This window comes from Pinus tabuliformis, chromosome 2_1 (assembly GCF_031772625.1).
Source record: "Pinus tabuliformis cultivar Carrire ecotype Pingquan chromosome 2_1, CPIR1, whole genome shotgun sequence".
Classification (NCBI taxonomy): domain Eukaryota; kingdom Viridiplantae; phylum Streptophyta; class Pinopsida; order Pinales; family Pinaceae; genus Pinus; species Pinus tabuliformis.
The window spans coordinates 985,656,687-985,728,775 of NC_142299.1; positions in this window are offsets into that span (position 1 = coordinate 985,656,687).

Here is a 72,089-nt window from a genome sequence, read left to right on the forward strand (position 1 = left end):
AGATTTGTTTTTCCACCCCTTTGTCAATTTGTAATCTTTCAGGAAAAGGAGGTGTGGATGAAGATGCAGGTTGCTCAACTATAGGAGTTGTGGGGGTTGACTCTTTTTCTTTTTCTTTTTGAGTGCTTGGGTTTTGAAGAGATGCTTCAGAACCTTTATTGGCTTCAAGAGAATCTTCCTCAGAAATGCTTTGCTTTTGAGCATTTATAGAAGGCTTATCTAAAACTCTACCAGATCTGAGTTGTACATCATTGAGAGGAACAATCATATAGGTAGGAAATTGTTGTCCTTCTACCATGTAAGCATTTTGAGGGTTTTTATTGTTGGGGTTCGGCAATGGCTGGGAAGGTAGTTGATTTGTCTTCTATTGGAATGGAAGCAAGAGTTGAGAATTTGGATTCTGTTGAGAAGGTTGTTGTTGTTGTGGAAATGGCAATGATAGTTGTGGATTTTGATTTGGAAGTTGTGGAGCTTGTTGATTTTGAAAATATGGAGGATATTGATAAAATTGAGCAAATCTCCCATAAGGATTTTGCATACCTTGTACCCATGATTGAAATGGATTTTGAGGTTGGGACAAAGGTTGCTGCCAAGGATTCCAATTTGGTGGGGGTTGAAAGTTCATAGAGTTGTTAAACCCTTGATTTTGTTGCCCCTGCCAAGGTCTCCTTGCAACAAAACAGAGAGACTCAATTGAATTTGGATCTTCTTGAAAGATAGCTTTGAGCCCAGGGATTGAAGGACAATCCTTGTTCTCATGGCTTTCTGAACAAATCACACATGTTTCTATAACTTTTGCATCCAAGGGACATTCCCTTAGAGCATGTTTCTTCCTACATTTTGGACAAAAGATGGCCAAAGCTTCAGCTTCTGATTTCTGCTTGTTTTGTATCTTAATGGTGTCTAGTTGCTCACTAAGACTCCCTAAAATATCAGTTTTGAATTCATCAAGCATGTTGCCAATTTCAGCCCTACTTACTGATCCAGTTGCAGATTTGTTTGCTCTAATGAGAGAAGGATCTCTAGGCCCTTTTCCAGTTTTATATTTTCCCCTTGAGAGATGGACACATAGCTCTACTATATCATGAAGTGGAAGTTGAGATATATCTCCTTTTCCCATCATGTTCAAAATATCTATCCATTCATCTCTAATGGCTTTTAATAGAAGGGCTTTCAAGGTTTCCTCATCTAAGTTATTCATTTTTTCTCTTTTCAGGTTGTATTGAAATCTTTCAAGTAAATCCTCCAAGTTTTCATCTTCTCTTTGCACCATTTTGAATACCTCATCCTTGTGATTGGTGGGCATACAATAGTCCAGGTATCTATCCAAAAATGTTTGTTTCATATCATTCCAAGTCCTAATGGATTGAGTGACTAATCTCATGAACCATTTCAAAGCAGCTCCCTTCAATGTTAAAGGAAACAATTTGAGTTTTTGAGAGTCTTCCAGATAATCATAATTTCGACACACGACTTCAAACTCAAATAGAAATGTTTCAGGATCCTCATTTCGTAACCCATGAAAGTTTGGGAGGACATATGGTGAGATGTTTTTCATTGTTGCTCAAGAATCCTCATCAACTATAGGAAATCCAAATGAGTTATCTCCATCCCTATTTCCCCCATTGTTACCTCTACCTCCTCCATTGTTTCCTCCTCCTCCTCTACCTCTACCTCTACCAAATCCGTTTACTACTTCCTCTGTCATGATAGTTTCCTCAGAGACTTCAGAGTCCTCTGGTTCTTCTACTAATGGCGAGCGAGGAGGAATTTCTCCCTCTTCTTCTTCAGGCGATTCTACTTCTTCAATTACAATGTGTTTTCCTGTAGAAGTAAAGAAAGGGTCTTTTCCTAATTCAGATTCGGTGGATGGTGTGGGAGAGTCACCTAATTCAACTACTGCCTCTTGAATTCCAGGAATCCTAAGGCTAGGAGTTTGAGTTGGAGATGATGGAGGTGTTTCTTGTCTATTCCTTGAAGTAGATGGAGTTGTAAAAATAGAACTCTTAGCCCTAGCTAAAAACCTTCCCCTGAATCTCTTGCTCTATGCATGTCATTTTTTTTTTTTCTTCAATTCGGGCTAATAATTCTCTTTCTGATCTTCCAGATCACTCTAGGTGCAAGAAGAGAGCATACTCAAGAAATTATTAAACTAATAATTCTCTTTTCTGATCCTCCAGATCACACTAGGTGCAAGAGGAGAGCATACTTTGAGAAGTTATCAATTTTTACCTTCCTTGAAATTTTCTTGTTTTTTTTTTAAGAAATTGGCTACCTAGTTTCACTTCCCCGGCAACGGCGCCAAAATGTTTGGTCAATTTAGTGTGTTCTAAATTGCTATTTAAAATGTCAATCCGAGAGTCATAAACTGCTGAAGTGAAGTGCACTGTATATGCAAGATAACCGATTTCTTATTTCTTTGTCGTTTTTGAATTTTTGGTTTGTTTTTGGGTTTATCTTCTGTTGATTCCCTAATGTGAGATGGCAGAATTGAAAGTCAAGTATGGATGGCAATGGTTATTTCTACAATGATTTTCCAAACTTTAAAGTTCTCAAAAAGGCTACAAAACTTGCTGTAATGAAATCAATTCCCAAAAGAAAAATAAAAATGTACCAAAACAGTGAACTAGTGATAATGAAGCCCAGTATCCTTACTGCTGTATAAAAAGAAAATAAAAATTGAACTCAAAGCAATTCAAAGACTGTAAGCAAAGCAAACTAAACCACACTACTTCAACTCATAGTCTGACACCTCACCTTTCGCCTCGCTCTGGCTATAGGAGGTAATCATAAATAAATTGAGTAATATGATATCTAAGTTGCAGGAAATGAAATTGCATAAAATGAAACTAAGATTAAACTACTCATTCATACTTCAGTCCTTGAAAATGACATAAGTAATCCAATCACTAACTTGTAGGAAAGGAAACTAAATCATACTACATCAAATAATATTCTGATTCCTCACTATTTGAGTCGCTTGGCTATAGGAAGGTAATCATAAACAAATGGAGTAATATGATATCTAAATTGCATAAAAGTAAATGAGAAAAGTAGAACTGAAAGAAATGACAATGCTGGAATTAAAACTCAGAAAATAAATCAGCAGAAAGGACAAGATGATTTCATGTCATTAGTCATTAAAACTATGTAAATTGCTCGGGCTGCCTACAAGAACCTGAAAGAAAAACACTGATCAGTTAACAATCATGAGAAAGCATAAAAGAAAAGATGGACAACAGTTAACATGAATATCAGAACAACGTAATATATACAAGCAAATGATTATAAAAGCAGTAACATAATGAAAGCAAGTAAGAAACTATACAGTAGATACAGAGCCTTGGTGTACAGGGGCCCTCTGCAACCTCGGCCAATCAATACTCAGTCACAAATTGAACTTAAGAACGTTGTCTTCTCATATATTAAAGTGCAGTCATAAGACAAAGGTAAAGCACGGCACAGTGGGCTCGTAACAACAGTCAAAATTACATATGAAAAGCTAACTATCAAGCGTATGATAATGCGTTATTTATAACTGAAGATGCTATAACTGATTCCTAAATTCTATGCTGCCAAACAGACATGTAAATATCCACGTCCTGAGATCTAGCAGTATGGTAGTCGTGACAAATAAATCTATGGAGTGGTGGCTATTCGATTTGGTTCATGGATTGATCCATAGGTGTTAGCACACCTCTAGAGATTGAGGAACTTGCCACGCAAAACTTCACGTGGTAAAAACAGAGTCGTGCCACCGCAAAACTCTTGGTTTGACCACTCCTTTGACCGTCCTTGACCATGGCTGTTTGTGAGTGATTTGGCTGAACCAAGGGGACACGCTCCATGTACATGTCATTTGCAGCTTGCCCATGTGGCCGGATTCTCCAGTGGACACCTGTAACATAGTCTTCAACAAAATGGCTGCGGAAAGTGACAAGTTTCCGCAGCTGATTGAACAAAAATCTAAATCAAATAGCAGTCACAAGGCATAGTTAGGAAACCATTTTATAAGCTCTTTTTAAACTAATATGCAATGATTTGACAGCTTGGTGGGTCAAGTAAATGGAAAAGAAGGTTGAAAAGGTGTATAGGGAAGATGCAAGTTTGGGACTCAACAGTAGAGGGCCGAAGGTTTGGCATACATATCCTATGAAAAATTGGTGAACTCCTATTAGTTATCTCTATGCAATAAGACCATCATTTTTTATCTCTGTGATTGCAATCAAATTGAGGGTTGACTTGGTTTCTGGGTGAGAGGTGGATTTTGTCATCTATGTTGGTCAATATCCTATGATCTTGACTTGGATTCCTCTCTTGTTGAATTGATTCTATAAGGAAAGGATTGTTGGGTTTTTATCCCATATGGATTTTCCCATGGTAAATGATGTATTCTTTAGTGGTTGTCTCTTTATGATCCTTATGGAAATTTTGTTTTACTATTGATATCCTTTGTGTAATTGCTATATGATGAAAATTAAAGAAAGATGTTGAATAATGTATACAAGATGAGATTAACCAAAAAAATAATTAAAAGTAATTATCATTATAGAGGATGCCCTAGTTTTTCAACGCAGAGAATGTAGGGATCTTGTTCCATATTGCAAGAGAGCTTGACTTCAACCACTTTTATGCACTAAAGACAACCCTAGGAACCTATGTATCCAACTAAGGGATAACTACCATGACTTCAAGACTTTAGGGGGGGAATAAGCCCTCCCTTCAAGGATGTTGTTCCCTATGATTTTGTATAAGAAAGTACTTCAGGCTATTCCTTAAGGGGAGGAGAAAAATAACATTATTTTGATTACATAGTAGCTTTACAACTTTTTTTGTATCCATACTTATGTATTGTTGATTTAAGTTAAAGGAAAGACAATACTCTTACCAAGTAGTGAGTGTTGGATTTTTATAAGGTATCTGAGCACCTTGGGGATGGCCCACCCATAGGAGTTGTAAATAACCCATCACTTTCTCATTTTCATGCTTATTTTCCATGTTATTTATATATTTCATTTTATGCTGCGAGTAGTTTAGTGAGTGATGTACTTTACATGTTCCTGTAGAAGATTAGTAACTTGGTCTTTTTTATTTGTTGAGTTTTTATTATGAAACATACATGCCATAAATAATTTTATTTGTGAGTTTTAGGCTTTCAATAATAAAGTTGCTTCACTAATCTCAAATCTGGAATTTTCTTTTAGGGTTGCAGAACTTTCTTATAGGATTACATGATTTCCTATAGGACAGTTCCAAGAGCTTCTGTTTAGCACTTTTCTTCATGGTTAAAGGATATTTCATGTATAAATACATAAAATAACACATGTTTATGTGATTTAGTGAACATGGGAGTTAAGGAAATGAACATTTGTATCTATAGGATTGCTTTCTATTTATTATAGTACTAATTCCTGTTCTTAAGAAGTAGGATTAAACTTATATTTTTGCAAAAGTATAATATGATTTCCTTTGATGCAACTTTTCTTTCTCTGCAACTAGATTTGGCTATTTTCCTACAACTTAGTGTAGCATTTACTTGTCTACAAATCTATTCCTGCAATTTGGAAAACAATTTTTTTGCTACCATTATTTAGTCTGAGTAGTTGTTCACCAGTTGATTCACCTTTTTTCACCTTATCAAAGATACATTTTCTTTCATTAGATAGGTCAATAGATACATTAACAAGTGATAAGTGTGGCTTGAATATATATTTCAATATACCTCTTAAGTTTTCTTGGATCTCGAGTTGGCATTAAAAGCTAAAACCTTCATAAGTGCAACATTATTTTTATAATTATAGAAGCCATCAAGTATGTAATGAAATCACAAGTATAACCTAAATTCCAAATACTCTAAATGTTTATGGTTTGCATCAACTGGGTTTAGTCATTGTTGTGACTTGTCCTTAGTTCAAAAAATGATAAGGATTTAAGTAAACATTTCTATGTACTTTTTAGGTGCAAATGGTAGCTCTTTAGCCATGGTCTTTGCTAATGGAAATAAATATGGACTAACTCAATTGAAAAATAATAAATTAGGAAGTGGTTAAACCATTAAGTAATGGTTATCTAGTTCTATCCAATTGTTGTGTTTGGTGTGGGTTGGGGATTATATCTTTTTGTAATTGCCACAATGATCACACTAAAAACTAATGAAAATTTTATGATATCTTGTATGGTGTAGTATGTAGATTTAGGTTGGATGTAAAAAATGTAATTATAAAGATTTATTAGAGCTTATTTTAAGTGTGTTTTCCTCTTCACCTTGTGATTTTGGCATTGTGCTTATTGCAATTGTATACAACGAAATAGCAATAATATACCATCCACCCTTAAATATAAATCTTAATTGTATTTTCTAATCCGTATTGTTGTGAAGATAAATACCCTTTGTGGACAGAGATGAGCTCTCTAGCCTAATGAGTGGGTCTAGCAACAAACTGAACAAACTAATTAATACTTTCCTAGCTTATGTTTAAAAATGCAGAGAGAGTGAGAGAGACATGCCTTGCTCTAATGCTAATTGCTCAATTCTTTGATGATGACTTTGATCCCTTAGCTTCCAAGCTCACTCCTTGCTTGTTCCTTACATTCGAGTACCTGCAAGAGATATCAAAGGACAATACAAGATACAAGAGTATGCTTAGTATGTATCAAACATAAACTGCTTGAGATATCAAGGAGATCAAGCTAAATGCATAAATATTTAGACATTTATGGAAAGTGAACATCAGATGTATATATTAATGAATAAAAAGGGGAAGCATACAACCATTGCCTTGACATTGGAGACCTCCTTTTGGTGGATGTTCAAGTCCAATCCAAGACTCTTCAAGCACTCCTTCTCCAAGTTCTATGGGCAACATTTAGGCATATTCTCAACATAGGAATTCAGGAAATCAATGACCAACCATTTGGGGATAGAGGGTACTTGATTTATAGGAAGGGAGAGGGAGTTAGGGATCCACAAAAGAGGGAGGAAGGTCCACATCTCAAGGGGAAGGACCTTAAAGGTAGGATCAAGAGCTCCAAATGGGAGAGATTCACCATATCTCCACCCAAAGACATCCAACTAGTTGTTTCTCAAAGTTTCTAGCATACGAAGTTTCTCCTCCATTTTGAGAAAACTTGCTAGAAGATGTTGAACACGGGATTTCATATCAAAACCCATGTTGGTAGAGCTAGTTCAAATAATTGTAGCCTTCCATCAACACGGGCAAGCAATGGAGCAAAGATAAATGGTCCTGAAATTTAGGGTTTCGGTCAACCTTCTCTAGAATTGACTCAGGGCAGCTTTTCTTCCATTCTTCAAGGATGTTTTAGTATGTGTTTCATGATGAGTACACTTCACAGTCGTCAACAGTTTGGCACTTCAAGATGTGGAACAGGAACTAAATTGGAAGTGTGAAAAAATATTGTGTAACAAATGCCCCCTAAAACATGAAGGAAAAACAGGGAGTGATGGGTGAAATGCTTTACAAGTCAAGGCAAGGATCAGAAAAACACCACCAAGAGACCTTCAAATCAAGCATATACATATACATATTTGACATCTCTGATAATAAAATGCTTAATGATACATGAATAGGCGTCTAACAATACAAGGATCCATGATATGGGCGCGGCCATCTGAATAGAAGGGATCATGTGCATGGATCCTCGGTATGGATGCACCCATCCGAATAGAAAGGATCATATATATGGAGCCATGGTATGGTCGCAGCCATATGTATAATCATGTGTACAGTCATAAATAAACCATAACTCCATGAAACCTATATTTTATCGGATGGAATCCAGGGTCTTAAGCTCTTTCTCGATCTGATCAATGTACGAATTCTAGCGTGTGAATAGATGTGTCGAAGTCGAACATGATATAAAACCACTTGATTACCAGTCAATGATGTAAATCGTTAACAAGAATGAGAGAAACCACCAATAATGACAATGGCTCTCAAGGTAAAATCAGCATAATCCATGAGTGTTAATAATGAAGCTAAAGTCAAGCACCCATAGAATCAATCAATCGAAGGATAATGATGTAAACCTATCGTCGAATGTGAAGAACTTGCCACTGAGGCATGCAAGCTCTAAGGTAGGGAGTTTCTAGATCATCTTCCTCGATAATGAGCTGAAGTTGACATGAAGTGATCCATCGAAGGAGAGCCATAATGTGTTCCACATCATCAACATGAAACAAGAGATGTAGTAGAGTAGGTAATTTTGATTCAGGATTGTGGCAGAAAGTTAGATAGTTTATAAGTGGTAAAAACTGCAGATAGGACTTCTCTTGAACATATCGGTGACACAACTTCGGATTTTGGCAGTATTTGACTCAATATAGGATCAGAGGTCATGATGATAAAGTAGTATTATCATATGAGAGACAAAATGGATTTCCAAAACCCAGGAAGGCAAGTGACTAAGTGAGGATATCCCAAACCTGACACAAGTAACAAATGAGTGTCATGTTCAAGAGCGACATGTTGCATTTACACAAAATAAAAGATATGTTCACATTCATTTTCCCCCCACTATTTCTAGTGTGTACCCCATTATGTTTTATCGCAAGCTTGAAGGGGATATCAAATGCTTGCCATATAATTTCATCCTTCGGATGAATCCATCCTAGTAATTTTAACGAGTCCTAGGAACGAAAAACATGATCTCGTCATGGTGACAAGTCCTGCATCATTTAGATTTTACGAGTCCGATGGAGGGGTAACTCGGTACCTTTTTCATGTCTAGAGAGTTTGAAAAAGAGGCGAAAAATTAAACTCCAAAGGTCCCTTTTCATAAATCGTCTCTTGGACCCAAAAAGGTAGAAAACAATATCCAAGAGAACCTCTTATCCATGTTCGACTATGGTATTCCTTTTTTGTACAATAGTCTATCTCAATCTGGAAAAAGGTTAAACTTATACTGAGTAGACGTCATTTAATTTATTTTAACAAGTTCGAAACAAAAAGTACTCGACGATATTTTCATGTTTCGAGGGTCAAAAAAGAGCTTAAAGATGACTCTAGGGGGTCCCTTTTTCATTTATTGTTTACGATTCTGAAAAAGTGATAAAATAAAACTCATTGAATCAGTCATAATTAATCACCATCACCATGTTCCAGAACCTGTCACTACACAAGTGAAATGCACATTACCATTTTGAGGAAAAATATTAAAATATAAGTGAAATATACCCTAATTTGGTTAAAAAGTCATTTAAAAACTTATAAAATCTCAAAAAAGTAAATAATTTTTACCATTTTATCATTTTGCAAATCAAAGAGCATTTTTACCCTATTTTACCTTGACCTTTAGGTGAGGAGTACAATCAATCTCAAACACCATTCATCGAGTTGTTCACTGCAGGTAAGATATATACGCCTTCCCTTCAATTTGGTTATAATTTCATACATTTTCATCCATAGATTAGGTTGTAAGGAGGGCTTAACAAAATTTTATGTCGAGGGAGATCAGCGTGGTTTTTACCCATTTGACCCGAGCTGCTCACCATGTGGCCAACTATGGCAGCGCGAAAAAAATATACAGATAAACGCGTTGGCACAGAGTTGCGAAATTTTTAGAAAATCCTCCATGTTTAATGATTTGTTTCCATATTTGTTTCCATAGAAACTCATGAAATGTTTTTTTTATGGATGTTCTACAGGTTAATCAAGAAAAAATGGTGATTGAATGGAAAGAAAGAGGACACAAAGTCGAAGACCATCAAGCAGCCCAGGACCAAAATTGCATTTCTTCCCTTCGAGAATGTGGGTTATTGAAATTCTTTCAAGTTCCTGGGATTAGGATCCAGGTTGAGTTACTACAACATTTGATTGGTTGGTGGGATGTGGATCACCAATTGTTTATGATTGGGGACCAAGAACTTGAGATAGTTTTCGCAGACATCTATTTCATTACAAATTTTTCCAGAAAGGGACAACGGATTCAGTAGTTCGGTTCTTGTACTGGAGGGGAGAGCACGGATATGTTGATTGCGAGACATTGCCTAGGCACTCGAAAAACTCAGAGTGGGAAGATAGATATAAATACCATCACCAATCTCCCGCTAAGAACAATCCTTCATACTATGGCTTGAATAGTTGGGGCTCAGGCTTTGCATGAAGCAACAAAGTCTCATTTCTAGTATGCCATCGATTGTCTAAGTCGTATAGTTTTTAACTAGTGTGAGGGGTTGTTGGCCAACATGAAGATCCAACTCACGAAATGTAAGTCAAGAAAGTTGAAACAGTTTGGCTATGGATCCATCCTGATGACTTTCTTCTTGGAACGTGTACCATTGTTTCAATATCAATGGATAGAATTGGATGCACCAGTGCCCAGAGATCCACTGTTGCTAAGGTGGGGTGAGTTGATGCCTCGACATGGAGGTGGTCAGCGAATGTCATTTCCCCTAGAATTTTTTAGATGGCTACCACAACAGCTAATCATGGTAGATGATTGGACGTACTCAAGCACAAATTTCCAGGGAGATTCCTACCTTCCACTTCCACCTGGTACACAGTGGACTAATGCAGGAAAAACTTACTTTTAAAGTTTTTGAATTTTTTGATTTTTTTTTTATATGTGTACTGAGATTTGATACTTGTAATTTTTGCAAATATTGGACCAGAAAGACCTCCAAGGGTTTCTCCAATAGCCAAGCGAGTGGCATGACAAATAGATGATGTTCCCTATGAGGAGGGAGCTGACCCGATCGTTGAGGTGGAATGCAACCTGGAAGTCCTGACAAGGGGCATTCCATAATATGCATCGATTGATGAGGTGCCACTGTGATATCAAAGGCATACTGTAGGGGTGCCCGCCAAAATGTGTCAGTTGCTGAACCGAGTCATTAGAGTTGTGTCATGCTATCATGAGTACCATGTGGGCGGATAGCCATCTCTAGTCTTTATTTTCCGCACTTATGTAGGCTTGAGAAGCCATGTGTCTCATAACACAATTTTTGACATTTTGATGTAATAAAAATTTTCAAACACTCTATATATACACATGTTTTCCTATTATGTTCATTATGTGATGGTATTTTTTGTTACTTATGTCGCAGATGTCTATCTAATATGTAATTAGCCAATGTATCTGTTAATGTGTTCAAACATCTCGGAATATGGAACTATAAGTTATATAATCAAAGTCTCGTTCCAAGAGACGAAATGGCAAATACATTCTCAAAATATGAGGGTTTCTAACTAAATATTGTCTATTAATTTGAAGTACAATGAGTTGTGAATCAAGATTAACGACTAACTCTCTAATTCCAAGAGAAATAGCTTCTGACAAAAACTGATAACCGCACTATATTCGGCAATCTTATTAGTAGTACGACCTAAACATATGCCTTGTACATTCACCAACTCACCATTAGGGTCATAGATTGCCCATGCAGCGGAAGATGGATTGTGTACTATGACAAACACCATCAGTGAAACTGGCATAAAAGTTCAATGACATCTGCAAACCAAGTAGAACATGTGGTAAGCAGATGAAATCATGCTTGCAAAAGCAAACAAACACACCAAAATTGACTTCACACTAATGAAAAACACACTAATGTACAAAGTATTTACACGAAATCATGCATAATACTGCTTGAGGTAAAGCCCGTTTCGGGGCTTAGCCAACTGATTTCCTTCATAGTCAGCCAACTCATAGGCACCTTTTTGTAATACTCGTTTAACAATGTAAGGCCCATGCCACATTTGTTCGAATTTTCCAGCTCCAAATTTGTCATTGGCTTGATCATATAACAAGACCAAATCACCTTCAGAAAAAACACAAGGAGTAACAGTTTTATCGTATTATGCTTTAACTCGTCTCTTTTGAGCTTCAATTACTAAGGCAACAATACGGCGAGTTTCATCAAGCCTTTTGAGGTAAAGTAATTGTTCCTCCTCTAGTGACGTGCCAAGGAGTAATTCGACAGCTAGTTTTAATGAAGGAATCTCACATTCAATCAGAATGGTTGCCTCTAGACCATAAACCAACTAAAAGGGTGTGAAGCCATTTGTTGTATTAGCTGCGGTTCGGTATGCCCACAGAGCTTAAAATAGCATAAGGTGCCAATTTAATTTATGCATCCAAATAGTACGTTGAAGCATTGTAACCAAGATTTTGTGACTGTCTCAACTTCACCGTTGGCTTGTGGATAGTAAGGAAATAATGTAGACTTTGAAACGAGAACTCATACTGTTACCCGTTTTGTACAGATAGCAAAAAAGTGACCCAATTTGGAAAAGGGGTGATGCAGAACACACATGTTTTTATTAGAGCATAGTTTTTGGCACTATAAATCTTTTTATGTACATTGCGTTTTAGAATGGTAGTGTTTTTTATGCCGATTTAAAAAAGTGGTAATTCTACACTAGGCCCTTTTTTTAAAAGGTTTTTTTTTTTAATGTATGAAATGTAAATAACTATTTTGTAAATTTAATCATTTTTGAGGTGGTCTTTTTCTTCATATTTTCTTGTTTTTATTTTAATTTTAAATTTTTTGTAGTGAGGTTTTTATTGTTTTGCATATTTAAAGAAAAAGGTCGATATTTTGAATTTTCGATATTCTACATATTTATACAACATTAATTAATTTTTCAATCCACATGAAATAATTGTTTCTAAAAAACAATATTTTTTAACAATTGACATAAAATAACCATTTTTTAACATAAATATAACTAAAAAGCTACACGTTTTGATAATTTTTTGTAATTTTTTGCTAGAGATGACATGTCAAAATCACAATTTTTATAGGAAAATTTTAACCAAAAATGGTTAAATAATAATTTTTTTTATGAATTTCATGTCAAAAAAAATAATAATCACTGTTTTTTTCAAAAAATAATGATTAACATAAAAATTAATGTGAAAATCACATAATACAAATATTGAATGCATAACAACCTTAATTGAGTGCTTATTCTTCTCATAAAATGTCAAAGTCAAAACATTACAAGAATAACTAATTAATAGTTACAAAAAATGAGCTTGATTTCCAAGCACAACTTAAATTTAATCAACAATGTCACGTAATCCAAACTCTTCGTCCTCTAGAGTTTCATCATTATCTTCTTCTACAATATTTTCTGCTTCCTTTTGCTCATTTTCATCTTCTAATGGATCTTTGATGTCTGCGAATCTCCCAATGTATGTCTTTCCAAACATTCCATGTAATGGTGGTTGGGGTTCCTTTGCCTTTTTTGTGACACGTGATTCACTAAAGTCCCCTTTCTTCAAACCAATTTCTTGCATTGCATCTGGAAGAAATTGAAGAGCATTAATTCTTTGCTAAATGAAATTGCACTGTATTGGATCTTTTTCGATTGCAATGCAATTTCTTCCATTTTGAAGGCAACATCCTAGTGTTGTACCTAATTATCAAGCACAAAAGAAATTATGAAGTAAATTAGTACAATGACATATTAACTAAAAAATAACATATTGAAATTCAATTCCATATAATAAAACTTACCTGAGCCAGAAAATAAATCCAGAACCCAATCTCCTTCATTTCAACATATGTCTATAAGATAGTTAATCAATAATTGTGGTTTTTGATAAATGTTAACTATCTCTCATTTTTCTTCTTTGTCTTCATATGTTAGTTTTCTCACAACAGCATCATAAGTCAGTATTTGGCTATGACTATTTCCATCTACCCGATTAAAAATCATAGACATATGGCTATCATCTTTTGCCCAACTATTAATATGAATGAACTCACAATCATTTATAAATAATTGATCTTCGCGGTTAAGAAGATTTGACTTTTGCTTGTAACATGAAATAGTAAAAGTTCAATTAACTTGTACATAAATGAATTTTTCAACATTAATCAAATATACATTTTAAACGTCTTACCATGTAAGCTGCATCCTTGAATTTGTTTTCCCCTTGAAGCTTGACAATACCATTGCCAATTGTGTGTCTGAATGAAATGTCACAAATATCCATAATGGTGATGACATGGCTTCTACAAATCCCGCAACCACTTTACTAAGAGCTTGATAAATATAAGGATCACTGTCATAGCCAATGTTTGGAATATTGAAACCATGGGGAATATCTGCAATAACTAGGGCATAATCCCTTTTGGGTATGAGTTTAGCAATGTCTTTACAGTCACCTTGTATTACTTGATATTGAATAGTGTCTAGCCCATTCCAAATGAAATGAGTAAGAGTTGGATCAAGTTCAACATTCTTAATACGTTGCTTCCTTAGTCTTTCAATCTTTATTTTTTCAATAAAGGTTCTGAACCTATCCGGTGCTCCATTATCATCCTTCTTCATCTTTTATAAAATAAACAAATATATGTGTAAGTTATAAATTAAAAATAGTACACAGAGGAATAAAAATGAATGTATAAATCAAGATACATTTTTAAATGCAAGATGAAAAGCTTTTAATGTTGATGTAGAACTTGAATCTGGATAGTTGCGTACAACATCATCCCAACTATCTTCATTCAACAATTTAACCATTTGTTCTTGAATTTTCATGTAAACTTCGTGACTGCATAGATAAAGTAACAAAACGTCAATATAATGATATGTATAACAAATACTACCAATAACAACATGTTTTATTTAAAAGAAAATTATAATCTAGAAATAAATAAAAATAATTCAACAAACTTATTTTTGAAATTCTTCAGACATTTCCTTCAATGATAATTCCCCTAACCTCACACGAGATAATATTGTTTTGACAATTTTTTCATCTTTCACTCCTTGCATTGCTCTCCAAGGTGTGATAGTCATATCGTCTGGAAGCTGCTTCATTTCAGGACTTGATTTACTGCTGTTGGATATCAATGGCTTAGACTTTTTGACCTTCTGGTTTTTAGTGCCAATGTTTTCCCACGTGCTAAAAATCTCATCAATCAACTCCCATACATCTCCAGTTTTAAATGCCAACTGGAAAATGTTATCAACACCTTTGAATAAATCACTAATTTTGTTGTCTTTTCCACCTTTTGAATTGGTTTTCTCTTCAATTTGATAGTCTATTTCCATACAACATTCCTTTCAGAAATCTACAGTAACATTTATCCTATCCCCACCACATTTTTCTTGAAATTCACTATGAATAAATCTAACCCTTTGGATGAAATTCATAGACATCCTATATTCACTATTTGAATTATGATCCCATGCCACTAACTTTGCTTCTGTATCTGATAAACCAACATAAATGATACATTTCATTGCTTCAAAACGTGGGTTATTAGGATATTCCTCCATCAATTGTCTTTGAGCTTCTACAGAATGGTTCCCCCCTGTTATCACTCAAATTTTCCTTGAAGTTGTTGGGAAGAGGAAAGGGGTCTAAGGTAAACACAAACCAACTTTTAGGTACAGAATCTAGCCAACTTGTACCTAGAGAGGGCTCTCTCTTTAAGTTTTAACTTTGTTTTGAAATATATTAGGCTAATTATGAAAGTTTAGAGGTTTTGATTGTGTTTGGTGGTGAAATTCAATAGCAGAGGGGTAGGACTGAATAATTTAGGCCATTGGGCTAATGGACTCAAAGAAGATGGCTCAACTGGATTTGGTTTCTCAACAAGGGATGGTTTCACAAGGCAAGATAGCTAAACGGAGAGCAAATATAGACTTTTAAAAGATGTAATGGGCTTAAAAGGGATGAAGGGAAATTAAGAATACTTCATCATGTTTTAAAAGAGGGAATTTGAATGATTACCAATAAAGAGCAATTAAGAATTCTTTACCAAATAATCAAAGATGATTAAACTAGGAAACAGGAGCAATTAAGAATTCATTGCTTATGCTAGTTTAGAGGAAAACATTAAGAATAAAAACGATTGAAAACAGATTGCACTTAAGCACTTTCTGAATTATTCTTTTTCGTTTTACTATTCAGATATGGAACACAGTTGATAATAATAAACCAGAAAACATTAACACATGAGATATAGAATACTTATTGATTCGGTGTTTGACACATGAATCCTGTGAAAAGTCCTTTGCATTAATTCTTCATCCAGGCAGCCATACAAAAATTCGTCCAACAACACTTTATTCCAAAGTAATCAGTATTATAGCAATGTCTAAGAATCCACCCTCAATACTCCAATTGAGGGAGTATTTATACAAAAGACTTACAAAAAATATCTCATAACAAAGTGAGATATATTCTAGGATGACTCTCAATAAGTTACAAGAAAAATAGAGACAGATGGTGTTGGGTCCCTATAATACTAGTGATTACCCCATTACTATTGTAGTTATAACCCTTATTTATATTGTTGTGCCCCTATTACCCCCATATTGTTATTTCTGTGCCCCATAGAATCCCTCTATTGTTATTTTTGTGGCTTTATATTATTATTGTTAGGTCGGCTGGATTATATTGTGACTCCTTAGACTCCTATATATAGAAAGGAGGTTTTGTCATTTGTATCATCCAAGAATTGTTCATTTATGTAATGTAAAGGAGGTTGCCCCCTCGAAGAGGCTGAATTCTAAGGCGTTGATCTATCTTTTCTATCTTTTCTTGAGCTGGTTTCATAACATTTGGTATCAGAGCTTTGGATTCTAGGGTTTCGCTGCTCCAAACAGGTCATCGTGGAATTTTCGCTATAACTTTTTTTCTGTGACGTTTCAGAAGTTGCAAAAAAAACCCATTTGAGAAGAAATCGTGTTGAACCTTGGGTCCAAATTTCAGAGCTTTTCGCGCGATATTTGCGGAGATATGATCTGAGGAAGTTGGTCTTTTTGCAGACTCCTGAATTACATTCAAAACAGGTGACCTGGGAAAAATCGTCATAACTTTCTCTCTGGGGATCGGATTGAAATTTCGTAAGAAGGTACAGAAAGAGGACGGACTGTAGTTTCTTGTGTGTGTGTTTCAGATTCAAAGGTTGAAACAGTGACTCGTGGCACGTCATACAAGTTCGCTCTACTGAACCAGTCTAAAAGCAAGTCACTGTGGGAGATTTCACATAACTCTTCCTTGGAGAATCCAATTTGGCTCAGACTTGTGGCATTGGAAAGAGGACATAGAAGGCTACTACAGGTAGCAATTTCAGAACTGGATGATCCGAAATTACAGAGATACATCAGATTCAATATCAGGCTTCTATAAAGTGAAAAAAGGTGTGTAGTTTTTTTTAAATTTTGTGTAAGCTTGGTTTAACAGAATTCAAAGGGCATAGTAAAGCATTATTATCGGTAACTGATGCCCCGAGGAAAGAAAATGCAAACACCTAGTAAGGAACCTGAAAGCTCTAGCATGACTCATGAAGAAGAGGAAGAAATGCTACATGATATATCAAAATTACAAGAACAAGTGCAACAAATGTCACGCTCACAAAAGCTAACAGAAGCTAAGATAAGTGGCGTGGAATCTAAGATAAATGGAATGGAAGCTAAGATGGAGGATTCGATGGCAGATTTGAAGACAGACATGGAAGAATTGAAGAAGTTGCTACAAGAAAGGGTCACTAATGGTGAAAAGGTAGTAAAGGAAACTCATGATGAGAACAAAAGAAATGTTAATCATGATTCCATAGACGCTAATGTTGGATCGAAGAATCACCATATTCCAAAAATCGATATGAGGAAGTTTGATGGCAAGGATCCCGCCACATGGATATTACAGATGGAGCAATTCTTCGATCTCAATAATGTGCAAAACACACAAAAGGTACGTATGGCAACTGTATATTTGGAACCAAATCAGTTTGTATGGTATCAATGGCTTTGCTCTCGTAAAAAATTTATCACTTGGGCAATTTTTACGGAAGAATTGATAGCACATTATGAAGATACAAAAAGCAACACTTTTTTTAGCCAATTGATAAGTCTCAAACAAAAGGGTTCAATAATGGAGCACATTGAGGAGTTCCAAAAATTGAACATAAGGGTAAAAGATATTCCAGAGGAGCATAGGATTGATGTGTTCATAGGGTCTTTAAAGGATAATATCCAACATGATGTTCGCCTTTGGGAACCTGATTCATTAGAGAAGGCATTCAGGTTAGCAAGAAAAATGGAAAGCAAAATTATGGCAACCAGGAAGCATACCACTCACAACTATAAAGACGGAAGTGTTGTTGCCCCTAGTCTTCCACAACCTATAAGGTTGACACCACAACAATTGGAAGAAAAAAGAGCAAAAGGGCTTTGTTACAGTTGTGATAGCAAATACACTAAAGGTCATAAGTGTGCTGAGAAGAAATTATTCTACATAGATTGTGAAGAGGAAGAAGAAAAGGAGCAAGAAAGGTCAAAAGAAGAAGATATACTCCAGGAACAAAGCCTAGATGAAGAACAAATAAATCCGACCATATCTTGTAATGCATTGGCGGGAATTACCACTCCTCAAACCATCAAGATAGAAGGACAAATCAAGAAGAAAAAGGTAATAGTGTTGATTGATTCAGGAAGCACCCACAATTTTATTCATTGTAGGGTAGCAAAAGAATTGAATTGCTTCCTATATCCAGCACCAGAGTGTCAAGTGATGATTGCAAATGGAGGAACAATAAATTGCTCTGGAAAGTGCCATAATATCAAGCTATCCATGGGAGAATATGTATTGACTAGCCCAATGCTTTCCATTCCAATGGGAGGTGCTGATGTTGTACTAGGAGTCCAATGGCTACAATCCTTGGGTACAATAGCTTTTAATTTTCAAGAACTTTTCATCAAATTTTCTACGGAAGGAAAGGAAGTTGAATTAAGGGGTATTGCAGGGAAACCAGGAAAGATAATCAGCTCTAATGGCATGACAAAGCTTCTAAAAAAGGAGCAAAGAGGTGTAATTGCACAATTATGTTCGCTAGATGTTTCCACATTGGAATCATCTATTTCTCCAGATCTCCAAAAAGTCCTGGACAATCATTCCAAGGTATTTGAGACTCCCAAAGGTCTCCCACCTATGCGTGATCATGATCATGCTATTCATCTGATTCCAGGAAGTGTTCCTCCAAACATCAGGCCGTACAGATATCCCTATGTCCAAAAAAGTGAAATTGAACGTATGGTTGCAGAAATGCTAGAGGCTGGTATAATTCAACCAAGTCAAAGTTCTTTCTCAGCTCCAGTAGTATTGGTGCACAAGAAGGATGGATCATGGCGCATGTGTCCGGATTATAGGGAGCTCAACAAGCTCACTATTAAAGATAAGTTCCCCATTCCTGTTATTGATGAATTACTGGATGAATTGCATGGATCAATTTACTTCACCAAGTTGGATCTTCGTTCGGGATATCATCAAATCAGAATGAAGATTGAAGACATTCCGAAAACGGCATTTAGAACTCATGAGGGTCATTATGAATTTTTGGTCATGCCTTTTGGCCTTACCAATGCACCTTCAACATTTCAAGGTTTGATGAATTCAATTTTCAAACCATTCCTTAGAAAATTTGTGTTAGTATTTTTTGATGATATACTAATCTACAGCAAGTCTTGGAAGGATCATGTTGAACATGTTGACAAGGTGCTACAACTATTGGAGGAGAAACAATTATATGCAAAAAGATCCAAATGTTTCTTTGGAGTCCAGGAGGTGGAATATTTGGGTCATATTGTATCTCATGAAGGAGTTAAGGTAGACCCTAGCAAAATTAAAGCCATTAAGGAATGGAAAATCCCCACATCCATAAAGCATCTGCGAGGATTTCTTGGGTTGACAGGGTATTATCGCAAGTTTGTTAAGAATTATGGGAGAATAGCAGCACCTCTAACAACATTATTGAAGAAAGATTCATTTTCATGGACTCCGGAAGCAACAAAGGCCTTTGAACATCTTAAAGAGGCAATGTGCCAAGCACCGGTCTTAGCTACACCGGACTTCACAAAAACCTTTATTGTGGAATGTGATGCTTCAGGAAATGGAATTGGTGTTGTTCTAATGCAAGATGAAAGACCCATTGCTTTTGAAAGTCGTCCAATCAAGGGAAAGTTTTTAAGCAAAGCTATTTATGAGAAGGAAATGTTGGCAATACTCCATGCACTTAAGAAATGGCGACCCTACCTAATGGGAAGACACTTCAAGGTAAAAACGGATCATGATAGCCTTAAATACTTTTTAGAACAAAGATTATCCTCTGAAGAGCAACAAAAGTGGGTCACAAAGATGTTGGGTTATGACTTTGAAATCATCTACAAAAAAGGGAAGCAAAATGTGGTGGCAGATGCACTCTCAAGAAAGGATGAGGATGTGGAAGCATTGTTGTGTGCCATTTCTATTATCCAACCAGATTGGATAAACGAAGCAAGGGAGGAATGGAAGAATGACGAAGAAGTGTGGGCACTTATTCGAAAGCTACAACAAGATTCCAGTACTTCTGATACATTTAGCTGGCAAAATGATTCGTTATGGTACAAAGATCGCTTATACCTCTGTAAGAATTCCCAGCTAAAACAAAAGATTCTTATGGAATTGCACACTTCTCCCTTAGGAGGGCACTCAGGATTTTTAAAAACTTACCACAGGGTTAAGAAGGAATTTTTTTGGGATGGCCTTAAATCAGATATTCAAAAGTTTGTGGCGGAATGTTTGGTTTGCCAGCAAAATAAAGTTGAAACAATTAAGACACCGGGTCTATTACAACCTTTATCCATTCCAAGCCAACGTTGGGAGGAGGTTTCAATGGATTTTATCACAGGTTTACCCAAGTCTGAGGGAAAGAGTGTCATCATGGTGGTAGTTGACAGACTTACCAAGTATGCACACTTTTGTGCATTATCACATCCATTTAAAGCCAGTACAGTTTCTACTGCATTTATGGAAACAATTCAAAAGCTACATGGAAACCCAAAGATTATTGTAAGTGACAGAGATCCCATTTTCACTGGAAATTTTTGGACAAAATTATTTTCTTGTCTTGGTACTCAGTTAGCTCATAGCTCATCTTATCATCCTCAATCTGATGGGCAAACTGAGATAGTAAACAAATGTTTGGAAGGATATCTTCGTTGCTTTGTATCTGATAAACAGACACAATGGGTCAAATGGTTGCCTCTGGCTGAATGGTGGTATAACACTTCCTTCCATACAGCAACAAAAATGACCCCATTTATGGCACTTTATGGGTATCAACCACCATCCATCACATCATATTTAAGAGAAAATTCTAAGGTTCAGGCAGTGGAACATCACATCGAACATCAACAACAAGTCCTCCAACTCTTAAAGGATAACCTCGTGTTGGCACAAAATAGAATGAAACAACAGGCAGATCAACATCGCAGTGAAAGAAGTTTTGATGTAGGTGATTGGGTATTCCTACGGCTACAACCATATAAGCAAATGTCCCTAAAGCAAGCTAAGAAGGATAATAAATTATCACCAAAGTATTATGGTCCGTACAAGGTGTTGCAAAAGATTGGTACTATGGCATACAAATTGGAGCTTCCTGCAGCTTCTCGATTGCACCCAGTTTTCCATGTTTCATGTTTAAAGAAGGTTATAGGTGACAAGCTCCCAATTCAAACAATATTGCCAGAACTTGACGAGGAAGGAAAAATTATATTGGAACCGGAAGCAGTCACAGAAACAAGAACTCGACAGCTACGAAATCGATCAATTTCAGAGTATCTTATCAAGTGGAAGAACTTATCCGCTGAAGATTCCACATGGGAGGATGAGAATTTTATGCAGAAGTATCCAGAACTACTCAAGCGTTGAGGACAACACTTTTTTGAAGGAGAGGGGCATGTTGGGTCCCTATAATACTAGTGATTACCCCATTACTATTGTAGTTATAACCCTTATTTATATTGTTGTGCCCCTATTACCCCCATATTGTTATTTCTGTGCCCCATAGAATCCCTCTATTGTTATTTTTGTGGCTTTATATTATTATTGTTAGGTCGGCTGGATTATATTGTGACTCCTTAGACTCCTATATATAGAAAGGAGGTTTTGTCATTTGTATCATCCAAGAATTGTTCATTTATGTAATGTAAAGGAGGTTGCCCCCTCGAAGAGGCTGAATTCTAAGGCGTTGATCTATCTTTTCTATCTTTTCTTGAGCTGGTTTCATAACAGATGGTCTCGTAGATAGAAGAAAAGACAAAATGATGTTGTGTTGTTCCTATTCTTATGAATGTGCTGGAGGCAGGCCCTATGATTTGGCTTGCTACTATCTTCTTTGTAATTCTGTGTTGGCTGCCCTGTTTTCACTAATACTCTTTACCTGCTCTGATACTCTTTGACTTATTTGATCTCTATTTATCCTCTTTACCATTATTGACTGTAGTAAATAACCAAAATTTACCTTTTACCAAGGATAATTTACAAAATTTCTAACATTTCTTCCCACCATTTTGATTGTGGTCTTCTAGTTTTTGGAAGTTTTCTCAGGGTCTCATCAGTTTCGGTGTACCTGAAAAAGGTAGGCTGAATTGGAAACAAGTGCTTTACTTCATGTTTGACATAGAATAGGTTCTCTAGACTGTCATAGAGAACTCTACCTGTAAGCAATGCTTTTGATACTGATGCACTTGTTGATGAACTTGCCTGGTTGCTTGCATATAGATTCAATTTCTCCACATAATCTATATGCCTCATTAGTTTGTCATTAATAACTAGAGGACTAAGCAACCCTTTACTCTGCAAAATATCAAATTTCTTCATAAAAGCATTAATTTCTTCCTGCATGTCATGGAATCTTCTTTCTAAATTTTGCATCAGAGTCCTTTTAGTTAAAACCCTTTTGACTTCTAGAATTGTCCCTGTTCTGTCTTCAATGCCCAGTTCTTCAAGCTGGTACTTATTCTTGGTATTCAAAAAATTTATGAGCCTGGTGGCTTCCTCAGGCATCTTTCCTAACTCTGCTCTTGTCCTTTGAATCTCTTCTCGGGCTGCCTTTACTAAATCAATTTGTTCAAAAATTATTTGGATTGATGGCCAAACATCATTTAATGACTGAGTGATGTTGGCCGAAAGGATTTTTCTAATTTCTTTCAAGGGTCTATCAAATGTGAGATCCTTTTCTAATGATTTCACCCTCTGTTCTAATCCTTTAATTTCCCTTGTCTTTTCTGCAACATTTATCTTTGAGAGATCATACTTTTGCTCCAAGGTAGCGAATTGTTCTTTTACCTTTTGCAGCTCTGTAACTTGGAGCTTCAATTCCTCCATTGATTTTACTAATTCATCTGGGCTAAGATCTTAAATTCCCGCTTGTGTTGTACATGTTGTTGTGGCTATTACTGCTTCTGTTTTGACCACTGGAACATTAGGTGCCAGAGCTGTTCCAAGGGTGGAAGGGACTACAGTGGAAACTACTGGAATCACATTGGGAGGCTGAGAGGTCAACTCTCCCTACTTATCCTTCAATGATTTCTCTAATTCTTGTTCAGTCTCCTTTAGCTGCTCATTAAGTTTTAGAACTAAATCCATCAGCTCTTCTTCTGTTCTTCCTTGTATAACCTCAGTTGTTTGTGGGTGCCGTGAAGGTGGCAATTTCAGTTTCTTTCTCAAAGCAACGATGTCTTCATCCTTCTTTTTAATTAAGGCTTCTACAGCCTTCACATCTTTGGGATCATGACCCAACCCAATGATCAATTCTTCTAATGTTTTAATCTTGTTGTCTTTAGCCTGTGAAGAGGCTTTCTCCAGTTGTAGTTGGGCAGTTGTATTGTTTAGAGAATTTTCCAGCCTTTGGGCCATCATGGCCTTACTTGTCAGTGTAGAGTAGACCATCTCTCCTGTCTGTTTGTGCAATTCAATCTGGTCCAGGGGATGGATGTCTTTTGCCATGACTTCAAAATTAGTTTTGAAGTAATCTGCAGTTGTTTGAGGCTATTGCACCTTGGGCTTGAAAAAACTCATAATCATTTTCCCTTCTTTGATGTCATAGGCTGACATCAACCTGTTCTGGTTTGTGGGAGCCATTTTCAAATATTGATTGTAAACTTGGATCCTTAATGGCTCATTTTTGGCTTTGATTTCTTTGAACTTCTTCTTAATATCTAGATTTTCGTTTCCTGGAGGCCTGAAGGATGACACCTCTGCACTCTGTTGTCTTTCCAACTCATGTCTTTGTGAGCCAGAAGGTGTTTCTTCTACTAGGAAAGTCTGATGACTATCAACACCTTCTTTTCTTTGGCTATCAGTATTTTCTTCATAGAATTCTTCTTCTGAAAGAGGATTCAGCCTGTGCCTCTTAGCACCAGGCTGTTCAGAGGGTCCACTGGCAGGGGTAGCTAATTCCCTATCTCTCTTTTTAGTCCTCTCCTCATTCAGAGGAGTCTGCAAGATGGGTGGTTCTACCACATTGACTTGAGTTGGAGGAATCTGTATGTTTGCCTACTCTTTGGGTGCTTCAGGCTGTTTATACATTGTATATTGTTCAGTAACCTGTGCACTGGTTTCTATTTCTTTGCCCTTGGAGGTCCTTGTGGCTGGTGTATTGGTCTTTTGTGGGTGCCTTTCAGAGGTCCCAGCTGCTGAGGCACTTATTCCTGATGCTGATCTCTAAGAACTATCATAATGTACCTGCCCAAAAGAATCTAAGTCAAGAGTCTTTTCAAGATCTCTCATTACATTTTCAATATTCACCTGTTCACTGTCAGCAGCTACTAAGGTCCCCTCTCTCCATTCATCCATGTTGGCAAATTGTTCAATTTCTGGGATCCTGTGATGCATATAGGGAGACAACCTATTCTTCATTCTTCTATCACAGATAAAGCCATGAGGGTCATAAGGGGCCCAACCAAAGCTCTTTTGTAATCTAAGGTAGTTTTCTAGAATTCTTTCAGCTGCTTCCCCTGCTTCTCTATTATTGCAGACGAAAGGGCCTATTTGATGTTTGATCCTAAGCTATGCTTTCTTTTTGGCTTTGGTAAAATGGATCAAATCTGCATTACACATATGCCTATAGTATTCCAATGAAAACAGTCGCATTGGAACATACTTTGGTAATTTGAAGGGGGCAAGCTCACAACCATATATCTTGAATTCTGTGAAGTTTTGATATAGATACCAATATCCTACTTTGTATTGTTTAGAAAGTTGAAGGGTATTTCTAATATCACCACTCATCCTGGGAGGGGAAACCCCTGTCAATAAAGTAGTTGATGGATGAATGAATAAGTCAATGAATTCATTATAGGAATAAAGGGTTTCAAAGGAATCATTGAAGACTATAGACCAAAAGATTACAGACCTTAGATTTCCTCTAGTATCAAGTTTTAGGACGAGGAATGGGAAATTGTCTGACTGATAATAGAGCATAAGATGGTATATAAAGGTGTTATACTTGAAAACTCTCTCATTTTCCAGTCTCATGAACTACTCATGAATCTTGTCAGCAATGTAAGAGGCAAATTCATATTTGACAGTAGGGGGCTGTCCAGGAGTAAAAATTGACAACATTACTAGGGTTAACTCATCCACAAATTCACTAGTATTGAAACCCTTTATTGATGATATCATGTCGATTATGAATTGTCCCATACCCGTAAAGAAAGTTTGCAAGTAAGGAGGTGGGCCATCAGGCTGATGCTTTGGTGACATGAAAGTTTGGCAGAGGCGATTGAGTTTGTCTTGGGATAATTTAGTTGATTTCTCAAGTAAATCTCCCATGGAAAGGGGAGTCGGGGCTTGACCTGGATGAAACTGTAACATTTCATTAATTGACTCAGCAGTTATTGGAAAAAAGGATTGTTTGACTCAGGGACATGACTGCTCGGCGATTAGGGTCATAGTTGGCATGGCAATGATGAATTATTTCTGGGAAAACATGAACTGTGGGTAAAAAATACATAGGAAGGTTGGATTCCCACAGTCCTATGATATCATAGTCATTCAGGTAGTTATCTCTGCTTTGGCAAAAGACTCTTAGGTGATTTTTGTCAGTGATGAGGTCTTTTATCTGGAAGTCCCTATCAGCGAAAGGCAGATAGTCTAAATCTTTGTGGGGAGCATTTAGGGGTGTAACATTCAAGGCTAAAGGGGTTTCCATGTCTGGTTCTTGTGGATTCAGATGGAAACAGTGATTTTCTATAATAAAAAATGGGCAAAACAGAGGGTCTGGGAATTTATATGATGGAAACAAAGAATGAATTGTAATGAATTTGGGTCTTTTCTGTCAAATTACAGTGGAAAACGAGAACTTGTAGGGTTTTATTGGGAATTTGGATAAATACATGTGTTCAGGGGATGAACAGTGAAATTCAGGTACTAGTTGTGGCTAACAGGTTCTGGGATCTGTCGGCTATAAGTTTCAAGCAGGTTGGTGGCTGAAAACTTCGAACTGTTGACTTTGACATTCTTTTGCATGGGAGCACAGGTTTACAGTACGAGGTGTTAGCCTCCTATTACAATAGGTGTTCATATTTCATGATTAACAGTTGAAAGTGCCAAATATGTCATACTTTGCATGCTGCGATGTTCCATATTTCCTTAAGAGGCCAAAGAAGAAGCCATGAAAGTGTGCCAGTCTAAATGCCACTGTTGTATTCCAATTTTGATGAAGTTATTCCATTTTTGAAGAATTTTTCAGTTAAAGGAAAACCAAACAGCTTAATCTTGGCTTCCCTAGGTTTTAATTGCTTGTTTTAGAATATAGAGAATGAATATCTGTCCAAACTATTTAATCTTGGCAAATCAGTAGCTAGGTAGAGAAATAAAGGAGCCCAACTGCTTAATCTGGGCCCTTGGAAGATATAAGGGTACGTTTAGATAGGAGGGCAGTCAAAAGTAAAGAAGATAATCAGGGTCTGCAAGTCTAAGTGCACCCAAACCAAATAGAAGAAAAAATGTTAGGAAAGTAGGTTGGGTAAGTAGTTTGAGGTTGCGGAATGAATAAGTGTGATCAATTTTGTATTTCAAAGTGTTATTTTACTTCAGATCACAAGTACAAGACAGTTTTCCCTTGGAGCAGCTCAAGCGAGACATGATTAACTTCCCTTTCTTTCTTTCTCCCAAATAATTCATTAACTTCCCCGAAAGATGTTAAGATTTCCTTAATATCTTTAAAAATTCATCATATTCCACAGCATTTGCCTAAGTAAAGATCTGCTTTGCTTAAAGGATGCTTATATTTTTATACAGGTCCCATTTCCCCTTTTTTTAAAGCCTAGGATTTTTATCCTTAGCGCTTTCTTCGCAAAATTCATATTAACTTCTAACAAATATTATGTAAATTCCTATCTATTTCCCATTCCCCTTATTAACAAACACTAAATAGCTCCCTTATTTAATATATCCCCTCCTCTGGTTGAAATATAACCATAAATATGCTTGGGAATTACTAAGATTGCCTGAAACTTAGTAAGAACCCTCAGTTTTGCTTCTTAAAACTCCCTCAAAGTGTCTTTGGACTCCTTCCAAGGCATGAAATCCCTCTTCTTTGGTCATCGGCCCCCTTCCGAGGCTTCAAGGACCCTTCCAAAGCTTTAAAAAGCCTTTTCCGATCACATAAATCATTTTCTGATCGCATTAACCCTTTTTCCGATTGAGTGTTTCCTCCTCCGATGAGTTTTCCTCCCCTCCGACGCGATATTGTTGTCGGAGGTCACAGCATTCATTCATCGGCCCCCCTTTTATAACTCCCCGATATCAATTCGCCGATGCGATTTCGCGATCGGCAGTCGCAAGGTTCTGTACCAGTATATATATCCCCCCTCTCATCCGCCAACGCGATATTGCTATCGCACCCGAAAACATATCGCATCGTGATCCACTCATTTTTGCAATCACATCATTTATCCATATATACCTCCGCTTCTCCCTAAAACTTGGTTATATTGTAAAAACTTAATTTTTACTGCTAACCTCATTCTACTGCAATATATATGGCATTTCCGCAATATTTCCCATTTTCGCACAGCCACATGCCTTATCGCTTTGTCCGATATCGGCGATCGCTCCCATCGCCTCGCACATATAAAAGCCATCACCCCCTGTCCCTGCCGATTGCCGATCGCCGATCTAATCCCTGTCGTACTGCCACGTCACCCTGCCACATCACCCGGCCATGTCACCGCCGTACTGGGACCCACTGCTGGCGTCATCACTGAAAGAAGGAGCGAAGGGCGCAAATCGTAGCAAAAGGATGCCCGGAATGAAAAACTGAGGCAGTTTTCGATGCGCGATTAGCGCTTAGCGCTAATCATGCATCGCTAAGAAAAAATGTTCAAAATGGAAGGTCGACTGTTACTCGGCTATCAGCGGGCCCGAAAACTCACAGTTTGACAGAAATTATTCATTTATGATTCCTATTCAAATCAGCCAGCGCCAATAGCATTCCAGAGGCCACGAAAAGCATTTTGCAACAGCCATTTTTGACTTGAAAGGGCAGTAAAGGGGCGATTTGACAGTTTTAAACACGTCAAGGGAGAGAAAGTGGCCTGATTCAACTGAAAAAGAGTATCAGAGGAAAGATGAAGCCTCGATTAAATTGAAGAGTATCAGTGAAGCGGCAAAGAGTATCAGATCGAAGCAGGTGAACATTAAAGGCCCCCAAGCAAAGTCAAAGAAAGCGGTGAAACCATTTAAGGCTCTCAGATCACAGTTAATGCACATCAAAGCCACTCAAGAGCAGGGAATCAAAGCCCAAAGCACAGTTATTACAGAAACACTACATCGAGCCATAAGGACAGATATTAACTCATTTTGATGCAACTACCTCCAGCGCAGCTCAAATAGACATCTTCTTGCATTAATTTCAGGACAAGATTAGATTAAAGAACTCATTTCCCTCATATCTGTTTAAGATCTGTTGTAATAGATATTTTAGATATTTTCCCTATATAAACCACCCTAATTCATTGTTTAAAGGGGGGGAGTTGGTGGATAATCCTGATAGGGGACTCGCACTGTATGTTTGAGAATTTCTATAATCAAAGATTGTTGAAAAGCTTGGAGGATGGACTGTCTGTTGTGTTATTAATGGTTGAAGAGTGAAATATAGGATTCTTGCGCTGCTACATGGCCCAATAAGTGTTTCTTACCTCTGTTTTCAATTCATATATGTTTATATCATACATATATCACCATTTAAGTTACAGAAAGAAAGATTAGCTTAGAATTTGTGTGGCTGCACTCTATGCTCAGTTTATGTGACTTCTGTATGTTTTCTTCTGATTCAGGCATAAATATGAATTCCTCATGGCTCGTATTTGCTTTGTTTCATTCATGTATGACTGTTATTTAGGAATTCTTGACTGCTCCTAGATATAGTTCACTCGCCTTCCCTCTGTTAAGCTGAATGAGAGATTCTTAATTGCCTTTCATTCCTTAGCCTTCATTTCATCCTTTTAACTTGAAAGATTGTTTCATGTGTAGCTATCCTGCTCTATATTCCTCTTGTGACCAAGAAAACGCACCAGCAGCCCAATTCCATGACTCCATGCCCAATGGTTTGAACCTCTCACACTATGCATGCCTCCCTATTTGAAAACATTAATCATCCCACCAAAACTTAAACAAAAACCCAAAGAAGCATATAACTAGCCTAAAATCAACCCAAAACAAAGTTAAAACAGAAAGAGAGAGCCCTCTCTGATTGCAGGTAGGCTAGGACCTGTAGTCCAAAGATTGGTTTGTGGTTACCTCGGCCGTATCCCTTAAGGAGCCAAGGGACAACCTGAGTGATAACACGAGGCAATGAAAATGACATTGTTTGTTTTATTTACAAAGTCAAGGGTTGGCGGGGTTTTTTGGGTTTCGGGACGGGTGACGTCAGCAGGGAGTGACATGATAGTTTTTTCGTATGCGGGAAGGCGATAAGCAGTTTCATATCGCACCGCTTTTGGGGACAGGCGGTAATAAGTCGGGAGCCAGCGATTCCATAGATCATTTGACGTGTGGCGGAGGTGATGGGAGAAAACCGCTTTGTGATCACGCGCTAACGCGCGGTCACAAAGGGTCGCGCGATATTGATATTAGCCATTAGATCTTGAGGACCTGATCGGACGGTTGACGCAAGAAGCGATATGCGGGGTTTTAACAAAGGCGGGCCCGATAGATTAAGAATTAATTTAATAATATCGGGAGCGACGAGATTGGCTAATGAGGTTATTAATTAACCATGAGGGCTAATTAATCCTATTTTGAGCGGTGGGGGTTTAAGGTTCTTAATGAATTACAGATTAATTCATTAATCCTCTTTTAAACATGGATTTATGGTTGTATTCAACCGGGGCGGGATATGTAATATTTCAGGAATATTTAATATATTAAATAATACGGGAAAGGGGAAACATTGTAAGGGATTTATACAATATAGTTAAATGTTAATATGACAATAAAACGAAAGTGCTAAGTATAAAAACATTTGACATGTGTAGTTAAACTTAGGCTTAGGATGAAAAAGGGTCTATATAAGAAATATTTTGCAATTTTCAATCATGAAAGTGAATGAGTGTTCTTATGAATAATTTTAAGTACTTTAGGCTTTATAAACTATTGGGTCGAAGGTCCGGTCCCTCCAGAAGTCAGAGAAATTCTCTGAGCCCCTCTAATTTAGCAAATGCCTTGGTACTTAGGGGAAATTAGTGAGAATTTAGGGAAAATGAAGGGGGAAATTAAGTATTTGACCTTGCCTTGCTTGATATTTTTTCAGTGTAATGTCTGCCTTGCACTTGTGATGAAAGTAAAGATTAACACATTTTAGAGTCATTATCCATCACATGTAATTCTGCAACATCATCTACCTACCCTACCTAATTTAACCTAACATTTTTTCTTCTTTATTTGGGTGCACTTAAACTGGCAAACCCTTATCAAACTTTTCTTTTCTTTTACATGGAGATATCTATCTAAATCTAACCTTATTACATCCAAGGGCTCAGATTAAACTGTTGAACTCCTTTTATTCACTTTAACTATCTACTTATCTGCCAAGATTAAACAATTCGGTTAGATTTTATTCTCTATTTCTAAAACATGAAATTCAAATATGAACTAGCCAAGCTTAAGTTGTTTGAATGTTCATCAATTGTGGCATAAGTTAACAAGCTACACACAATTGTTTATTGCACAAGAGTAAAAAGTAGTGGCATTTTATACTTGCACACTTTCCTGGTCTTTCTTTTTGGTGAGGTTCATTTTCTTTCATTTTTTGACCATCTTTTATTCTTTTCACCCTTTGATTTTTCTTTTAGGGTATACCCTCTTTACATTTTTTAAATTTTGTATTTTTTGAAAATATGGAAAACCTTTGCAACAAGGAAAGGTATGAACATATTACACAGCTCATCAAGTCAATCATGATATATGACATCTATTGTTATAGGAGCATAACACCCCCAAGCACATAAAATTGTATTCAAAACATTTTGACTTATCAAATGCTTCTTTGTTGGGAACTTGAACTGGATCAACAAGAAGCACATAACTAACCACATGAGCATATGGATTGTACCTCATCAATGTCTTCAAGTTGTGAACATAAAGATGATGTGGCTTTCTGACTTGATATTGACATTGTACTTCGCTTGCCTTATAGGTTTGTCTGACATTAAGCTGAAATGTACGACCACCATCAATTAAGTTTCTCTTTGTCAAATTTTGTCGAATAGCATTTTGTTTTTTTTTTATAATGCCATCCTCTAAATCAACTCCTGGTGTAATGATTTCTCTACTTTCTTTTGAAGTTTCACTAGGTTCTTGACTTTTGGTAATGAATACTTCAAAATCTTCAACTTTATTTTTCTTCTTCATAACCTTCTCATCATTAACTGTAACAGATTTATTCTTGGGCATTGTTACTTTTGGTTTTTTACGACTCCTCTCAGTTCCAATGTCATCTTCAGTAACGACAACATATTATTCACTTTCATTTTCAACTTCATCGTCTTCAAAAGTAACTTGTCTACCCTTGATAGATTTATCCACTAGAGGCCTTTTTTTATGATCCCTTGGATGTAGTTTCATAGCATCATCAATTACTACATTTTGCTTGTTTTTCATATCTTCTTCTGACACTGAGTAGAAACTGCTAACAACTTTCATAATATCATGCTCTATGAAATGAATGCCTCCCAACCTAATTGAACAAATTTCAACAAAATTCTGCCAAACAAAATATCATATGTCAATAAAAACAAAGTTAAAAAAATATAGCGAGACAGTTACAAGAACGCAAAATACAAATATAAATAACAATACTTATGATATTTTGTTTCATCTCATTTACGATTTGTTTACACAACTTTGTAGATACCTCTCTCGTTTCATACAATGAATATAGATAGTCGGTATTTAATCCTTTCATGTGACTTAGGAGCTTTTGTAAGTATGTAAACAACTTCAGTGTCCGGTACCGAACACATATCTATGACTCTTTCCATCACCTCATAAATTCCATTATCATTCAGTATATCAATATATAGATATATATTCACATTTTGGCTTTCTCTTTTTTTCACATACCAGATTCTTGATGGACATTTCACTTCTTTTGAATTCTTCCAGTATGAAATCATCTTCTTATCATTTGAGGCAGTTGAAATATTTGTAGCCATGAGCTCAGGTGGAGTTCGTTCACCAATATTTTTGAAGATGCACCTTTAAGAGTCTTTGGTCCAAAAATATTCACAGAAATCTTCTTTGATGCCATTTTCCTGAAAAATAGAAACACATAAATCAGTAAATAACGAAAACATATTAACTTAAATTAACAATGAAAATATATCATAAATTTTTAATTTGTATAATCAGATAATTGAAATTAAAAAAAATATTAACACTAAGAAAATCGCTCGCCACCCCACAGGCAGGCGGGCCACCGGGGTGGCGCGGGGGGAGGCTGTGGCAACAACTCCTACCATTTCTCCCCACATTGATCTCCTTCTCCGTCTTCAATCTACCCCTCAAGGGGGAGGCTGAGGGGTTGATTGAAGACGGACAAGGAGATCAATGGGGCGAGAAATGGTAGGAGTTGTTGCCACAGCCTCCCCCCATGCCAACCTAGCGGTTCACCTGCCCATGGGGTGGCCGCCAGGGTGGTACAGGGGGCTGCAGCAACAACTTCTACCATTTCTCCTGATATTGATCTCCTTCTCTGTCTTCAATCTACCCCTCAGCGTCCCCCTTGAGGGGTAGATTGAAGATGGAGAAGGAGATCAATATCAGGAGAAATGGTAGAAGCCCCCCAGCACCACCCCACCGGCCCGCCCGTCCGCGGGGTGGCGGGTGATTCCGAGAATCACCCAACCCTCACGGGCAGACGGGCGGGCCACCATGGTGGCGCAGGGTGGGGCTGTGGCAGGCCCACACCGTGCCACCCCGGCAGCTCGCCCACCACCTCGCGGGGGTTGGGTGATTCCCACGCCACCTCGGTGGCCCGCCCGCCCTCCCTCTCGGAATCGCCCAAACCCGTGGGCAGGCGGGCGGGCCACCGGGGTGGCGCGGGGTAAGGCTACCACTGCCCACCCTGCACCACCTCGGCGGCGCGCCCGCCCACCCGCAAGGTTGGGCAATTCTCAGGAATCACCCAACCCAACTGGCGAGCCGGCAAGCCGCCAAGGTGGCACAGGGTGGTGCGGCAGCACCCACCCCATGCAACCCCGGAAGCCTGCCCACCCCTTGGGGTGGCTGTTGGGCGATTCCCCATAATCGCCCAACAGCCACCCAGGGCAGGCGGGCGGGCTGCCAGGGTGGCACGAGGTGAGCGCTACAGCCCCACCCCGTGCCACCCCAGCAGCCCGCCTGCCCGCTCGTGGTGGCCGTTGGGAAATTCCCGGAATCGCCCAACAGCCACCCCAGCGGGCGGGCGGCGATGAATTTCCCAACAGCCACCCCGAGCGGGTGGGCGGGCCACCGGGGTGGCGCAGGGTGGGCTACCGTCATGAGCTTTGCCAGGCCCACCATGCTCACGATGGACATATTGGTTAATTTGGCTCACAAAAATTATTAATTAAAAAAAAAATCTACTTCATTAATTTATTTAAGATGAAAATTGTCAAGGAAAAAAATTAACTAACCTTTCAATTGCGAGAATTCTTCGTTGAATATGTTGTTGATAGCAATGTAGTTGCTCCACAAATTCGCTCCAAGTCTTTCAACGAACCTCAGAAACCTTGATGTGATGTGAGTAATAGTGAAAATGGAATTTATTATATAGGTGAAATTATGGAGATGTTTTACCATACGGTTAATGTGGAATTAATTTGTTTAAAAAAAATTTAACATGTTAATTTTTTATGGCAACGAAGGAAAATATGATAAAGCGAATATTAGAGAATTGTTTTACAACGAGGTGAATGTGGGATTAATTTGTTTTAGAACGTATTATAAAAAATAAAATAAAAAACATTCAATTGTTTAGTAAATATTATATACTTTAACTATTAAAATAATTTAGGTAGAAGTTGTAGTTTACAATTTTAACTTTAATGATTTATTTCATAAAAAAAATTAGTTTACATTTTTCAATAAATTGTAGAATAAAATAATGAAGGGAAATAAATCTAACAAACTTTTTGGAGGGAAATATTTTCGTGAAACTTTTTGGAGGGAAAATTTCATTCTCTAAGCTATATAATATCTTTAGGAGACTCTCCATTTGTATCATTCAACATATTCTATTTGAAAGGGATGGATTGTCCTGATAGTGAAGTTTTGATTTATGCAGCATCAACATCTTCATCGCGTAACAACTTTATTGATATTGATGAATATAGCGAGAATTCTTCCACTATGAATAGAAAGTCAATTCTTCCACTTAATCCTGATCCTAAGGACTATGAGAGCAGCACTGATGAAATATGGGATGGAGAATTTCAAATAAATAAAGAGTCACAGATTCCACTTAGTCCTAATTTTAAGGACTATGAAAGCAGCAGTGATGATGAGCTTGATGACAAATTTCAAAAGAATGGAGTGTCACGGTTTCCACTGAGTCCTAATTCTAAGGACTGTGAGAGCAATAGTGATGAAGAGCATGATGGTGAAGTTCAAAATAATGGAGTGTCACGGTGTTCACTTAGTCCTAATTCTAAGGACTATGAGAGTAGCAGTGTTGAAGAGCATGATGCCGAATTTCAAAAGAATGGAGTGTCACGGTGTCCACTTAGTCCTAATTCTAAGGACTATGAGAGTAGCAGTGATGAAGATTGTGATAATGAATTTCAAAAGAATGGAGTGTCAAAGTGTCCACTTATTCCTAATTCTAAGGAGTATGAGAGCAGCAGTGATGAAGAGCATGATGATGAATTTCAAAAGTATGGAGTGTCACAATGTCCACTTAGTCCTAATTCTAAGGACTATGAGAGCAGCAGTGATGAAGAGTGGGATGACGAATTTCAAAAGAATGGAGTGTCACGGTTTCCACTTAGTCCTAATTCTAAGGACTATGAGAGCAACAGTGATGAAAAGCGTGATGATGAATTTCAAAAGAATGGGGTGTCACAGTGTCCTCTTAGTCCTAATTCTAAGGACTATGAGAGTAGCAGTGATGAAGGATAGGATGATGCACTTAGGCTTAATTCTAATGAATATAAAGGTAGCAGTGACAAAGGACAGGATGTAGCATTTTCAATAAGTAAACAATCACATTTTCGATGTATTCCTAATTTTATGGACTATGAGAGCAGCACTGACAATGCACATGAGGAAGCATATCCAATAAACATCGAGTCAAATTTTCCATTCAGTCTGAATTCTAAGGACTATGACAGTAGCATTGAACAAGGGGAAGATGAAGAATATACTCCAAGTCAATATTTGAAAAGCACAGTTGATCATAGTGTGGATAACATTCCTCTTAATGATGATGAAAATCCTTATACAAATGATGATCCAATGATGGAGATTTTGCCAAGAAATATTGTATCAAGGAGTAGGAGCAGACCTTTTCGTATCAATGCAAGATGTTCTAGTTATACAAGAGGTAGAGCGGAATATCCGATGAGAATAAGTTCTATCAGTGCTTTCATTTCAAGTGATTGTTGCCAAAAATATTGCTTGAAACATATGGATTTCAAATTTGCATTAGAGAGCAGCAAGAGATATTTGTCAATGAATAAAAGCATGCAAAATTCATATTTATTTGGGTGCATGCAATCTACATTGTCAAGTTATGATTATCATATTAGGACTTTATTTATCTGTAGAAAATCTTTCAAAATGTTTCATTCGATTGGGAATTTTCGTCTCTCAAGAATTCAAGAAAATTTGGAAAAGGATCCCACATTTTATTCAGAAGTACGTCATAAAAGACAATTTGGGCCATTATCAAATATTGCAATGTCATGGATGAAATATTTCTTTTCAAAGCATGGAGAGTGTATGCCAAATAGAGAGACAATACATATTCCAGATAATTTTTCAAGACGAGAAATCTACAATTTATACAAAGAATATGCAGAAGGTGCTAAGGGACGTGGCCGGTTTATTACATATCAATATTTTGTGAAGGTATGGAAGAAAGAATTCAACAATGTCTGTATTCCTAAGAATACAAGGATGGGGATTTGCAGTACATGTGATTCTCTTAATTCAAAAAGGGATAAATGTGAAGGGTCAGAAAGAGGTAAGCATTCATAACTTTAACTTTTAAAATTGTATAGTCATCAACTATGGAAACCTATTTCTTAATGGCTTTCTTTTATGTTGTGTAGATTCAATTGTCAAAGAACTTCATGAGCATCACGAACAACAAACAAATGAAAGGAAAAAGTTGTACAAGCATCGAAAGAAGTATTATGATAATCCAAATAAATATTTTGGTTTGATAATTGATGGTATGGACCAGAAGAAAACACTTTTACCACATTTTTTTCGCACATCCTAAAATTTACAGGAGGAAAATTTTATTCAGTATCACTTGGTCGGTTGTATGGTCTTCAATGGGAAAACGTTGCCAAGGGTGTACTTCACAGCTCCAAATATTCATAATGATGCAAATCTAACCATAACCATAATTCATGATGTGCTTTCTCATTGGTCTGGTAATCTTCCTGAAGTTTTGTATCTACAATTGGACAACACTTGCCGTGAAAACAAAAATCAGGTTGTTTTTGGATATCTAAACATGCTTATTGAATTGAGAATTTTTCCGAAGGTAAAGGTTGGTTTCCTTCTTGTTGGGAACACTCATGACCATATTGATCAGATGTTCAGTCGTTTTTCAGTCACATTGAGGAGGAAGGAAGTTGGGAGCTTTCCATCATTAATTAAATGTATTAAGAAATCATACATGCCAGAGCCTACTTTTGATGTGTTGGAAGAAACTGTTGACATGCGAAGGTTTATTATGGGATCATATGGTGAGGGGAAATGCATTGAACAACTTAATGACATTAGCTTCCAACATCAATTTTGTATCAAAAAAATTGATGGGAAAACACTAATATGGGGCAAGAAGTATTCAACTATTACAGAATGGGTATTGTCATCAAGTTTGCAATTTTTGAAGTTCATTCCAGATCATCCAATATTTGCATAAAAAATATTGTTATTACAATCAGTTGGTGAAGTTCATAATGCACGTAGACAAAATAGAGATATAAATTATTCTGATTGCCTAGAAGAAATTAAAAAATGTATTAGATATATATATGAGTACTTTGACATTGCTGATTCAGTTTGGTGGGAGTCATTTTTCAATAATCAAAGTGATATCATTTCAACAACAACAAATGAATATATACCTTTGAAAAATCCATTTATTTGGCCACAAAATGTGTCGAATGAACATGAGGAAATAAACATTGTTGAACAACAACAATCTCAAGGTATTATTAATTCTTCACAGGCAGAGGAAAGAGAGATGTCTATTGGTTCCAGAAGATCTCGTGCACAACGTGAAGCCATGGAAGACCTTTATAGGGGTTCAATACAGGATATTAAGGAGGGTTGCATGATCGCAGTGCTAGCAGATGGAGATCCCAATGGCTATCCATTCTGGGTTGCTAAAGTTATAAAGGTCTTTATAGAAAATGAGGATGTTACAGGTGTTGAAGTACATTGGTATGCCACAAATACACACCCATTCAATGGTGTGTATAAGCCAGAAATGGTAGCTGACAAAAAAATGGCAGAAAGAGAAAAAGAAAGGGTACAAATATAAATCGTCGCCACATAGACATATTAAAATTGGAGGATGTTGACATACTTGTTTATGACTTCAATTTAACAAAGAGAGGAACACTTCGCTTCAAGACGATAGAGATTCTGGAAAGGTTGTTACCAGAAGGAACAGTGTTGAGATGGGAGTCTGCTAAAACCAGTTGTAGATCTAGAAGAATTTTGAAACTTGAAATGGTAGGCATGCATGTGGACTCAGATGGGGAACTAGTTGATGAAAGAGAAGAATATGGAACATCTTCGTCAGCATCTAGTCACTCATCTGAAGATGTGAATTCTGATGGTGTGCAAGAAAATATGAGTGATTTTGAATAATTGTTTAAGATAGTTTATATAACTGATGTATGCATTGTATCTTGAAATAAAATTTTTGATTTCCATATGGTGTTAAATGAGAAGTTATGAATCATTTTTATGTTGTTGGATTATATGTTTTAATTATGATAATTTTTATTGTTTAGAATATCTAGAATGCAACATTAAATTAGAGATATAATGTATGTTTCATTCAATATACAAATAATGACTTTTGAATTCATTTAGTGATGTAATTTGTTGATAATGTCATGGTTTTTTAATTTTATGGTTGAAAAAATTTCAATTTCTTTTGTATCTAGCATTTTATGGTTGAGAACATGTTGAATTTATACTTAGGAAAGAAAAATGTTATTCTACCAAAAACATTAGTGTGCTTTTTTCCTCATAAACAACTTTGTTTGGCACATAAAAATTTGGTTTTACTAACATTTTTTTAAAATGTTGAAAATTGACCCTAAAAAAAATCATCGTTCCAGTACCATCACTTTTTCGTTTTCAAGCTGTTTTTTGCACAAAAATTTTGTTTTCACTACCATTTTTAAAACATGTTCAAAATTGACCATAAAAATAATAATCATTGTTCCAGTATACACACTTTTCATTTTTAGCACTTTTTTTGATGTTTTTTCGGGGTTTTTTTTCTAGAGTTCCCGTTTTGAGTTTATAGTTCCCGTTTCAAAGTTTACATTGTTAGGAGTTGAGTTGTCGTGACGCAAACCCAACTAAGCAGTAAGATTTGTCATCATATAATTTATAAAATGAGAGCCATGGTCAGTGACGATGGCTTGAGGGACACCAAATTGAGTTATGACATGATTAAAAAGGAATTGAGCCACAGTTTTACCGTCAGCATCATATGTGGGCATCGCCTTGGCCCATTTAGTGAAATAATCGACGATGACGATGATATAACCATGCCCCCCGGCCGAGTGAGGGTTACATGTCATGAAGTCAATACCCCATTTTGCAAAGGGTCCAACGGTAACAAATGGGTGCAAGGGTGTAGGTGGTGTGCATTGTTTGCAGTTATAAATCTAGCAGGAATGACATTTTTGGACTGCTAAAATGCAATCTTTGAAGATCAAAGGCCAGAAATAACCGGCATGAAGGATTTTTTGAGTCATAGCATATCTCGACATGTGACTGCCATAGGCCCCAGAGTGACAGTCATTTAAGACTCTCTTAGCTTCTTCAAGTGTTAAACATCAACGAAGGATGGAATCAACACCAACACGGTACAAAGTATCCCCAATAATTTGATAAGGTTGGGACTGATGTCGGATGCATCGACGTTCAGAGTTGGATAACTTTGGTCGAAAGGTTTGGGTCTAGAGATAGGTAATGATATCTCCATACCATGGGTCGATAATACTGATGAGGAAGAGAGTTTTGTCAGGAATCAGCTTGTCGGATGTAGTAGACATGGTTGCAGAAGGAAGGTCACAAATCAACTCGGCGAAAACTAGTGATTTCTTCAATTTAGCTTTAGCAAATTCCAAATCAAATTCTTGTAGGATAACAATCCATTTAGAATACTTCCCCCCCAGCAACTGACGAGTCAGAATGTATGTCATGGGGTTGCAATCAAAACTCACAGTGGTTTTGTAAGAGAATATAGTGTCGAAAGCATTGAACATCATGAATGATTGATAAAGCCAGTTTCTCGACATGGTAATATCAAGTCTCAGCATCAAAAATATTTCGAATCAAGTAATAAATCACATGTTCATCTCCATCACCATCATCCTAAACAATTACCACAATAATAATACTATTGGCGATGGCAAAGTATAAGAAATAATCACGATAATAATTTGGGGGATACAATAAAGGAGCACTGATGAGGGAATTATTCAATGCATCGAATGATTTTTGAAAAACTTCATCCCAAATGAATGCGATCCCTTTCTTTAACAAGTGAGTAAATCCCTTGGCAAGTTCAACGTAATTTGGGACAAAACAACGAAGGAAATGCGCTTTCCCTTCTAAATTATGCAACTTATGTAAAGAAGATGAAGGGGAGAAATTCATGATGGCCTCCACCTTAAGGGGATCGATCTGGATGCCTTCCTTGGATATGACAAACCCTAAGAGATGACCAGGTTCAACGCAAAAGACACATACGGATTCAAACGAATATTGTAGTGTTGACATAGAAGAAATATCTCTCGAAGGTGATCAAGATGGTCATGACGCTTAGAAGAATTTTTTGGTAATTCATTGATATATGGTTGAATGATATGCTTAATATCATGAAAGGAATAAGACATTGCTCATTGGAAGGTAGCGCCAGCATTCTTCAAACCAAAAGGGAGTTTTTTGTAAGTAAAGGTTCCCCAAGGAAAAATGAAAGCATTTTCCTGTTGATTGGTGGGGAGAATGTTAATCTGGTTGTATCCAGAAAAACCATCCATAAAGGAAAAAATCTCACTCTCGACACATTCATCAATGATTTTATCTATAAAGGGAGTCAGATAATTATCTTTAGGACATGCCCGATTGATATCACGATAGTCAACACAAATGCGGATAGTTCTTTATTTCTTAGTCACAGGAACAATATTTGAGACCCAATCTATCAATGGAATAGGATAAATGAAACCAACTTTAAGAAGTTTTTCAAATTCTCCCTTTATGGCAACTGTATTTCTAGGGTGCATGGGACGAATATGTTGACAAATAGGCTTCGCATTCAGATAAGTAGGTATCTCATGCACTACTATACTTGGATCTATGCCAGGAATCTCTTCGTATGACCAAGAAAAGACATCACAAAATTATTTGAAGAGGGCGGTATAAATCTTGATCTCATCTGGAGAACAAGAAACCCCAATATGGATATTTTCGACAATCCCTGGTTTGACAGAGATGTCGATGGGAAAGGTAGCTAAAATTTTCCCCATGTTTCCTTCAGACAACACTTCATGAACCAAAATACGTGTCTGAAGTGGATGAGTCGGTACATTGGAAACAAGGGTTTCTAAACAAGAAGAAATCTCACCAAGGCTTGGGAGAAATGAGGAACGATGATGGGCATCATGCCATGGAGTTTCCTCGAGAGATATAAGTTTTGTGATACTCTCATCGGTTGGAAATGTCTCACTCAAAGGATTTGGCGAATCCCAAGAACCGAGCCAGGGAGATTGCAAATATACATCTAGACTCATACTAAAATGATCATGAATTTCAAAAATTGTCACGGAAGCTGAAATGATAGCCTAATATGCTTTCTCTTTGGGGCTAAGAAGCATAGCATCACAAAAAATGTCAATCTGATCAGGGCAGGGAACAACCCAAGAATCATGACAAGTCGATACCATGTTAATTGAAGTGACGTTCAGAGGTGGAAGGGAAAATTTCCCTTAAGGGAAGGGTCTTTTAAAAGACCCACCCCAACACTCTCGTAAGGCAAACATATGGCACATTTCCATTTGAGGATTTGGAAGAGAAAAAGATGATCTGATCGATAGTGACTCTTTTCCCTTGATGAGGAAAATGGAGCACACGAAATAGGGTAGAAACCACGCAAAACATTACATGGGTCCAGCTACGACCAAGTAGAAGATTCTAATTTAGATTGGCATCGACAACTTCTACTTCCAGGTTAATGGTTTTTCCTTCCAATTTAATTGGCAAGTCATTGAGAATATTATATGGACGAGAATCTCTACCATCAAAAGCCTCCAATTTATTGGGGGACGAGTTGAGAAGTGGAGATCCAATAGCTTTCCAACATGAAAGGTACATGATACAAGTAGAAGCACCCTCATCAATAACAATCCTATGAATAGTGTTCCCTTTGATATTAACTTGTATCAAAAGGCAAGTTGATGCGGGAGACGAGGAACGTGGTTTTCGAGATCAAAAGTAATCATGTTCGAATCTGTATGATCAATCCCTCCTATGGTGGATAGTAATGCTTTTCTTTACAATGGACAAGTCTAGAGGACTTCCAAAGCTTACATCACTGAAGGCACTTGAGCTAAATCTTCCACAATATTATAATGTTTGGTAGCTCATGCATTCCGATTATACGATGGCTTCTGAAGAATACCTTTGGGAGGTGGTCGAGTAATGGAATCATTACTAGGTCATTCAATATGAAGAGGACTAGAATTGGGTGGAGTGGAAGTAGAGGGCATATCATTGGCATCCTTTTCCACAACCGGTTTGGTAGGACTCTGATAATATTTTTATCGAGTAGAAATAGAGACAGGTGACCTACCACTCATAAAAAAATGAGAGCCTAAAGATGTAGAGGATTGAGGTTTATCTACCAGTGAATTCTATTGTGACAGAAAGGGTTCTTTCAACACAACTAGTGTCCCTGGAGTGCCTTTTAATAGACGACTAACCTCAACATGGTGGGAACAATCCTTGGTATAATGATCTTCGTCACATATAGGACAAGGATATTTCGACTTGTGTTTGGATGCATCATCAACAGGCGGTTTAGGAGGATCATGTTTAGGGGTATCAGATTTAGCCTTACCTTTACCCTTCTTTTTTCCTTTCGAGGCTTTCTCTTTTGTGTTATATTGGTTAACATTCACCTCGAAAGTTTTACCAGGAATACTGGGACTATTCGAAGGAGGAGAAGGTACAATAGCGGGAACAGATTTCTGCTTCATAGAAACAGAAGAAGCATTATTAGAAGTTTGAGCTATTGGCCCAATAATATCATCAACGGGTAGTGTCTCCGTAGGTTTAGAAGATTATGGATCAGTTGAAGGTCGCGGACCATCGGGCAAGAGATCATAAAGTGTGCAAGATTGTGAATATACCAAATCTAGATATTGACCATGGGCGATGGCTTGCTCTTCAGTCACATAGCCACCCATAGCTATGTATTTGGCGATTTGATTAATGAATGACTTAGTAAACCATTCAGTTAAAAGTTCATCGGGAATTTCAAATTTAATAAGACGACACTAACGCCTCCATTCATGGATGTGATCAAAGATGTGGGTAGCATTATTCTGTTTCAAAGATGTTAGGAGATGGGTACCAGTTTCATACCGAACTGGTAGCTAGAAGTGAGTAAGAAAATCCATAGACAAATTGTTCAAATCTTGAAAGGCGCCTTAAGGCAACTCGATGTACCATTTGGCAGCAACACCTGTTAGGGTTCACTGGAAAATACGCAATCAAATGGAATCGTCAACCCAAGATTTGGACGAACACCATAAATGGTAGGTCATGACATGAGCTTGGGGGTCTTCTCCAGACTTCCCTTCAAATTTTGGACAATCGCCAGGAATTTTGGTAGGAATTGGAGGCCAATACAGTGAATGAAGTATTGGGTCATTTGTGAGCCTCGACACATCCAGTAACTCCAATGTAGCTAAAAATGACAATTGAGGATTAAAAAGCATGAAAGGCCTTTGATAAGTTCCAGATTAAGGATTCCAACCTGGTTGACACTGATTTTTTCCCCATAGTTTTGGATTTTGACCATAAGGATTTTGATACTGCCCCCACTAGGAGGAATTTTGACCATACAAAGGTTGAGTTTGTCCCCACAAAGGTGGGTTCTGACCCAGAAAAGTTTGATCTTGACCTGACACGTGTCATTAAGAGCCATAAGGGGGATAGATAGCTTGTGAGGAGTATTGATTATAGTGTTGTTGATGCAACAGTTGACCTTGTTGATACAACGGTTGACCTTGCTGCTGCAATGGTTGACCTTGCTACTACAATGGTTGACCGTGTTGATACAAAGGTTGACCTTATTGTTGCAATGGTTGACCTTGCTGCTACAATGGTTATTGATAAGATCCTTGATAAGGCCATTTTTGTACGAAAGGTCCTTGTTGCTGATAGGTTCCTTGTGGAATTTGATAGGTTCCTTGTTGATATTGATAGGTTCCTTACTAATACAATGGTCCTTGTTGTAAAGGTGGGATAGGGAGTGGTAAATATTTCCCACTCAATAGAGGAGGTTGATGAGCCCCAAAAATGGATAATTATTTGGGCTCATTCAACCTCCTAATTTGACTTAATCCACCATTCTCATTAGTTTATTGCATGTTTTTGATTATATTTATGCTAATATAGTGAATTTGGTTAGTCATTATGCCAACAAGTCTAATGGGTGCTTTGTGTAGCCTTTTTGGTCAATTTGGAGACAAAATTGAAGGTCTTAATGAGCACTTGGCAGCCAAATTCGTGGGAGAACAAGGGAGAGGATTTGTAGGAAGGTGTCCCCTTCATTTATGGGCCCTTACCTCGAATTCTCCACCATCAGCTCGGAGTTCAAAGGCCACCAAATCAATCAGCACAAGGGCAGCCAAGCAAGTCAAGTAGGACTGCTGTTAACTACAAGTCTTGGGCAGCCGAGTCCCTAAAGTTTAGGAGGACTGTTGGGGTCCTCAATTTGTATAAATAAGAAGGCTTAGGGCCTCATTTTGGTTAGCTAGTGGTTAGTCATTTTGTAGCTTGTAGTTAGCCATTTCATAGTCTTGTTGTAGTCATTTTGTAGTTCGATTTTTAGGCAATAGATTAGCTTTGCTTTCAGCTCATTCTCAAGCTCTCCTTGTGGACAGTTTTGATGTAACTCTTCATTTCTTGATCAATAAAGATGAATCCAACTTTGCACCAGCTCTAAATCTCTCTTAGGAGGCTGTAGCTCTTGGGGTTGGGCCCATCTCAAGCGCCCATTACCTCTTTTGTTTATCTTTATGTGTGTTTGCTGCGTTCTTAAAATAAAATCTGCTCTTTAAATTTAAGTCTTGCTTTGTTATTTAGGTTGCTCTTGATGGTTAAAGTAGATTTTTATGTTTAGAATAGATTGGTAGGAGTTAGTCATGCATTTAGATCTTTTGGAATGTTCTTGCTCACGTGTTGTACGTGGTTCTTGTTATAAATAAAGCTGTTGTCCATTCTTGTTACTGTTAGCTAGATCATATTAGGGTAGCATAACTAGATCTTTGTTTTCTTGCATGTCTTTGTTTGTTCAGTTTGAAAAACCACTTGCAGAGTACCTGTTATCCTTCTCTATCTACCCATAATCCATCTGATAATCTACTCCAACCCTTAGTCCATGATTCGTACCCTTCATTTGCCATACTTTCCCCACCTTGCCCTAATTCCTACATTCTTGTGCATCATCGCTTCCTCCATCCTTGAACAAATCCAATCGCTCCTTAGCCTCATCCGCCAAGTCCTAGGCCTCTTCACACCCCTATTTCACCTCCATCTTTTTCCCTCCATCCATGCTCCAAAATCCCATTTCGAAACATCCTGTAGAAGAATTACAAAACATCCTGTAGAAATCCTGAACATCCTGTAGAACCCCTGCAGACTTCCTGTAGAAGCTCATAAACACGGTTTCTTGGCAGCCAAACTTTGTGAGACTCTCTGGAAGGGTGTTAGGGACCCTTTAGACCCTCTCTGAACCTTCCCAACCTTTCCCAAGCGCTTCTCCTCCTTGATCCACCTCTGCACAGTGAAAAGCCAGTTAAAAGCACATGCATGATAATTCTAATAACTTAATCAAAAATACAAAAAGATGTTTTCTTCAGATAGTGATAACTTAGACACATGAATTTTACCTTCCTAGAAGTAATGGCATCTCTTTCAGTAGTTTGCATGCTCTCCTTTGCGTCAGTAGGACTAGCTGGTAGAATTAGGGTTTGCTAGGGTTTGTGTTCCTTTTTGGCTTTCATTTTCTTTTTGCAATTAGATTAGCTTCCTTCGAGTTAGCTTTCATCCATCAATTAAAAAGCTTCTTCTAAGAGCTCATAGAAGTTGGCTTAAGCTCCTAGCGGACTTGTGCCAGCTGACCAAGTGACAGCTGCGGCAAGAGCTAGTACTTGTGCATACAGCACCGTCGCTTCCAAGTTTGTTACGAACTACCGGGTTGATAAAATTAAAGAAGGGAGTTCCAGGAGTTGTAGCATTATTGCTACAATACTGGGGCCCACCATCTTTTTGGCGTCGTTGCCGGGGAAGCGTCAGAGTATTGGTGATTGTCGCTTTTCTTCTATTTTCCACTACAATCTTCTGCTAAGTAGTTTATTTCATTTCCATTATGCAATTTCGTTTATGCAAAAGTAGATTAGCATTTCCCGCTTTCATAGATTAGCATTTCAATTCCGCAATTTCAATTCTGCAAGCATAGATTAGCATTTCAATTCTGCAAGCGTAGACTAGCATTTCATTCCTGCAATTTCATTTGAGCAAAATAGATTAGTCCTTTCCTGCTTTCATTTCAATTTCGCATTTTCATTTTAGCAAGATAGTTAGTTGCAGTTCAATCTATTTCAGTTTTGCAGGTAGAAGTAGAAAAAAAACAAAAATCAACAAAAAAGATTTCATTTCATGCCTTGTAGGAGTAGAGATAAGTTAAAAAAATGATACACAACACCCCCACTGCTTCACACAGCCAACATTCTCTCTTCTTCGATGGCTGTGATTAAAGAACCCTTAGGTGGACAACAAGACATATTTAAAGAACCTCAAGGGAAGAAGAAGAAGAAACCATTCCTCTGGAGCAAATGGCTACAAGCAGATATGTTGGGAGCAGCACCTTGTCCAAAGACGAATTTGAAAATCAGATCGAAGATTTCAAGAGTGATATGAGGCAGTTTCTTGCCATGCAACTGGATACCTTGCGGATCCAAAAGAAGCAAGAAGAAGCCAAGAGGGCTTTGGCCATTTTTTGTCCTAGGTGCACTAGAAGGCATCCTAGGAACGAATGTCCATTGTACTCCATAGAAGTGTGTTTTGTATGTGAAGAATACCATCCTACAGATCAGTGCCCTTCCTTACCCAGAATCAAAGCTGCATATCAAAGAGCCAAAGGAGCCACTGAATCACTCTATTATATGAACCAAAGGAGGCCGCATGGACCTAGATCTTACAAGCAGGAACTGCAAGGGACAGCCGAGACCTATTATGACCCCTATCAAGCCACTTTCATGCCTTCTTGGGGTCCCCCTGCTCATCCTTCCTGGTTCACACCTCCTCCTTGTTCCTTCACAGATCCATATTATGCCCAACCAGTTGCTCATTCATTTCACTCTTATGCTCAGTCACAGCCTCAGTGGAATGCACCTCATCAGGGGTGGAGGCCCCAATACAACACTCCTCCTGCTTCTTTTCCTCCACCACCTGTTCATCCACAACCATCACCTCCTCCTCCACCAAGGCAACCCCAAATGCCTACCCAACCACAATTCCATCCATCTCCATCTCAATTTCACACCTCCACTCAACTACCCGTACCATTTCCAAAGCCATACAATGGAGTAGCTCAACCCAATTACAAAGTTGAGGCACAACATGTGCAAATGACTCCTCTCGAGCTCAATGATGTTCACCAAAGCTCAGGAAGAGTGTTGCAAAACAGAGATTATATTGACAACATTGAAGGACCAAAGGAAAAAGAAGATTCCAAAGAGGAGATCAAAGAACCATGGGCTGCACTTGATGAAGAGAAGAGATCAGAATCAGAGATCGAGAGAGTTCCTTCATGGTTACCATCAAATCCTCCATGTACTCAAGAGAAAGATCAGCAAAAAGAGGAAGATGAGAAGGTCATGATAGAAGGTGACATGAAGAATGATCCAGATCAGCAAAAGAACCAAGGATATCAAAGCTATATTGAGATATGGTTTCAGAAGGTGACTAAGTTGCAGCGGTACTCTCTTCCTCAGCTATGTTTGAGCCCTTCAAAGTCAGATCATTTGGTCTCTAAAGTCCGGATAGTTGTCCAAGCATGCATTTCGAGCCTTCACATCATTTCTTCTCTAATCTCGATGTGCGCATGGCTCCATTGGAAGTATTCTTATACTTGAGAACGATTTTGTTTTTCAAGGAGGGTAGGGTAAAAAAAAAAATGAAAAAAAAAAGAAAAAGAAAAAAATGAAAAAAGAGGAAAATAGAAATCTAAGGTGAAAACCTCCTCGGAGGCGCCTTAGATTGGCTCATTGATTGAAAACCTCCATGAGGGGGTCAATGGGTTGGAAAAAAAGAGAAAAGAGAATAAGATCTCTGGGTGAAAACCTCCCTTGGAGGCGCCCAGGGCAGGCAATTAGGGTGAAAACCTCCATGAGGCGCCCTAGTTGTTTTTCAAAAAAAAAAGAGAAAAAGAAAAAGAAAAATAAATCTAATTTCCATTGAATAATTTCAGGTTGCAGCAATGACATTGCAGGTCAGGAGGATCACTCAGAAAAAAGACAAAGGAGTTTTTGTGCCTTCTAGAGGAAGTTCTATATTTCTATAGGAAACATCCTGTAGAACCTCCAAGCGAGCCAGATTCAATTTTGGAAGGGGATTTAAAGCTTGGAATCTATTGGTTATGCCTGCAAGAATCCATGTTTCCATCTCTCACCCCTTTTCCATCATTTTTTTCATGTCATTGTGCTTCTTTCCTCAAAACTGTGTTTTCTACAGGAAGTTCCTGTAGGAGCTACAAGAAGTTAAAAATGGATTGGAAAAAGTGGTTTGGCAAACATGGTAGCTTCCTCAAGGGTTTAGAAGTCCTCCTGCACTTTTCAAACTTCTCCTCCATCATCTCCATACCTGCATCACAGCCCAAGCTCAGTTTTTCATACCATGCAACAAAAATGCAAAATGCCTTGAAGCAAAAATACCTAGAACAAAATTTGTTTTTGCCATAACTTGAAAACCATGCATCCATTTGAAAAACCGCTTTATGGGGAATTGTACAAGGGTGATGGCAACATGCCTGAGCAGTTTTAGCCAATTCCGGTGCACGGTTTCCAAGAAATCAGCCTCCATCACCATCAGCCATTTTTGCATTTCTCCATATCCGTGCATCCGTTTCAAAACCTGTTTCATGGGGATATGCATATGAGTGATGGTAACCTACCCAAGCAGTTTCAGCCGATTCTGATGCACGGTTTCCGAGAAATCGATCTCTGAAATCTTCAGTCATTTTCCATTTTTCTCGAAATTCGTGCATCCAGTGATCACGATTTTTCTATGGGAGGTGCATGATGATGATAGGAACATGCTCAGCAAGTTTCAGATCGATCCAGTTTACCGTTTTGGAGCAATGGCGAAAATAAGTTCTGGTCTGGTGAAAATGCAGCAGCAGCAGCTTGAAGGTGCAGATTTGAACGTGGAAACAAATGCCTGCAGCTTAGATCTGGTCAGAGGACACCTGCACAAGGAAAAACAATCAATAATCATCAGCCAATCCCTCATGCAACCAAAGGATCCAAGCATGCAGCAGCAGAATATGAGCATGCAGCAGCAAAAAGCACTTCACAGCAGCCATTTGACTTCAGGTACGTGACTAAACCTTGTTCCTCTATTGCATGAGTCTAATCTAAGAATTGCATGAACGAATGAGATGGGGGGATTCAGCCAGGAAGCTAGCCATATTCGATTGCACTCATCAAGGCAAAAATCACGCAGCATGCATGGATAAGTCATTTACGTGGAAGTTGAAAAACACAGTTAGTGTCAGCTGTTTGAACTCCAGTGCAACGGATCAAGAAGAAAACATACAGTTAATAAATAGAACTGCAGTCTGCATGTGGCCACGTACACTTGGCCACTTCACTCTCTCACGTAAATCACGCTGCAGTTAAACGACGCTCGGCTGAAACTCTCACCACTCTTTGTTCAACTGCGGTCAACTGAAGCGCATGTCCACCATTTCCAGATCAGTTAACCAATGGTGCTCTACAAGATTTCTGCCTTTTTTTCTCGAGATCTCTACAGTTCCTTAAAAAATTCCCGCCTGTCGCACTCTACAGGCGTTTCTACAGGAAGTCGTCTACAGGAAACGCAGAAAACAGCCCTGCAGAAAGAAAATATGGGATTTTCATCGAAATTCAAGCTCCAAATGAGTGGTGGACGAAGCTAGAACAGATCATGTTATGGTAATGACTGCAGATGTTTCCCATATCATGGTGGATGAAGGTGGATTAGTCAGAGCCATGGAGAAGAATTTGAGCTCACAGGTTGTCGATGGTAACATTGAAATTTGTCCCCTGTCCAATAGTCTGGGCCCTCAGTTCTCTTTCTGCCTTGGGGAGTTTGAGAATGAAAAAGGGGCAGTCGATGCAAATACAATATTGACAACTACAACTGGCCTACATGAACTTCTAATGCTGGCGGAGGAGATTAAATCTGAAGAGGCCACAAAAAGAAAACAAGCAGAAGAGAAAGCAATTGTTCAAGACAGTACTGAGACAGATGGTGAAGCATACGATGACCACAAACGTCAGTCTGAAGTACCTGATTCAACTGCAGGCCAATCTAATGTGACTGACGATAAAAAGAATGGAGTTTCTAAGGGTAATGGAAATATGTCTAACCAGCATTTGACAGAGTTGAAATCACATAGGCCTGGTTCAAGTGTTCTTGGTAAAGGTTGGAACAAGAGGTAGCATTGACTTGAGTTCACATGGAAATACGGGAGAAAAGTCTCAATTGGAACATATGGAAGTCACAGTGTCAGCTACAGAAGGTTCAGTTCATCGGCCAACAAAAAATGGAACTGCAAGGTTGAAGTATACTGTTCCACAACCATTTGCTCTTGCAACTGACAAAAGGGCTTCCACAGGAGTACGGCCTGTTGATGTAGCAGCTAATGACATGAACAAGCATATGGGTGCAAGAGGTACCCCATCTTCTTCAGTTCCTAAAAAGGACAAGATGTCAGTGAAACTGGATACACAAGTTGCTTGCAATCCTTTGCTCTCTGAAGATCTACATCTACATGACCAGAATGTGAATCCTTCCAAGCAAGTGAATATGAAGCTAGAGGAAGATGCTCATTCCACTTTTTCCTCAACTGCAAGTGCAAAATCAATCAGAGATTCTAAGGGCAAGTCTGGCAGTGCTCCTTCTGGAGTTGTTTTCAGCTTTAGATGTAATGAGAGAGCTGAGAAGCGTAAAAAGTTTTTTTACAAAATTTGAGGCAAAATTGAAGAAAGGAAACACGCGGAGGCAAGAGAGAAAGGCAATGGTAAGAAGACCAAGGATAGGCCATCACAGGAAAAGCCACAAGAACAACAAAAGGAAAAGCAAGAAAAAGGGCCAAATTGTTGAGGCCAAAACTGTGGGAGGAATGAAGGCACTAACACCCAGGGAGAAAAGACTACAGAGCAGGATGGAAAGGACTGAAAAAGCCCACATCAGTGAGGGCACCTCTAAGGCAGCCACAGCCAAGCTGAAAGGAAAATCACCCACAGCCAAGCAGGATACAGTGATGTTGTCTGTTTCTACAGGAAGCCAAAACTCAGCTACAGGACTTTCTACAGGAAGTTTTGTATTTTTACCAGAAACATCCTGTAGAAACCTTTGGGTAGGCTAGAATCAATTATGGAGAGGGATTTGAAGCTTGAAGACTGTTGAGGAGACATGCAACCACTCTTTTCTTCCATCCTCCACTGGTTTCATCTCCTTTCGCCACCATTGCTGCCATCAGATTGAATATACTTGCACACTCATACCAAGGCTGAGAATTCACTAGGAAAAGGAACAGGCAGTGGGGAGAAGCAAAGAAGCATGGTTTCATGACAGAAAAGAGGACATCACTTCAGAAGCTTGGCATGACAAGGAGGCCACCAGGGCCATCAAAGATGAGGAGAGAGATTGGTTGCTCAGAGGATGAGCAACACTTTCAGTAGGGGGGTGATGATGAGTCCCAAAAATGGATAATTATTTGGGCTCATTCAACCTCCTAATTTGACTTAATCCACCATTCTCATTAGTTTATTGCATGTTTTTGATTATATTTATGCTAATATAGTGAATTTGGTTAGTCATTATGCCAACAAGTCTAATGGGTGCTTTGTGTAGCCTTTTTGGTCAATTTGGAGACAAAATTGAAGGTCTTAATGAGCACTTGGCAGCCAAATTCGTGGGAGAACAAGGGAGAGGATTTGTAGGAAGGTGTCCCCTTCATTTATGGGCCCTTACCTCGAATTCTCCACCATCAGCTTGGAGTTCAAAGGCCACCAAATCAATCAGCACAAGGGCAGCCAAGCAAGTCAAGTAGGACTGTTGTTAACTACAAGTCTTGGGCAGCCGAGTCCCTAAAGTTTAGGAGGACTGTTGGGGTCCTCAATTTGTATAAATAAGAAGGCTTAGGGCCTCATTTTGGTTAGCTAGTGGTTAGTCATTTTGTAGCTAGTAGTTAGTCATTTCATAGTCTTGTTGTAGTCATTTTGTAGTTCGATTTTTAGGCAATAGATTAGCTTTGCTTTCAGCTCATTCTCAAGCTCTCCTTGTGGACAGTTTTGATGTAACTCTTCATTTCTTGATCAATAAAGATGAATCCAGCTTTGCACCAGCTTTAAATCTCTCTTAGGAGGTTGTAGCTCTTGGGGTTGGGCCCATCTCAAGCGCCCAGTACCTCCTTTGTTTATCTTTATGTGTGTTTGCTGCGTTCTTAAAATAAAATCTGCTCTTTAAATTTAAGTCTTGCTTTGTTATTTAGGTTGCTCTTGATGGTTAAAGTAGCTTTTTATGTTTAGAATAGATTGGTAGTAGTTAGTCATGCATTCAGATCTTTTGGAATGTTCTTTCTCACGTGTTGTACGTGGTTCTTGTTATAAATAAAGCTGCTGTCCATTCTTGTTACTGTTAGCTAGATCATATTAGGGTAGCATAACTAGATCTTTGTTTTCTTGCATGTCTTTGTTTGTTCAGTTTGAAAAACCACTTGCAGAGTACCTGTTATCCTTCTCTATATACCCATAATCCATCTGATAATCTACTCCAACCCTTAGTCCATGATTCGTACCCTTCATTTGCCATACTTTCCCCACCTTGCCCTAATTCCTACATTCTTGTGCATCATTGCTTCCTCCATCCTTGAACAAATCCAATCGCTCCTTAGCCTCATCCACCAAGTCCTAGGCCTCTTCACACCCCTATTTCACCTCCATCTTTTTCCCTCCATCCATGCTCCAAAATCCCATTTCGAAACATCCTGTAGAAGAATTACAGAACATCCTGTAGAAATCTTGAACATCCTGTAGAACCCCTGCAGACTTCCTGTAGAAGCTCATAAACACGGTTTCTTGGCAGCCAAACTTTGTGAGACTCTCTGGAAGGGTGTTAGGGACCCTTTAGACCCTCTCTGAACCTTCCCAACCTTTCCCAAGCGCTTCTCCTCCTTGATCCACCTCTGCACAGTGAAAAGCCAGTTAAAAGCACATGCATGATAATTCTAATAACTTAATCAAAAATACAAAAAGATGTTTTCTTCAGATAGTGATAACTTAGACACATGAATTTTACCTTCCTAGAAGTAATGGCATCTCTTTCAGTAGTTTGCATGCTCTCCTTTGCGTCAGTAGGACTAGCTGGTAGAATTAGGGTTTGCTAGGGTTTGCGTTCCTTTTTGGCTTTCATTTTCTTTTCACAATTAGATTAGCTTCCTTCGAGTTAGCTTTCATCCATCAATTAAAAAGATTCTTCTAAGAGCTCATAGAATTTGTCTTAAGCTCCTAGCGGACTTGTGCCAGCTGACCAAGTGACAGCTGCGGCAAGAGCTAGTACTTGTGCATACAGCACCGTCGCTTCCAAGTTTGTTACGAACTACCGGGTTGATAAAATTAAAGAAGGGAGTTCCAGGAGTTGTAGCATTATTGCTACAATACTGGGGCCCACCAGAGGTGTAACCACTGTAGAGGTCAAAAAAGGAGTTGAAGAACCTATAGGGACAGTGATTGTCCCAACCATGACTTTAGGTTGAATAAGAACTAAATAAACCACAGTTTGAACAGGAATTTGGGAAGCCACGTTTGAAACGAACGGGCCAGAGGTAGGAAGAACTCCAAATGACCATATCAGATGATGATAAAGCGAAGATGTGCTTGGAGTACCTAAAACTAAATGACCAAGAGAGGTATAACTTGGTGGGAATAAAGGTTCACTACTTTCAGGTGGTGGAGTTGGCCCACTCCCCATATGAGGAGAGGACACATATGGAAAGCCTTCAAGTGGAAAGTGATATTTAGATTCATCACCAATACTAGGAGTATGGGTGGCTGAGACTTCCAGAGGAGGATCTCGAGGAGAGGTTGGAATCTCACCTTCTGATGCCATGGGTGGAAACAGTTGGCGAGGAGGAATCCATGATGAATAAGGAGAAAGTTCCAAAGGTATGTTGGGATTCTCAAATGGACTATATGACGTTGAGGATATATCACGAAAGGATAGTAAAGCGGATTCAGGGGAAACAATAATAACTGTTGATGAACCTCAGGAATTTCTGGATCAGATTCCTGAGATGTTGACAATGACTCTTGAGGTGGAGGACGAGAAGTAAGGGGTTGAATACTTGGGACAATTCCAAAATCAAAACCTTGATCTTCAAGTGACTCTGGAATCTCAGGATGGACTCCTTGTGGTGACCCTTTAGTTTTAGACTATGAAGGGGATATGTGAGGCAAACTTGGTGGTTCTTCCACGATGACCTTTTCTCAAAAACAAAAGGAGAGGAGGTGATTTATTTGAGCTTCAATTAAAATTTACCATTAATAAGGCATAATGAGGCCAAGGAGAACTGCATGGGTAAGACATGTTATCATGGGCAATAAATTTTAGAACTTAAAAACAAAAAATAAATCAAAAAGGGTAATCTAGGCAAGAGGGTTTACCAAGTATTCGTGAACCACAATATACAGCTTAGTTGAAACCAAGGAATTAACATACGGCGACCAATATCCCTGACTGTTGTGTTCGGTGTATCACATTTACAAGGTGGCTGACTCGATTACTTGTGGTTAAAGGATAGCAACCTAGTGGGGTCTCCCAATATATACATGACGGTACGGGGAGCACAAGTTTGTGTTAGCGATGTCTAATGCATAACCATTCGATGAGAGCATTCCCATATACTTTCCATACGTGGAGCGCCTCTGATATACCTGAGAGTACTAGAGAATGATCCTATATACTTTTGTACATGGAACGAGATTTCACCCACGGGATACAATGCTGGCAGATAACGACAACTGCTAGGTTTATAGACGTCGGAACATGTCTCTAGCCTAGACCTCTAAATGTTTGTGTTAAGTTCCAAATGCTCCTTAGGTTAATTGAGTAAATTTTAACGTTTATCTTGAATTATGTTTTAATTTTGGGCTAAAAACGATGTCACCTGAATGCTTAAGATGCAACTATATGAGAAAAGGAAAATTTTCCACTTCAATGAAAGCTAGACTAATCAAGGGAAGAAATTTCAATCAATAATGCATCAAACAACATGCCTTCCACTAACTTTCACTTTCACTTTCCAAATGCAATGCTCAAAAGTAAAAATGATCTTCACTTTTCACTATCCTAAATGCAACTTTTTGAAAGCAAAATGATTTTCACTTTTACTAAGATGCACTTATATAAATGATGTTTTTTCTTTGATTTTTGAATGCTCTAATGCAACTAAAGCATAAATTAAAGAAAAATGAAAATTGATTCAAATTCTCTAATGCAACTAATGCATCAACCAAAGCAACACCAAATCCAATTCAAAAACACATAAATGAAAATACCTTTCACTTTTTATTTTTTAACAAAACAACAATGCACTTATTTAGGTTGAAAATGAAACAATCTAATCTATTCTCGATTAAAAATAAAGATGATTTTCAAATGAAAATGACCTAATGCAACTTGAAAAACAACATTATGAAAGACAAGCTAAAACAAATGCAAACTGTTGTTTTCAATGATTTCCACAAAAAACAAAACTCAATCAATCAACAAACCAATATCTCAGCGACACAACAAGTAGCAAGTGATGACTAATTGACCTACAAACGCTAGAACTTAATCAATTTCTCACTTCAAGAACTTTAAAGCCAAAGAGACTAATTTGCTAATTAACCAAGACAACCTGACAAAAACACTGGCAAATCCAATCATAGAGGATAGGAAAATACCTTTAGAGGCTAGGACACACTGGATTCTAGGGTAGAACCCTATTTTTTCTCAAATCTCTGAGATCAGCGCGACTGTCATAAGCAAAACCTTGCTGAAAGTGGTTTCAGCGCAACTGTTCAGGGAAAAAACGCATTGGGCAAGAAAGTTGGGAAAAAATAAAAAGAATTTCAACAAACATTCTAGACCTAACACTCTAAGGTAGTGGTCATTCAATGTGCAGACATACACAGGCTCAAACTAACTAATAATTCAATGGTCGGTCAAACTGATCAAAAGACCAAATCAAGAAAAGAGATTGAAGAGGCTATAGCTTCCCCAGTGGAGTCGCCATTTTGTTGTCAAATAAATCCCCTCTACGGACAGAAGCGATATCTCTAGCCCATTGAGTGGGTCTAGCAACAAACTAAACAAACTAATGTGGAGTTTCCTAGCTCATGTTTAAAAATGTAGAGAGTGAGAGAGAGAGATACCTACCTCTCTCTCATGCTAATTTCTCAATTCTTTGATGATGACTTCGATCCCTTAGCTTCCAGGTTCTCTCCTTGCTTGTTCCTTATGTCTGAGTACCTGTAAGAGAGATCAAAGGACAATACAAGATACAAGAGTATACATAGTATATATCAAACATAAAATACTTGACAGCTCAAGGAGTATCAAGTTAAATGCATAAATATTTAGACATTTATGGAAAGTGAACATCAGATGTATATATTAATGAATCAAAAAGGGAAGCATACAACCATTGCCTTGATGTTGGAGACCTCCTTTTGGTGGATGTCCAAGTCCAAGCCAAGACTCTTCAAGCACTCCTTCTCCAAGTTAGATGGGCATCATTTAGGCATAATCTCAGCATAGGAATGCAGGCAATCAATGACCAACCATTTGGGGATGGAGGGGATTTGATTTATAGGAAGGGAGAGGGAGTTAGGGATCCACAAAAGAGGGAGGAAGGTCCACATCTCAAGGGGAAGGCCCTTAAAGGTAGGATCAAAAGTTGAAAATGGGATAGCTTGACCATATCTCTATCCAACATCATCCAGCTCATTGTTTCTAGAAGTTTCTAGCATACGAAGCTTCCTCTCCATTTTAAGAAAACCTGCCAAAAGAGGTTCAACACGGGATTTCATATCAAAACCCGCGTTGGCAGCACTAGGTTAAAGAATTGCAACCTGCCATCAGCACGGGCAAGCAATGCAGCAAAGAGCACTGGTCCTGAAATTTAGGGTTTCAGTTAACCTTCTCCAGAATTGACTGAGGGCAGTTTTTCTTCCATTTTTTAGGGATGTTTCAATATGTGTTTCATGATGAGTACAATTCACAGTTGTCAACATTTTTGCACTTTAGGATGTGGAACAGAAAGTGAACAAGAAGTGTGAAAAAATACTATGTAACAATATATTGTAATTGTTGCTATACAAAGTGATTTTCTATTGGAGACATTGTTATACCAAGTTTTCTTATTCATGTTACATCTAGCTTAGTATTCTCTTTGTTGGGATACAACTAAATGTTATATCATTTCAAAATAATGTTGCACTTTCATTTGTGAGCTCAAAATAATGCATTGTTATTTGGTTGCAAGTATCTATGAGCTATATAGGCCATTTTAAGAAAATATAAATACCTAATATCAAAATTTGCATAATGGTAATGTCCTCATATCTTGAGAAAATAAAAGGGTAGAAATCTAAAATCCTTTTTGCTCCTATTTCCCTTTTATCTATTTTAGCTAAGAGACGCATGGACATTGTTGTTATGTCGCTCTTGTTTCTTAATGGAAAAAATGGTCGTCTGTTTTTTGAAATGATGGTAACTTGAGTGCATAACCAAAAGCCTTATATACATATTTTTTGCATCATTATCCACTTTGAGAGATAAATAATTGAGGTTGAAGATCTTGCGTGAAGATGCATGCACAATACATGGACTAGCAACAAAAAAGCAATTGAGAAAAGGGGGAAATTTCAGAGAAGAACAGTAGTTGAACAAAGAGGAGCACAACAAGGATGAATACTAGTGAGAGGAATTGGCCATAGCTCAAAGGATTAGAGATGTCCATACAACATGGATTTGATTGGAAACAAAAATAGAGAAGAGAATAATATGGTCACAAGATGAGCTAGAGATTCGATAATGCAATTGACATAAGGTGCATCAAAGAAGGGTTGGAATAACATGTGCAATATGAAGGTCCTTACGTAGCGGGATATCTATATCTCTTTATTTCCATCCCCAAAATTTCTATAGTGAATCACAACTTCTAAACATAAGCTAAGGAAAATTGGTTAAGAATGCACATATAATCTTAAAAACATGATAAAGTTAATGTCCTAAGGCCCATCCACCCAAAAAAATTCACTCCCTGCTTTTAAGGCTCAATTTTAAGCATGTCAAGGAGATAGAGATATTGAGTTTTTAATTGACAATAAGCTCTATTTTTGTGCATTCTCTACTTTTCCCTTATGTTACCTTTTGACATGCTTTTGTTCACCTTGTTCTCAGTACCAAACAATAATTGCACTAATTGGACAAGGGATTCTTACATAATGTTATATCTGACAATGAAGCAATATTATTGATAATATGAAGAATCACAAATGTACATACATTTTACTTAAATATTTATATAGAACCATTTAATTTTGTAATAAGCTTTCCTCTAATTGTTTGAATCTAGTGATATAGGAAGTTATAGTTTCCATTCAACCAAAACTTTGGCTAATTTTTTGACAATTTGGATCGATTCAAAATTGAGAAAAACCCTTAATGCCAATGTTCCATAATTCTAATATCCCAATTTTTCTCCTCAGAAAATTTGGAATTATTTTTTTTAACTATGTAAAAAGTATTTTTATTTTTTTTTCTATATTGATCATCATGAAGTAGATATATCATGGTGTTGTAAGTATTGTAACTATTTTTACTTTTGTAGTTAATAAGATGATGGTGACCAAGATCAGTAGACATGAGCGCCTATAAGGACTATGATACCACAAGTGGAGAAAGGTAAGGGGGTCTATGATATTTCTTTATTGTTCCTTCTATATATCCTACCTTATCAATTTCACCTTATCTAAGCTATGAGTAGTGGAGAAAACCAATCCCTAGAGTTAAGCTATCACACCTATACTTTAGCAAGGTGTCACCCATACATTCTTGGAACAAGAAGAACTAGTGGGTGAACGTCTTGTTAGAGGTGATTCATGGGACAATTCGAATGGGAGTAAGGATTTAAGTAGAAATGGAAGAAAAGAGAAGTTTTAGGGACTATATGAGCAAAAAACAAAGTGACATGATCTTATAGATTAGACTAGCCATGAAAATAAACAGACATATTTGTTGAAGGAGATAGGAAACCAGGGAAAAATGACAATAAGTTTTGTGATATTAGTTGGACCTTTCTATGTCCTCACTGAAAATGATTAGAATGAGAGACTTTTGAGGGACTAAGAAGAAAATAAGGAAGTTCCCCTTATGTTGTGAAAGGAAGCTAATGTGGGTATCTAGAGTTGCTTTGTATTTTGCAAAATTGGCAGTGAAAGATATCATGGTTGGATTCCTTATAGAATGAGCTTAGAACCATTGTTTCTACTTCAGCCTGATTGTATCATAATCTAGATAGGGTGTGGAATTCTATAGTGAAGTACCTATAGTTAAGTGGAAATCACTTAGTCAGCTTGGTTTTACTGATTATCTTTATTATATTGAAATAAGTGTCTATTTATATATCTTTTAGTTCTCCACATTATTATAGATACAATTTTTTAATATGTTATGGGTAAACAAATAGAAATTTATAGATCTAAGGCTTCTGTGATTTATATTGTGTGGAACTGGTTTCCAGATCCATTTCATTGACAATGGTAATTGTATCGAGGTTTTGGACCAACCTATGTGGTTCATCATCAGGGTAAATTAAAGATGTGAAAGTCGGATATCATATATATATATATATATATGAACCTACAGGTGGAGGAAGAATGATAAGGAGCTGACCGAAAATAATAAAATACAAAAAAATAAAGGAGAAAGTGGAACTTTATAAGTTCTTAATAAGTAATAATAGTGTGTAATAATTTTATATTGTTGGATATATAAATAATATTAATATTAGGCTGAAGAGTGAAATCAAATGTTAAATAAAGTTAAATATATAAATAATATTAATATTAGGGTGAAGAGTGAAAACTAATGTTAAATATAAAATATTATGTAAACAAAAAAGACTAGTATTCAGTTTCATTATGAAATATAATGTAATAAATAAAGTATTAATAAAAATGTGAGTATATATTGTAGAAATGTTAATGAAGAGAATGGTAAAGTGAATTAATTTTAATAGAAGATAGTAATAATTAAATTAGTATAGAATATTGATGTAAAATAGAGGAAAGAAACAAAATTTGAGGAAAGGAATAAAGATGGTAAATAGGGACATATTTAGAGGTCAAAGTAGGAACCAAATTCTCATTTATTTTCTACCCATCATCTTGATTAAGGTTATCAAGGTGTGTTCTTATTTCTATAGCTTCCTTATATTTTCTATGGTGATATTGATTAATTTTGGCCAAGACACAGAAGTTTCCAATACAAATATGATGTTTGGTTTTATTGGAATGCTTGGCCAAATCTGAGGTTTTAGAACGGTTATGTTTTATGTCAACATAATGTTCTTGAATCCTAGTCATAATGGATCGCCCAATCTCTCCAATATAGGGTTTCCGACATGAACAAGGAATTAAATAAACTCCTTTATGGCATTTAGGATTAATGGGATATTTAACCGATTTGAGGCAGCTACTAATTGTGTTGATAGGTTTGAAAGTGGTTTTAATAATGTTCTTTTTCAAAATATGGGAAATTTTTTCAGTCATTCCCATGATGTAGGGGAGGTGTACTTTTCCAACTACATTGTCCAACTGCTATTTTTTTAGGTTCTTTTTCATCATTTTTGAATGCTTTGATTCCTTGGTGTCTTTTGTACCCATTCTTTTCAAATATGTCCATAAGATGGGTCTTTTCAGGTTCAAAATGTTCTTTATCTGAAATTATCACAACTCTGGTTGCTAGAGTGTTGAGAACACCAAGTTTCTAAGTAGGATGATGGTGAGAGCTTACGTGGAGGTATCTTTCACTGTGGTTTCTCATACGACAAACTTTGTGAGATATGGAACCATCCTTATTTCTAGTAATTAGAATCTCAAGAAAGGGAAGGCTACGCTCCACCTTAAATTCCATTATAAATTTGATAAAATCATATTGACTGTTGAGGTGTTGCAAGAAAACATCTAATCTTTCTCTTCCATGTGGCCAAATAATGAAGGTGTCATCAACGAACCTTTTCCAAATTTTGGGCTTGAGGAGGGATGATTCTAGGGATTTGGTTTCAAATTCTTTCATAAAAATATTGGCAATAATAGGAGATCCCATTGCTAAACCACATGTTTGTTCATAGATTTCAACCATGAAACTAAAAAATGTTGATCTTAGACAAATTTCTATTAACTTGGCAATGTCTGGATCAATGATTTTATGGATAACTTTCATGGCTCCATCAATGGGAATATTGGTGTAGAGAGACTTCACATAAAAACTTACCAAGATATCATTATGGTCAAGTTTCAAATGTTTAATCTCATTAATGAAGTGAGTGGTCTTTGAGAAAAGAACTTGTATAACCAACCAATGGTTTAAGTTTCTTTGCAAGGTGTTTTACAAGATGGTATAGGTCCACCAATAATATTGACAACGAATCTTATGGGGATCCCTTCCTTATGGATCTTTGGGGCTCCATATATCCTAGGTGTGTATGGATTATTTTCAATTACCTTCTTATTATCATGTTCATTACTAGATTTTATAAAGTTGTGTACATCTTTGGAGATTTTCTTTAAGGGGTTCTAATTTAATTTTATGTAACACCCACTGTTGGTTAGGTGATTGTTACATATCAATTTTTCACCATGACACTTGATCAGTTTATGGGTCTTTTTACTATCTATGAACATGTTTGAATGAACTACCTTAGAAGTCCAACAACCAAAAATATCTTGAAGTATATGAGAAATTTAGGGAAAATAGTTGTCATAACTTGTTAAGTTTCACTTGTGCTGATTTTTCCAGATTTTCCCGCGCATTCTCTGGAATTAACTCTGAGAATAGCGCAGATTTGTGCTCTGACTATTACTATTAACCCACACAGATGAATTCAAGAAAGTAAAAATAAAAAGTACATTCTAGAAACATAGTTGGTCGAATATTTCCCAACTGAAAGCTTCCAAGTGATGATTATTCGAACTATAACCCTCAGATGATGCATCTTAATCCCTTTTCTCATGGAAACCTAATCCCTCAATTAAGGAGTCTCATCCTCCTCTTTTGGATCTGAAACTTCTTCCTCTTGGCCTATATAATGACTATAGGGATTGAGGAGGTTAGAACTCGAAGAAGATAAACTTATGTTGTTAGTTTGAGATTGGAAAGCTTCTCATATAAGGAGAAGATTGAAAGCATTTGGGAGGGACCTCATGGCATCAAGGCGAAGGTTGTAAGGCTTCTCTTTATCTTTGATCAATACAAATGAACACTTTCTTCCATTGATTTGTCTTATTGGAATGGTAAATGTTTTATAATTTTTTATAATGTTTATTAAGGAAATTCAATTCCTGATTTCCTTGATCATTAGGTTAAGTTTGTTTGGATTAGTATATTTCATGTGCTATGATCCTTTTCTAGTCTATGATTGCAGGTCTTATCAAGCATTGAGGAGTTGCATCAAGTTACATAAGGGATCTCCATTGAGCATTTCGTGAAATAGGTAAGAGGCTCATCCATTAGCCTTAATTCTTATAATTCAAACAAGTCCAAATTAGGGAAAGAGTCAGTTCAATTGTCTTTCTTGTTTCTATTTTCCGTCAAGGATCTAGGGAGATCGCTCTTGTCTGCAAGAGGGATTTTTCTGGTGTAACAAATTGGCGACCATACTAGGGAACGTCTCTATTCTCTTTCTTTTCCTTAGTTTTGTTTTCTGATTCTTCTGATTTATCACGACCTGAGTCTTTATGAATTAATTACCTTTCAAATCTATGTGGTTAATTCCTTGAATTTTTGTTTTTTCTTGGGTTTATGACACCTACGTTGTTTTGTTCGCTAACAGAGCGTAGTTCTGTGCCAGTTTCACCTTAGCAACCGGGCGCATGTGCTCTGTTTTGTATTTCTTACCTGCGCAGACCTTGAGAATTCTTGAAAATTTGGATTTTGGTTCAACCCATACCTGAGTTTGTCATTATCTTTGTTTGGACTGTGTTATGTCTCTTCTGAACTCATTTGAGTGCTTTGTTAATATTTTCTTAGAATTAGGTCTCTTTCAAGAAACTGGTTAGGGTTTTGCTTGGTTGATTTGTTGATTGATCAAAACAAGATAGGTTGTCCTTCTGCTTGTGATATTCTTATTTTTTTATGTCAAATACACCAGTTAACCTTAATTTTTTGGCTTATTTGTGATCAAACTCATTTTGAATTACAAATTAGGGTTTCTTGAGACCTAGTGATTTTGGGAAGAAATTGTGGTAATTTTTGCTTGATAAAAGAACATTGTTGTTTTCAATTTTGGGAATTTCTCACAATTACAATGTTGTTATCATTAATCAAAGAATTCATAGGGAAAATGTGTTTTTCTCCAACTCTCTTGATTGATTTCTGTGTACTTGAATGTTTTGAGTGATAAAAGATAAATATTATTTTGATTTATTTGATATTTAGGGAGATCTGGAACTTGGTTTATTTTTTGCATTTTCTTTGCATTGAGATGGAATTGGTTGTTTTAGAGAAATTATTTGTTTTAGAAAAATTGGAAAAGTTGTGAGTTTTGCATTTCATTTCAAAAAAATCAAAGAAACTCTTTCTTTCCTCTAAATAGGATTTCATCGAATTTGAAAGTTTCCATTGCATTTTTGAGTGCATTAAGGTTTTGAATCGTGTCACAACATCACAAGTTTCACCTTCATTACTTATTGAGTAAAGAACAAATTAATAATACAACGTTAATTAAAATTCACCTAGAATTTCACATTTTTTAGGGCTCTTACCACCTACAGTAGCTTAAGTGTAGCGATTTAGAATAGGAAAGGAAGTAAACTTTCCAAAGCTACAAACAAACAATATAATCTTGAGTTAGGGAGAGAAAATCCAATTATTTCTGTTTTACTCTGGGAATCTCTTCTTTTACATGAGTTAAGCATGAGATCATGTCAAATCTGGTGAAGTGATCATACCCACTTCATCGGCCTAGATATAGTGATTTGCACGTATTACAATGGTACTGAAAGGTACTTGGGGTCACTTGAAAGTAAACCTCCAATTGATCATGTGGAGGAGCCTTCAAGGGGATTGAGCTTGTTACTCTTCCCTTGCGTGTACGTCCGATCTGCGACTGTCCCCCCAAGTAAAATTGTTGCATTTCGTGAACTTAGTGACTATAATCCTAGGGCTCTACCTAAGGTGACGGCAGAGGGAAGGTCATGTTGTACCTGGAACGGATGTTGACTAGACTCACTTGGACTTTTTGGATGGTAATCTTTGTTCGAGATGGTTTATAGTAAAGTTACTTGCACCAGAATGTTTCATTAAGCAAGTTGTCAGGGTAACTCGTTCCAAACGCTAATTTCTATAAATCTTTTCACCTTGGTCACTGCTATGTTGGATTTCATCACCAAATAGTAACTATTGATCTATGTGAAGAGTCAGTTTGTATGGTTTGAACTCCTAGATTTTTAGCATGTGTTACTTTCTATGTTGTTTTTACATTTTAGAGAATTTAGGTGTAATTTAGATATTGTGTGATTCATTAATTGAAATTTTTTCATTGTGGTGGAATTACCAAGACAATCACGTAGGATACTCAGGGACCCCTTGAGTATACACCGAGTCAGTTAGAAAAGATAAAAGTTGAAAAATCTAAATCATCGGGATTCAGAAGTGCAACAAAAACTGAAACTTATACTATTATAGACTCTGATGTAAAAGCAACTGAGGTTAATCAACCAGAAACATCTACTATCTTAGGCCTTGAAGTGACAGAAATCGAACTAGATCAAACTCGGGAATTAGTATCACATTCAAGAGGAACTGATTTACAAATTACTCAACTCATTCAAACTGAATCAGATACTGGAGAATTTTCAGATACAAATCCAATTTCTGAACCAGATATTGACGGACTTGAGTCTGATATTTCTAAACCTTAGACTTATACACCTTCTGCAATGCATATTCCAGATCCTCCACATTCACCGCATGTGAAACTTATTATTACTGGTAGTCTCCCTCCTGGTCTCATTAGCATCGAATAACTTGTTTTGGACGAAGAGGAAGAACCAATAGTTTCTACCAGTGAACCATCATATATCTTGAATCTTTTGTTTAGATCTCTTCACCTTGACCCTTGGTATTTCACACCCTTGAAATTTTTAGGAAAAGGGATTTTGCGATACATGACTCCTTACTCTACCATACCATGTTTTGACTGGTCTATGATGGCTTCTATAAGTACCTCACCAGATACATCTATGTTTTCTACTTCTCCAAAGTCAACATTATATGGTGGTTTTCTACTTCTTGGATATCACTCTCTTACTAGAGCTTATTCAAGATCTTCGTCCTCAAATTCGTCTTCAAGCATGTCAATTGGTGTAATTAATCCTACCAATGAAGGTTTGACATATGAAAAATTTATTAATATGAATTCTAGTAATGTTGGCAATCCTCAAATCAACCCAATAGGTGATTATTACTCGCATGGGGGGGAACCATTGTAACTTCCACTTGGAGGACAACTTTTAGGTGGATCTTACCCTATAATGGGAGGGGGAACCCGTCGAAAATTACCTTAATTATGTTCAAATGCCTCAAACCAGTTTTGATCAACCTGTTATGCCTCAACCCGCCATTGGAATGCCTTACCCTAGAATGAATACAATCTAGAACCCTTCATTAAATCAACAGTCAATTGCAGTTGCTTCTAAAGTGCCCGTATATCGACCTATTCAACCTATTAGACAACCTACACAACAATTACCTTTTCAAGGTTTGCCTTTTCAAGTCCAACTGATTGCCTAGGTTAATCCATCGACAACTACCTAGCAACCACTCCAACATCCTGCCCCGAGTACTCCTCAAACCTTGGTTCAGTATATTGTACCAACAAATGTTCAGAATCCAGGTTCAGGTTTGCCTCAAACTCCCATTCCAGGAGTACCACGGGTAACTGTCCCACTTACATCACAAGTAATCATGCAACCCCTTGTTCAGTCTATCCCTCAGGTATATGATGTTCAATTTATTCCTACAATTTTGTCCATGCCCTAAATACCTGTTGTACAGCCTAACATCCCATATATGAAAGTGTTGTTTCAAGGAAAACCTTTCCAAGGTCAACCCCAGAGTCAGATTGTTCAAGATCCACCTTTTCAAACTCAATTTATCAAATGTCAAGCTTTTCAAAATCAACCCTTTTAAGGATAGTTCATTCAAGGTCAAATAGGTCAGAGTCTTCCGTTTCATAATCAACCATACCCAAGTCATACGTTTCAAGTACCTCTGCAGCCACAATATGGTATGTCTCATCCTGGATATCCAGGAGGTATACAGATTCCAACTGCTCAGGCTATTCGAGGATATCCTAGGTATCCTCCTCCCAGTATATGACTCGTCCCTAAGGGTTATCAGCATCCATCTCAGGATCCTAACTAGCATTTGATTTTCCTACCTCTCTCAGTTAACTAATGCTCCTCTTCTTTATTTACCATTTTGTCCAGTCATTCCTACTAAGTTGCCCAATGACATTCCTAAGTTTGAAGGTAAGTCAGGCGAAGATCCATCAAACCATGTTATGACCTATCATCTTTGGTGCACGTCCAACTCATTAATTGATGATTCTATAGATTACACTTTTTCAACTAACTTTAACTGGTTTGGTGGCCAAATGGTATGTAGAATTTCCACGTGCTTTCTTCAGTACATTTAATGCCCTTGCTACAACTTTTTTGACCCATTTCCAGTTTCCCATTGGATATGATAATGGAACCGAACTTTTGACCTCTTTAAAATAGTCAATGTCAACCCATATCTCATATCACATTCATGAATGTAGATGAAGATGTCACCTGGTTAAATTTTATATTCCAGACCAGATTTTGGTTGAATGGTTCATAAAATCTCTTTTACCAGTAATAACTGAAGATGTTTCCAAACGACATGTTGTAACTTAGGAGCAAGTAATTGCTCGTGCTCAATACCTTGATCTTGTTTATACTCAGTCCTTTACCTTGTATGAAAATATCCCAGATTTACCTCGCCCTGGTCAAACTATTCCAACCCTTACAGGATCACATGTCATTGATGGTATGACTTGTTCTGTGAGCCAAAAAACTAAACAGTAAAAAGAAAAATTCTAAGAAAACTCAGATTTCGGCTCTATCTCATTCACTTGAAGAAGATCCCTCACCTGAAATTACTTTAGAAATTAATGCCATAGAATCATCTACCGACAAAGGTAAGAAATCTAGAAATAAGAAAAAGGGAAAAGGGAAATCCAAACAAGATACTCATTCTTAAGAGAAACCAAACAAGAACGAATCGTTTGATGAAAAGAATAAGCCTCATTATCCTTTCCTAATTTATGATGAAGATCATTACACCAAGGAGTGCCCACATTGTGCCAAAGTTTCTAAATTTGTCAAAGGTTCACCCACTCCTGTTGTTTTGAAGGACCCCTTTCCTCCCCAAGATAGAAAAATGGTCTCCCATGACCAATCCTCCTCATCTACATCAGCAGATATCATGATGATGTCTTCCAAAGTTATGGTATCAACGAGATCCAAAGATTACACAACAAAGATTCTTGTTGAAGATGGAGACGACTCCAGTCTAGCTGGTCAAACTTCCACATCCACTCCTCCTTCTTTTGAACCATTACATATTGAAAAACCAAACTGTTATATGATAATTCGTTCGCCCCCTAAGGGTATGCTTCGAAAGTCAATGTTTAACCCTCATGCTAGGGCTGCTCAAAACTATAACATCGTCGAAGATTTGGCTATGTCACCTTCAGCAATGTTGGCTCTTGGAGTGTTGTTGACTTGTCTAGCACAAAGGAAGTTATTATTATCAACCATTGGAGTAGGATATCCTCATGACTACAATTTGATTATTTTCAATCTCAAAAATCATGTCCTGCATCTCCCTCACCAACTGGATTTTCAGATACCATTTCATGTCAAAACTCAATGAGTTTTTCAAAAAGTGATTGACGAAGGAGCATCGACATGTATTGTGTCCACTGCTTGTTGGAAAGCTTTAGGTTCTCCAACAATCAATCAATCTCCCACAAATTTGAAATCCTTTGATGGAAGATGTTTTTGTCCATGGTCTTTTAAATTATTTACCAATCAAATTAGAGGGTAAAATGATTTCAATGGACATTGAGGTTATTGATGCTCAACTTAACTATAGCCTTTTGCTTGGTCGAAGTTGGACTTATGCCATGTCGGCAAAAGTCTCGTCATATTTTAGGATGATCATGTTTCTTCACAAAGGAAGAATTATGAAGGTAGACCAATTATCCTACTATACCTCAAACCCTAATTCCATTGGTAGTGTGCCTTTTGTTGGAAAATAAATGACTCCATATGAATAAGTTGGTGTTGGTCTTCTCAAAGACTCATCTTTGATGGGAAATTCACATTCCCTCCACCCAATTTCCCTCATAATAATGTCGAGATTAATATGACTACCTCAAGTACTTTCGAATCAGGAGATCCGTGGAAAGTACCTTCAAAGTCAGAAATAGTCTTATATGGCAGTGAGATGCCTCATAGCCCTATAGAATTGGCTTATGAGGCAATTCAGTCCTTTTCCAACTTATAAACATCTGAAAACAATCGAATGAATACAATTATTGATGAATATTCTCATTTGTCATGCTTGGAACCAATCTATATTCCTGATACTTTTAACACAAACTTCTTAATTGATGAAGGGATTATGGAAGTTATGAAATTAGACAAAATGCCATGGAACGATACTCATCATCGTTCAACCTTCTTTCCATCCTTTGACAAAACTAAGAATAATTTCTCATCTATGTTTTCATATGAGACTCTTAGTGATCCTCAATGTCTCATATCTACACTTTCTTCCAATTCTAAACAGAATTTAGGGAACATGTCAGCAACAATACCCATAGATATCTCAGTGAAACCCGGGATAACTGAAAATATTCATATATGAGATTTTTCTTCTTTAGAAGAGAATCAAACTTATAAAGCCCTATTTTAGGAATTTCGCAACATCTTTTCCTGGTCATATGAAGAAATGCCAAGAATCAGCCCTAGCATAGTTGTACATGAAATAAAAAATTATCCAGAAGTTAAGCCTGTTAAACAATGATTAAGTCCTATACCTCCACGAAAAGTTGTTGCTATCAAAACTGAAGTTGAAAAATTGTTGAAAGAAGGATTCATTTACCCCATTCCTTTGACTGATTGGGTATCAAATATTGTACCCGTTAGTAAAAAACAAGGAACTATTCGAGTATGTGTTGATGACAAAGATGTTAATAAAGCTTGTCCCAAGGACAATTATCCAACTCCATATATCAACCAAATTGTTGATGATTGTGCCAGGAATGAAATTTTTTCATTCATGGATGGATTTTCTAGCTACAATCAAATAAACATACTCCCTGTTGATCAGTACAAAACCGTGTTTATATGCCCATGGGGGACTTTTTCTTATCGCAAACTCCCATTTGGCTTGAAAAATGCTAGCGCAACTTTTCAGCGAGCAATGTCTTATGCATTCCATGATATCAAGCATATTGTTCAACCCTATTTAGATGACCTGCCGGCTCATTCAATGAAAATGAAGGATCACCCGTTGCACTTAAAAGCAATTTTCAATAGGTGCGGGCATTACAATATTTTCTTGAATCTGCAAAAAGATGTCTTTTGTGTACAATCAGGTTGGCTTCTAGGCTTCATAGTTTCAAACGAAGGCATTCGTGTTGAACCCCTCAAGGTGGAGGTGATTCTGAATTTTCCTGCTCCTTCTAGCCTTAGAGAACTCCAAAGTTTACAAGGGAAAGCAAACTTTTTGCTTAGATTCATCCACAATTATGCCAAACTAACCCAGGGTTTTACTCGACTGTTGAAAAAGGGCATTCCTTTTTTCTGGGATGAGCTTGTCGATCAAGCTTTTGATGCATTAAAATATGCACTTAACAATGCACTGTTACTACATCCTCTAATTATCATCAAGATTACGTTATGTACTTAGTTGCGTCTGATGCCACTATTGGCATGATGTTAGTCCAAAAGGATGATTATAGCAACGAACATGTAAATTATTAGTTGAGTAGAAATCTCACTAAAACCAAGATTAAATATGCACATGTGGAGAAGCTAGCTTTGGCAGTTGTTCAAGTTTTTCAAGTTGTTCAACGATTCTGTCACTATATACTTCTCCAAAAAACAACTATCATTTCGGATTGTGACCCTATGATGTACATTCTTACTAAGAAATTGCTAGGTGGAAAATACTCCAAATGGATAGTTATATTACAAGAATTTGATTTAGAATTTGAAAAATATAAATCAAAGAAATCTTTGGTTTTCTTCAAACTATTATGTAACTTTCCTCATACTGATATAGAAATTGTAGCAGAAGATTCCTTTGTTGATGAATCTCTCTTTCTTGTTTGTATGTCAGATAAATGGTATAGAGATATCATTATATATCTCCAAACGCAGACTTTTCGCCCTAAGTTATCTAAAATGGATCATCGTCGGATCCGATACCAATCCCAAAAATACAATATTATTGGTGACACTCTTTACCATCGCAGTACCGATTCTATATTTTGATGTTGTTTGACTCTCCAAGGGGCCAAAAAAACATTAAATGATTGCCATTCAAGAGCATGTGGCGGTCATATTTTTGGGTATGCTACTGCCCAAAAGATATTACGTGTCGGTTATTTTTGGCCTTCAATGTTTAAAGATTTTATTACTGCAGTCCGCAAATGCCATAATTTCCAAATCTACGATCGCAAAATGCGAGCACCTCTAGCTCCTCTTCACCCTATCATAGTTTTCGGTCCTTTTGCCAAATGGGGCATCGATTTCATCACCTATAACCCTCACTCGACCGGGGGGCATGGGTATATTATCCTTGTAGTCGATTACTTTACGAAATGGGTCGAGGCGATGCCTACATATAGAGACGACGGTGAAACTACAACAGTTTTCATTTTCAATCATGTGATTGCTCGGTTTGGTGTCCCACAAGCTATTGTTACAGATCATTGTAGTCATTTTCATAACTTTATGATGGTTGAACTATCTGCACAGCTTGAACTATGTCATGATAGCTCTACTCCTTACTATCCACAAGCTAATGGTCAATTCGAATCCGTCAATAAAGTTTTAACTGATATGATTAAACGGATAATTGGTATTCATAAAGGAAATTGGCATTCCAAACTCTTTTCAGCACTGTGGGCTTGCTGTACTACTGCAAAAACATCGATAGGTTTTACTCCTTTCAAACTTGTTTATGGTTTGGAAGCAGTATTACCCATTGAATGTGAAATCCCATCCCTAAAACTAGCTATTGAATTACTGTCTGCTACCTCTGTAGATGAAGAACGTTTTGTATATTTAGCACGTTTAGATGAAAATCTTTGTGATGTCACACTAGCTAGCGAAGCTCACAAAAAATGTGTCAAAGCTCAATTTGATCAAAACGTCAATCCTCCTTCATATTTAGAAGCTGACCTAGCCTTGGTTTATGATCAAGCTCAT